At 39.1% G+C, this 72089-nt stretch overlaps 1 protein-coding gene and 1 long non-coding RNA gene across 2 annotated transcripts; one reads left to right on the forward strand and one right to left on the reverse strand.

Annotated features, from left to right (window-relative positions):
- Positions 1-20420: 20420 nt before the first annotated feature.
- LOC108411313 lies at positions 20421-50579 on the reverse strand. Its single transcript, XM_037541631.1, has 17 exons — positions 50507-50579; positions 49333-49408; positions 46709-47089; positions 46552-46611; positions 43313-43741; positions 42838-43224; positions 42695-42745; positions 39955-40398; positions 39245-39625; positions 39092-39163; positions 34820-35239; positions 34242-34631; positions 34076-34144; positions 29753-29872; positions 29473-29657; positions 25868-26028; positions 20421-20670 (listed from the first exon to the last, which is right to left on the reverse strand). The coding sequence occupies exons 2-17, from the start codon at positions 49379-49381 to the stop codon at positions 20421-20423; spliced, it is 3849 nt and encodes a 1282-aa protein (XP_037397528.1). The 5' UTR covers positions 49382-49408; positions 50507-50579.
- Positions 50580-67704: 17125 nt separating this feature from the next.
- On the forward strand, positions 67705-68572 carry LOC108411314. The gene is made up of 2 exons (XR_001856562.1): positions 67705-67793; positions 67923-68572. It is a non-coding gene; the product is annotated as an uncharacterized LOC108411314 (long non-coding RNA).
- The last annotated feature ends 3517 nt before the right edge of the window (positions 68573-72089 follow it).

Raw genomic sequence — 72089 nt, forward strand, 5'->3', positions numbered from 1 at the left:
AGTGATTGGAACACCGGAATTCAATTATTTGAATGAGTGAGTGAATACTTTTGGCAGTATACTGTGCAATATTTGCAAAAAATGCTAAATGAAAAGCTATTCACGTATTTACTTGCTGCATTGAGGTTGCACAGAGGTTGCACAGAGACCTGAACAAAATCCAAAGTAAAAGCTTCTTACACTAAAAAAACTTGCGCTGACTTGATTCAAATGAGTGAATCATGTAACATGTATAAAATATATTATTTTTGGCCAATAATAGTAAACTCATAAAAGTAACAGCCATGGTCAATATTGATGTGTCTCTAACTCGTTTGCGATGTTTGTTGTGCTACTGGTTGTGCATGGTTTTCTTGCTCTTGGCTTCAACTCCTGGTATGTGTTGTTAAAGTGCTCACACAAAAGGATTCATTGCCACTCATTTCAAACATGCTTGAAAATAATGGGGCTTGTACAGTAACAAGCAAAAAAAATTTGCACTACTGGCATGAAGCAATCTGTTACTGAAAACTTTCTAAACTTTTGTTTTTTGGCCTGCCACCACCCTTCCTGATTGGAGGATTTTTAAAACTTTATTTTAATTTTTATTTGTATTGCATTCATGAGCAATGACGTGTAAGCATAAACAAAGGAATGAGAGAAGGAAAAAAGATTATATTCCATAAAAAATGTAATGGCAATATGAAAATAAGCAAGAGACGTAATGAGACGTCTGTGACATTAGAATTATTGTTGTAGTACAGTAATAGAATTCCGTGCATGTGTGTGTTTACATGTGTGCGCATGAGATAAAGAAGGGAAACGAGTTTTAAAAAGATTAAAGACATTTTTATGTGCAGATAAGTTTGGAACTGGGTATTGGATCTTAGTCTACCAGCTTCTCCAGTGACGTTGATTAAGTGGAATAATTACTGTTGTATAAAGTTAATGATTGGTGTCCAGCTCAAGTCATCATGAGTTTTTTTTAATTAAACACTCAACACAACTTGATCTGGACATCAGATCACTTCAATGCTGCCATTCACATGAATTTTAGACATTGGTATTAACTCAATAAAACTACACAACTAAAGTAATCAAAACACTCCAATCTAGAAACTTATGCAATAAAATCCAGTTTTGTGCAATTAAATGGAAAAAAGCAATGGACAGACTAACTGAAATACTTAATACTTGAAGGAGGAGACTTCCGCCTGTACAATGATAACTGTGATACCTGTACAAGAAAAAACTCTCATACTGTTCAGATGTGACTCTAGACTGTTCCTTCACAAAGACAGTCTTGAAATCTTAAAGATTCCAGGGCACTCACTTAGTTAAGTGTGATGATTAACTGGGCCATTCCTACACTCCAAAATATTCCAAAAATCTAATAAATTAAATACAACAAACAAAAGACAACAAAGAAGAAGAAAATATCAAACAAAAAATAATTTTAAAACATGAAAGGAAATAAAACCATTGTAAGATAAACAAGTAGCAAGCAAAAACACCAAAGACTTTAGATAGCATTAGATAGAATATTGCATCATTATCTTAGCTGTTCAAAGTTTAAGCTCAGAGGCTGCAGTGGATCTACTGTTTAACCTAAACCAAATTGCTGTGTAATTTGAGCTGAGGTTCATTATAAACTTGCTAAAGGCCAAGGTGAAGTGAGTTTGAGTCTTGTAAGTGAAGCAGATGTTTGGCTTCAAGTCAAGTGAGACAGGAATGGCAGGCTAAGCACTGAAAGATCTGAAAGATCAGATTGTAAATAGATTTTCTTTTCAGACACTTCCTTTATGAATAAGTCTTCTTAGTTCTAAGCAGCCAGATCAGTCTTGTTATTTATTAGAGAAAAAAAAATCAGATACGTGATTGATGGCATTGGAAATGACAGGGAACAGAAAGGGGGAAGACAGAGCTAAAAATACTGTAAGTAGTGAGATAGAGCGGTATAACAGGCTGAACAGCCTGAAGGATGTGGAAAGTTTTTTGAAAGATTTTTCATTTTCATCTTCATTTCAATGTAGATTATCTGCTTATCAAAGGTATCATTCCTTTGCACACATTTCCCCAGCAGAAATAGAAAACTGTGCCAAAAAACCCAGTGCTCTTCTACATGTTTGTTTAAATGTGAATACTTTGTTCTACACAGAAACATAGACACACTGCTCATAGCTTGTACATCATACCCATTCAACTGGGTGGTAATTATGTTAATTGTTCTCATGTGCAGGTTCTACATGTCACATTCCAGATGTGTGTTCAAAAGTAGAAAAGGATAAATGTATTTATGACTTAAATTAAGCAAAAAAAGATTGTGTTTGAACTTAATGAAGTACAGCACCATTTGCAAAATGTAAATAAAAACAAAATGCAATGATGTGCAAATATTTAAAAACCTATATTTCATTGAATACACTTCAAAGACAACAAATGTTGAAATCGAGAAATGTATTTTTTTTTTTAAATACATGCCAATTTTGAATTTAATGGCAACAACAAGTTCCAAAAAAGTTGGGGTGGGGGCAACAAAAGGCTGGTAAAGTTGTGCAAAAAAACCTGGTGGATAATTGGCTACAGGTCAGTAACATGATGGGGTATTAAAAATGCATCCCAGAGAGGCTGAGTCTTTCAAAAGTAAAAATGAGCAAGGGTTCACCACTCTGTGAAAGACTTCATGAGCAAATAGTGCAACAATTTCTCAATATAAAAGAGCAAAGAACTTTTGCTTTTTATCCTCTACAGTACATAGTAACATTAAAAGATTCAGGGAATCTGGAGAAATCTCTGTATGCAAGTGACACACCCAATAAACAGTATTTGCTTGCTCTTTGGGCCAGCAGGCAGCATTGCATTAAAAGCAGACATGATTCTGTAGTGGAAATCACTCAACGGTTTGTTACTGCATCCACAAATGCAAATACTGTAGTCTGACAAATTTACATTTGAAATTCTTTTTGGAAATCTTAGACACTGTGTCCTCTGAGCTAAAGACCACTCAGCTTGTGGACAATTCCAATGCATGTATTCATGATGGTATAGGGGTGCATTAGTGCCCATGGCATGGGTGAAGGCACGATTAATGCTGTATGATATATACATGTTTTCGTAACATAGCTGCCATCCAGAGGATGTCTTTTTCAGAGAAGGCCTTGCTTATTTCAGCAAGACAATGCCAAACCCCATTCTGCTTGTACTAATTGGGCATTGTTGCAGGTTTTTCACCCAGCCCTGACGGTGGATACCGGTGGGAGGAATTTGGCGAGATAATTATGTACCTCATTATTTGTAAGTCGCTTTGGATAAAAGCGTCTGCTAAATGTAATGTAATGTAATGTAAAAATGTGCATTGCCCCTAACTCTGCAAACATCAGCCGCACAGGTTGGCTCAGGCATTTGAAGGATAGCTCTCACCTTGCTTGGGTCTGCCTCCAAACCATTTGCTGTGATTTTGTGTCCAACAAAAAGCATTTCACTCTTGCCAAACTCACACTTTTCATTCAGTGTGAGGCCTTCAAATTGAAGCTTCTGCAACACCTAGTACAGACGCTGAACGTGCTCCATTTTGTCTCAGCCAAAAACAAGAATGTCATCAGTATGGCAGATCACGACATCATAGTTGTCTAGTAGCTGTGACATTCTGCGTTGAAAGTGTTCTAGGGCAGATACAATCCCAAAAGGGAGCTGATTGAAAAAATATCTCCCAAATGGTGTAATGAATGTAGTGAGAGGCTTTGATTCATTTGTGAGGGGAATCTGCCAGAAGCCTGACCTAGCATCCAATTTCGTGAACACTTTGGCATTGGACAGCATCGCTAGGGACTGGTCTACAGTCGGTAGGATGTGGCATTCTCTCTTGACCCAAGTTAGTGAGATCTACACATATGCAAATGTTCCCATTTGGCTTGGGAACCACGACCATCCCTGCGCACCATTCTGTAGGGCTGCTCACCTTGGAAATGACCCCCATACTCTCCATCCAGTCTAGTTCCTCCTTCACCTTATCTCTCAGTGGTAGTGGTACTCTGCGGGGCGTTGAAAGTGCATATGGTGTCGCATCTTTCTCCACTTCAATGTGATATGGCTTTTGCAGTAGCCCAAGCCCACTAAACACAGAGGGATATGCAGCAACGAAGTTTGGAGTGTGTTGTTGTGTGACAGCATCAATGCGGTGGACAATACTCAAGACTGCTGCTCCTGTGTTTAATTTGAACTGGATGATTGTTCCATTTACAGAAATTGTTTCTGTCCACTCTTGAACAGTAGATGAGGACAATTCTCCAAGAAAAACAATGTCCTCTGAGCAGGGTTCACAATCACCATGAGACACAGAGTCCATTTTAGATGTAAAACATGCAGCAGCAAAGTGCCCTTTTTGTGACATTTATGGCATTCAGCATCTCTAGCTGGACAGTCCTTCCATGCGTGCTTTTTTCCTGCACCACATCTGCCACAGTCTTTTTGGTACGGATGCTGTTTACTTTTAAGGACACCTTTTCTGTCTTGTTTTTCATACTTTATGTTTTGAAAAATCTTTTTGTTTCCCACTTTTCCTCGTATAGCATCTACATTAATGCCCTTGGCTGATTCTCTATTATTAGGGCCGTGCAATATAGCTTGTTGTTTTTTCACAGTTTCATTTTGGCTGACTTTTTGTATTGCTTTGCTCAGAGTTAAATCAGGATCTAGCTGCAGAAGTTCAGACACTCTGTGGTCTCTGATTCCCATAACAATTCTATCCCTGATTAGCTCTTCTTTCATTGTGCTAAAGTTACAATGCTCTGCGAGCATATGTACTGCTGTGATTAATGCCTCTGTACTTTCGCCCTCTTCTTGGCATCTGCTATTGAACTGGGCTCTCTCGAATATGACATTATGTCTACCTACACAGTGTTGCTCAAATGCTTGTACAACTGTGTCATATTTCTTTTTGTCTGACTCACTCAGTGACTGCCCACTGCTAGGATATCGTCTGCTTCATCGTCCATAGCGTAAAGTAAGGAGTTGACCTGATAGTTTTGTGCTCAGTCCTGATGCTAGACGAAAGCGTTCAAACCGCCTAATCCATCTTGGTCATTCAGCTGTGTTGGAGAAGTCGAAGGGCTCTGGGTGTGTTATCTGTACTGCTGCAACTGCCATTTGTTCAATTCTGGGTGTTAGAAGCCAAATCAGTGGAGGAAAACACACTGGCTGCGTGTGTGAAGCTGCACTGCTCTCCCCGAGTTTCGCACGTGCTTCCCTTAGTCTCCTTAATTCCCCTTTGAGCCACAGCCTCGACTACACTCACTTTACACATGCAGCGGTAAATATACATGGCATTCACTAAACTGCCCGCTTCTGACATCATGTATAAATATAGCTTAAATTAGCTAACGCGGAGACAAGACCAACCACCCCGCTTGAAGTCCATTCCTCTTCCTTTTATTTCTTTTCTCTCCCCATACACAGCATTCTGGGTAATGTAGTTCCCACCAGTACATACACCAGAGATGTACATTGCACTAGGGACCCCTCACTGCCCGATGCTCTCAATAAGTTCTATGCCGCTTTGAGGACCCAAACACACCCCCCAGCACCAGACTCACTCCACCACCTGGAGAAGAGCTCCTCAGTTTGACCCAAACTGAGGTGAGGAGGATCCTTAATCCCCGCAAAGCTGCTGGCCCGGATAACATTCTGGGGAGTGTGCTGAATTGCTGTGCAGACCAACTCTCTGATGTGCTGACAGACATCTTCAACTCTTCTTTAATCCAGGCAGTTGTCCCCACCTGCCTGAAGACCACCACTGTCATCCCAGTCCCTAAGAGCTCCACAGTGACAGCACTGAATGACTATTAGACAGTAGCCCTCATCCCGATAGTCACAAAGTGCTTTGAAAGACTGGTTATGGCCCACATCAAAGCCAACAAGTGCTGAGTCCCCCTCCTGTTTACACTGCTCACATATGACTGCTCAACTATCCGTCCAGAATGTCATATTGTAAAGTTTGCGGACGATAGTGGTTGGATGCATCACAATTAGTGATGAGTCTGGCTATAGGCAGGAGGTGGAACACCTGGAGAGTTGGTGCAGTGAGAACAATCTCTGCATCAATGTGAAGAAAACAAAGGAGATGATTGTGGATTTCAGAAGGGGCAACACCATCCTTCCCCTCCCCCTACACATCAGAGGATCTGCAGTGGAAGTGGTCTCCAGCTATAGGTACTTGGGCATACACCTAAGTAACAATCTCACCTGGAGTAATAACACTTCCAGCCTGATCAGGAAGGCACATCAGCGCCTCTACTTCCTCAGACGGTTGAGGCATGCTGGACTCGGGAGCGTTCTGTGCTCCAGCATCACCATGTGGCACGGAAGCTGCTCTGTGGCAGAAAGGAAAGCTCTGCAGAGGGTGGTGAAGGCTGCACAGAGGACTGTTGGAGTCAGCCTTCCCTCCACCATGGACATTACACCTCCAGATGCAGGAAAAGGGCCACTGGCATCATGTAGGACCCCACACATCCAGACACACACTTTTTGTAGGAGGTTGCAGAGCATTAAGAGTAAAACAACCAGACTGAGAAACAGCTTCTTCCCTGAAGCCGTAAGGCTCTTAAATTCTAATTAGACAATCACTGCAATGGCACTTCATGTCCACTTATTTATCTCTGCTCCTGTACTGAATCAGTGCCTCTACTATATCACCCCTACACATGTCACTTAATACATGTCACTTTATACATTACCAGTATTAAGATGTACACCTTCTACCTCATACTCATGCTGCTGTGGTTCATGCTGCTGTTATTTGCACCCTCTGTTTATTGTTTATTGTTACTTTTGGGAGTTAACTGGGACCTTGATGTAGAGGATGAAAATCTACAGGTCTCTTATTCTGAAACTGTTCCGGTGCTGCAATCGAGATGTTTCTAACCTATCAGAGCCTAGCGCTTTTCGCCTATCAGCGTCCTTCGTGGGCGTGGTCAGGGGGGTCCGATAGATAGCGAGAGGGCAGAGAGGAGATGCGGAGGTGCTGCGAGAGTTGCTGGAAGAAGTTTCAGTTTTCTTTTGAGAATCCTCTAACTAGGGCTCAAATGTTCAGCCTATGCAAGTTCGTAGACCTGTCCGGTACAGCACACAGGTTCCATGTTTATGTTTTTCACAAGTAGCGAACGAAAGGGAAAGAGACGGTGAACTGAGAACAGCGGCCGGACTGAGTGTGCCCGCAGCCTCGTGTTGGGTCAGAGCCGCAAGTGTCCAGTGAGACTGTTCGAGCAGTACAGAGCAAAGATAGAGTTTTTCTTTTTTTTTTTTGAGAGAAGAGACTTTTGCTCGTGTACACCTTAACGGAGCCAGGGTGACTGTGTTAATCAGCATTCGTTCAAGCCGCCATTATACTCTGCTCGGTTGCTGTGTTTTTGAGAGAAAGAGAGAGCGTGGCGCTGTGTTGCGGAACTGATGAGGGGGAGTTTTTTGTGTTTTTTTGGGACTGTTTTGTGGACTATAAGCGAGCCGTTAACGGACGCTGTAGCGAAGGCGGGCTATGCGTTGGAGTGCTGGTGAACTGTAGGCTTCGAAATCTCCCGCGAGTGGCTGCCAAAGACTGGCGAAGGGAGAAGTTTCGTCATGCACCAATTTCAGCTCGCGCGTCTGTGAGTCAGAGCAGACCCCTTTCTTCTGCCTTGCTGCAGTCAGCTGCAGTAAAGTGAGGTACCCTGCCATACAGATATCTTCTGGTATCTGTCCCAGCACTACAAATGGGTAACTGGTGTTTCTCTCATTACTTGATTTCAGAGACTGAGTTATCATACCTCCTAACTGAACTGAAGCGTTATTACTGCTGCTAATTGAGCATACCAGTGCTACTGTACATAAGTTATTGCTTCATTTTTACACTTGTTAGAGGGAGAAATGTGAAGGTTTTGAAAGCACTTAGAGGAATTTGAGTTATTGACACAAGTTGTCAAATTGTTGTTTGAGTTTTGTGAAGAAGGGTACAGGCTGTTATGATTTACCACTGTTGTTGTTTTATTTCATTTCTTAATGAGTACCCTTTGAACTAAAATTGAAACAAATGAGAAAAGACAAGCTCCATTGTAAAGAAAAATAAAGTTTTATTTTTCTTCTGCTTAAACTACTGCCTATGTCAGCTACTTATTTGCCTAGGAGTAGGGGTGTCTCACCTCTCTTGTTAGATCTGGGGAGGGAGGGTCTAAAGCTGTCACACCAATAAATGCTCAGCTTTCATTGCATATTTCAGGTTGCTACCATGACACGTATACGTCCTGAAGCCCACCTTGCCACATCTCAAGCATTCACTCTGACTATCCAGGGCAGCAAGATAGGTACAAACATACTTGCTAAGGTGAGTACTAAGTCTTTGGAAGGTCACTGAAGCTTTGTAGGGACCGAATTGCAGAAATTGGCACAGCCAGTTACCAGACAGGGTAGAGAATGCTGTTTTGGGTTTTGCTTGGGGAGACAGGGATACTTGCCAAGAGCTGTTTGTGAGGTCAACGGTGCTAATGAATCTGGCATTGCCTAGTAGAGCTATGAAGTCATTTATTCTAGGAAAAGGGTAAGAATCAGATGCCTTATTGAGATGGCAGAAGTAATTGCAGAGCCTCCAGCTCTCATCTGGCTTGAGCATGGGCACAATGGGGCTCGACCAGGCACTGTCTGAGGGCTTGATGACCCCTAACTCCAGCATCTTCTTGACTTCCTGCTCCATAGCACTCCTTCTGGGCTCTGGCAAGTTATAGGACATTTGTTTGATTACAACCCAGGGGGCATTTCTGTGTCATGTTGGACCAGGTGTGTTTGATCCTGAATGGAGGAGAACTTTTAGCATAGTGCTCCGTAAGTTCCCTCAGTTCTTGTTTTTGACTAGTGGAGAGATCTTGACCCATGTGGAGTACATCACAGGGTGGTGGTACTTATATGTGGGCAAGAACTCAGACCAGAGGTAAGGGTTCAATCAATTTTTTTATAAGGTTAATGTGATACAATTGATTACTAGCTTACTTACTTGGTGTACTTTGTACTTCATGGGGCCCACACTCTCTGTGATGGTGTCTGGGCCATGCTATCAAGCCCAAAACTGGCAATTGGCACTTGGCACTAGGATTAGAACTTAGCTGAAACTATCAGCTATAACTAACTGGTCAATTATAATCCTTAAGCTGCACATGCTGGGCCAGTTCTATTTGTTCTTTAACTAGCAAAGCAACCTTTTTAATGTAGGTCTGAATCTCCTGCACATACTTAACTACCATTTTGAAGCGAGATGGCTGACTTCTCCAATGTTTCTTGGCAATATCCAATAGCTCCTATGGTCTTCTGCCATAAAGGAGATCAGGGCATGAAGCCTGTAGAGGCCTGGGGTCTTTCACAAATCAGAGAGGACATATGGCAGGAGGAGGTCCTAATTCCAGTCATTGACTATGAATTTCAGTATTCTACCATTTGTACCATTCAACCAGGCCACCAATTTGTGAGTGGTAAATGGAGGTATGTAAGTTAATGACTTTCAAGAGACCATATACCTTTTTCATTAGATTGGTGATAAAGTGTGCCCTGATCAGTCAATATCTCCTTTGGAATGCCAACATGACGGAAGAGAAGCTGTTGTGATATGATATGTCAATAAAAGGAAAGGATGTTGAGCCCCTTTGAGTCAATGTCTCCACTCTTCAAATGCTTCCTCCATAGCTAGCATTATAATTTCTTTCTGAATTGCTAAGTTTTCTTGAATAGAATGCACAAGGGTGTTATCTGGGAGCAAGCTGTACCTACTTGCTGTGACAGTTTAGCTCCAGTGCCAGAATCAGAGGCATCAAAAACAAATGGAAAATTGGGGTCCAGATGCTTTAAATCGGGAGGTGACTTGAATCAGATTTGGTTCACTGAGAGTCTTTTTCTCTTCATTTTCTCTTTACTGATGTTTATCTGGGGGGGTCACCCTGAGAAGGGAGTGAGGACAAATGTTATTTTGGATGACCAGAGTAACAAGTCTCTAGCTAAATCAGCCTTTTTCAACATGTTCAGCATACCTGATGATGCTTCACCCTACACTCTTAAAACATGTGCAGATGTCACAGAAGCAAGAGGTCGGAGAGCAAACAGATTTAAAATAGAATCCATTGACAAAGATGTATGTTTAGCTCTTCGAGTGTAATGAGCTTCCTAACAGTAGGTCAGAAATTCCTACCCTTGACGCAGTAAGGCAACATAGCCATCTGAAGAGTCTAGCCACAAAAATACCCTCGTTAGATCCTGAAACCCAGATACTTATTCTTCTGGGAAGAGATATCATCCAGGCACACAAGGAGCTGGAACAATGCAATGGCCCACTTCATGCAGCTTTTGCTCAACACCTAGTTCTTGGTTGGGTGGTAGATGGAGAAGTCTGTCTTCACTGTGCACATAAGCCCTCATCAGTAAATGTCTTCAAAATCAATGTGCTTGAAAATGGTCGTCCCAGCTTTATGATCCCATGCACTAACAGTGTTCAAATTAAAGATAAGTACAGTGATCCAAACTGGCATCACAGTCTGTGTCCCTCAACCACAAGTCGTCAGTGCATCCCAGCCGATGCTGGAATCTCAGTGAGAGAGTCTGTTTTCTGCAACACCAAAGAGGATGATAAACCAGCTCCTTCCATGGAAGATCTTGCCTTCTTGAGGCTAATGGACAAAGAGGTGTATCAGGATGGCAGTAACAGTTGGGTTCCATCGCTTTCCCACGTGCTCAGGAAACGTCCAGTAATGAAGCAGCATTTCATTGATTTTATGAACAACATCTTTGAAAATGGACATGCCAAAGTAGCTGCAGAAGAGGAATGCTGGTACTTGCCAACATTTGGGGTGTATCATCCCCAGAAGCCTGATCAGATAAGGGTTGTTTTTGATTCTAGCACCAAGCATGATGGTGTGTCACTTAACGATGTCCTCCTGACTGGTCCCAATATGAGTAACAGCTTGATTGGAGTTCTTCTGCGCTTCAGAACAGAGTCCCTTGCAGGAACAGCTGACATGCAGCATATGTTTCATTGTTTTGTGCTGCACAAGGATCACCAGAGCTTCCTACAATTCCTTTGGTATCGCAATACTGACATTGAAGACATTGAGTACAGGATATCCGTGCATGTGTAACAGCCCATCACCAGCAGTGGTTATGTATGGGCTTAGGAGAACTGCCCTTGTAGGTTAGGACGACTACGGAGCTGAAGCTAGGCATTTAATTGAAAGGAATTTCTATGTTGATGACGGTCTGGCATCCATTTCCACAGTGCACCAGGCAGTTTCACTTCTACAGAATGCCCAAGGCATGCGTGCATTCTCAAACTTGCGCTTACATAAAATCACCTTTAACAGTTCTTAAGTTATTAAGGAGTTCCCTTTAGAGGACTTGGCCAAGGGACTAATGGACTTGAACACTGACTCTCCTTCTATGCAGAGAAGTCCAGGAGTGAGCTGGGACACTGATGAAGATGTCTTCACATTTCAGGTGTCAGCAATAGAAAAACCCTATACAAGATGTGGGGTTTTGTCAACGATAAACAGTCTGTTTGACCCACTGGGTTTTGCAGCCCATGTGAGCATTCAAGGGAGGTCTTTCCTTAGGGAACTCACCATGGAATCAAATGACTGGGATGCTTCTCTCCCAGAAGGGAAACTGCAAAAATGGAAGCTTTGGAGAGACTCACTTGCTGAACTTGAGTCAAGATGATTCTATGTCTATGTACATAAACGAGTAGATCAAATTAGTAAATTCACCAGCCCAGAACAGTGGAGATACATCTCAACTGACCAAAACCCAGCTGACCAAGCTACAAGGTCCGTTCCAGCTGACAGTCTGGCTTGCAGTCTATGGCTAACTGGTCCACAGTTTCTCCTTGAGTGGGGAGAGACCCCACTCAAGACATTTGACATAATTGATCCAGGAACTGACACAGAGATTTGCCCTGAAGTTGCTTGCCACTCTACGCATGTTCTCAGCAAGAGTTTGAGCCCCCAGCACTTTGAGAGTTTCTCAACTTGGAGATCACTTCTACGAGCAGTTGCAAGGCTTGTACGCATCCTTCAAGCAAGGAGCTAGATGTAAAGGATGGCACATTTGTGATGAACCCTGCTTGGACAAAGTGCTAGACCAAGCTAAGAGAGTTATAATCCAAAGTGTGCAGCACAAGGCCTTTGAAAATGAGCTGCAATGTATTCATATATGTACAGCTTGTTGAGGCTTTTGCTGGGACATCCGGACAGTAGGGCATTACAGTAATCTAACTGTGAAGTAATAAATGCATGAACTAACTTATCTGCATCCTGTAGAGATATATGCCATGAAGAATTAAGGCAAAAGGGGGTCCAACCTTTTACTAGCAAGGTGTACTTAATAAAGTAGCTGGTGAGTGTATATTGTGAATAATATAGGTCTTAAAACAGACCCTTGTGGAATACCATACTTTTGTCAGGACAGATGATTCACCATTTACATTAACAAACTGATATTGATAAGTAAGGTAGGACCTGAACCAGGAAACCTGAATCAGGTTTTCTAGTCTATCTGGTAAGATAGCATGGTCTAACTGTGTCAAATGCTGAACTAAGATCAAGGAGGACTAGTAAAGACACATTTCCTTGGTCAGAGAATAATAAAATCTACTAAATTTACAATTTTTAGTAGTGCTGTCTCTGTACTATGATGTGGCCTAAAACCAGACTGAATTTTTTTTATTCTACTCTTCAAAAAATGTCAGTTTGTTTGTTGTCTTTTCTTTTCCCCAAACTTTGACTGACTCTTATGCCCCAGGGCTATCTTTTGGCCCTAAGATAGCCCCCTTCAAGGTGCAGTCAGGTTGTTAACATAAGAGTTACATAAGAAAAAACATAGTCTGTGAGTTTAAAGTACTATACAAAATAATAAATAAAGGAAGTTCAAAACAAACTCAGAGGACAAAAATTGTAACAAGAGACCCTGAGGTAAACACACATTCACAGGAGTATCTTCCTGTTCTGGGCACCACGGGGCACTGTTGGTCTATGGTAGGTAGATACTTATGTGAATTACAGCTGACTTCTGTCTTCTACTGAGACTTTGTGGTGTATGTTTATGAAAGAGAGAAGTTTTAGTATCTCACTGGAGAAACATCTGTGGCATGAATCTTGACTGGGTGATTATTGCTGCTGTACTGGAACTTTGGAGGGAACATGATGTATTGGCCACAGTTGAGAGAGCACCATTGTTCAACCCAAAACCACTGTCCTCACTGCATGATAGAAGATCTGATCTGATATAATAAGCAGAAAACATGAACTAATTGATGTTCTGTCCTGGGTGGCACTGGACCAGCAGGTTTTATAGGTTTGCATAGCATGTAATCAAATTATACTTCATCCATCCATCCATCCATCCATTATCTTCCGCTTGTTCATGTTCTTTTGTAACATTGCTGTGCTTTTTGGATGAATGTCAGTATATAAATAAAACAGAAGTAAAGTTTTATGAAAAAGTTGAAGCACTCCAGGCCAAATTACATAGCTTTTGTTTTCCGAAGTGAAATGAACAAAACCCCAGTAAAGCATTTAAAAATATATACATATTTTTAATGCACAGTAACTGTAAACGAACACTTGGGAGAAAAATACTATTTCTAAATGTTATAAATTTTTCATATTTGTTGTCCAACTCAGGAGCAGCCTTCCCCTCACTACAGGACATTTATCACACCAGGGTCATCAGAAGGGCACAAAACATCATCAGGGACAGTACACACCCCCAGCACAGACTCTTCACACTCCTACCTTCAGGCAGACGTTACAGGAGTGTAAAGTCCAGGACATCTAGACTGACCAACAGTTTCTATTCACAGGCCATCAGGCTGGTGAACACTTCACTAACTACCTCTTCCCCCCTCCCAATCTGAACTGATTTAACCTTGCACTCAACAGCTGCACCTTACCTACACTGTACTACTGCTGTTACAACAATACTGTTTACATCTATTACTTGCACAGAGTAATATTGTTTACTGTTTACATCTGTTTTCATCTGTCACTTGATGCACTTTATGAACAGCTGCTCCACATATTTGCACATACGCACGTGTAACTTTAATTTTATTTCAACTTTGCACATACTGTACACTTATTTGCTTTACTTTTTACTACTGTTTTTTAGAGTTATTCTTATATTTTCTTTTTTTATTCTCTTAAGAGTATATATAGTGAATGGAGGAACAGCAAAGTAAGAATTTCATTGTACAGTGCAACTGCCTGTTCTGCTGTGCACATGACAATAAAACTCTTGAATCTTGAATATTTTCTTGTTTAGAAGCAGAGCATATTTTTAAAATATTGCAAATAACTTACCATTCATTAACACCAGTAGGAGCATGTGCAGTGTAATTAAAAAGCCCATTATGATGAAATGCTTCCTAATTCAAACCTGCATCACAAAATATAATTAAAATATAATATTAGATTGCATAAAGCTATGTGATCATCTTTACAATATCATAGGGAAAATGCACATTTTAGCTGGATTTGTTTTACCAGAGACGTTCTGGTAATGCAATTCGTATGGGATTGAATTTAGATTAATTTGGCATGAAGCATTTACTATCTATCTATCTACATTCTACATGCTCCCCATTCAGATGAATGGTAGCAGTATTAATTGTTTTCACTGAAAAAATGTGCAGATTTAGATAGATTTACATTTATAGGTAGAAGAAGATTTTATGACTTGAATTTGACAACTGATACACTGTTAAAAGTAATTCATTGGACTTCAGATACTAAGTTAACAGAATGTGAAACAAGATTATTGTCCATCCATTAACCTTCTATATGATGTTTGATGAACTCAAAGTTTTAATTCAACCAGGTTTGCTTACTTTTTTTAAGTTGAAAATCATCATTTTGAAAATAATTTTGGTAAACACTTTCTTAAATGTCATATTTGTGAGCATCTATAAGAACATTTATAACAGGTTATAATGTGTTCATAAGGAATTGTAAACATGGCTATAAGTATTTATAAAAATGAATTACACTAAATTACACTGTATAGCCATTTTTATTATACATTATGAATTGCTAATAGAAGGCATTGTAAGTAGTGTTAATAACATGGTATACTGTCAGTACTAAAGAAGCTAACTGTGGTGTACATTGTCTTTCCCACATTGGGTAAAACACTGATGGCAGCACTCACATTCGAAGTCTGTAATGTGCTGCACTGTATCTTTTTTAGTGTTTCAGTAAATTCTTCAGTAAATACTTCAACTTGAAGCCTCATTCTTAACACCGGAAGGAGGCTTCTAGTACAGCACTCTTCACTTTACTTAGAGTGGACAAATACAGCTAATGAGCTCTTATAATTTGCTATGAACAGGACGTATAATGCATTGTATTAACAATTCATAATGCATAATAAGCATGGCTATAATGTGTAATGCATTTTCTTAAATATTTTTAACTGACACTTCAACTTACTGTAAAGCAGGTACATTGCGATGAGACACAGCATCAGAAAGTAATCCAATATCCATTCTTGCTAAAGTTATATCCATGTTTTCAGGCTTTATAACTAAGGAAGTATTTAAGTGATACAAATATAACTAGGAAGTCTTATCTTCTGTGACTATCATGAGTTCATAAATGTGACAAAGCTTGTTCATCCTGTTATTGTATCTCTGTGTTTATTCATCATAAACCTCCAATACTGCATGTGATTTGGTCCAGCACTTCTCCTGAGTGCAGCAAGTGATCCAGATGTTTAATTATGGTTAACATGCTGATGTTCAGTAATAACAATGGTTATTCTGTGAGCAGCTGCAGTATCTCCCCCAACATTGCATAGCATGAAACAAGCCCAAAGCAACAACAAACCCACATGCATGGTATGCTGCAAACAACGGAGCTTCAAATAGCAGTAAGCTACAATGCTTCAAATGGGCAAGCTAGGAAAAACTGTTGACACTAGCTAGGGCTTAGTAAAGGTTTATTTTATTGTGCAGTGGAACCGAGGAAGGTGGAAGGTGGAAGGAATACTTTGAGGACCTTCTCAATCCCACCAACACGTTCTCCAGTGAGGAGGCAGAGTCTGGGGACATGGGAATAGGCTTGTCCATTACTGAGGCTGAAGTCGCTAAGGTAGTTAAAAAGATCCTTGGCGGCAGGGCTCCAGGGGTGGATGAGATCCGTCCCGAGTTCCTCAAGGCACTGGATGTTGTGGGGCTGTCTTGGCTGACACGCCTTTTCAACATTGCGTGGACATCGGGGTGGTGCCACTGGATTGGCAGACTGGAGTGGTGGTGCCTCTTTTTAAAAAGGGGGACCGGAGGGTGTGTTCCAACTACAGGGGAATCACACTCCTCAGCCTCCCTGGTAAGGTCTATGCAGGGGTACTGGAGAAGAGAGTCCGGCTTATAGTCGAACCTCGGATTCAGGAGGAGCAGTGCGGGTTCCGCCCTGGTCGTGGAACACTGGACAAACTCTTTACCCTCTCCAGGATTCTGGAGGGTTCATGGGAGTTTGCCCAACCAGTCCACATGTGCTTTGTGGATTTGGAGAAGGCATTCGACTGTGTTCCCCGGGTATTCTGTGGGAGGTGCTTCGGGAGTACGGGGTACATGGCTCTTTCCACGAGCCATTCAGGACCTGTACAAACAAAGCAGGAGTTTGGTTGGCATGGCCGGCAGTAAGTCAGACTTGTTCCCAGTGAGAGTTGGACTCCGTCAGGGCTGCCCTTTGTCACCGATTCTATTCATAATATATATGGATAGAATTTCTAGGCGCAGTCAGGGGATGGAGGGTGTCCGGTTTGGTGACCTCAGGGTCACATCGCTGCTGTTTGCAGATGATGTGGTCCTATTGGGGACATCAGGCTGTGAACTTCAGCTTTCACTGGATCGGTTTGCAGCCGAGTGTGAAGCGGCCGGGATGAGGATCAATACCTCCAAATCCGAGGCCATGGTTCTCATGCGGGAAAGGGTGGAGAGCCCTCTCTGGGTTGGGGATGAGCTCTTGCCTCAAGTGGAGGAGTTTAAGTATCTCGGGGTCTTGTTCATGAGTGATGGTACAAGGGAGCGGGAGATTGACAGGCGGATTGGTGGTGGGTCAGCAGTGATGCGGGCTCTTTACCGGTCTGTTGTGGTAAAGAAAGAGCTGAGCCATAAGGCAAGGCTCTTGATTTACTGGTCGATCTACGTTCCCACCCTCACCTATGGTCATGAGCTTTGGGTAATGACCGAAAGAACGAGATCGCGAATACAAGCGGCCGAAATGAGTTTCCTCCACAGGGTGGCTGGACTTTCCCTTAGAGATAGGGTGAGAAGTTCGGTCATCCGGGAGGGACTCAAAGTAGAGCCGCTGCTTCTCCACGTCGAGAGGAGCCAGTTGAGGTGGTTCGGGCATCTTGTTAGGATGCCTCCTGGACGCCTCCCTTGGGAGGTGTCACAGGCAAGTCCACCGGGGAGGAGACCCCGGGGAAGACCCAGGACATGCTGGCGTTACTATATCGCCCAGCTGGCCTGGGAGCGCCTCGGAATCCCTGGGAGCTAGTGGAAGTGGCTGGGGAAAGCGAGGTCTGGGCCTCATTGCTCAGGATGCTGCCCCCGCGACCCGAACCGGATGGATGGATGGATGAACTGAATTACTGTACTTTATGTAAAGATCTGTAAAATGGCTGACTGATGCAAAACTCAGAAAGAATGTGTACTAATTTCAGGCTTGAAAAAAATCCAGATGTTGAATTAATGCATAATTATTCTTTCATTGAACATTTTTCTTTGAGTTCAGGAAATAATTACATTTCTGCATTGAGATGCTACTTTAAATGTTAAAAAAAACTTGTGATTAAAATAGAAGCTTTTGAATTTATAAGTAAAGTTTGGTGAGCCAAATAATGTTATTTTTAGTCTCCAAAACCTACAAGTTTAGATGTCTAACTATGTTGGTAAGCTCTGTCAGAAGAACCACAGTTAGCTAGCAGGTGCTCTCCACCTCAGTCTAAATGAACATTCAAACCAGTGTCAGAGAGCTGAGTAGTTGAAATAACAGCTCAAAAGCTAGCAGCTGTGTTTTCTGCTGGTTCCTGATGAATGTCTACGGTAACAGTTTTATTCAAAAAAAGCAAACACATTATGAAGTTTGTTCACAATTTTGCTCTTAAAATAATACCTTGTTGTGAACAAACCTTAGTTTTAAGGAGGAGGGAGGACAAAGCTGGAGCTCTAATGAAGAATTTTCTTAAAGGATTGCTTCTGGATTTATAGCAATCAAATAAAGGCAAAACTATAAAACATTCAGCTTGCTATTGTTGATTGGGTCTGCTGGCTCTGCTGTTGTGCAGTCTCTTAACTATCCATTATGCATAGCTTTATTACCTGCTGACTCAATGTGACTAGTTCTCAGTCCCACAGGTGATGTGGTGTGTAGAATCCCATAGCTCATCTGGTAAAAGGAGGTTTGAGCAACTCTAAAGAAGTGTTTGCTCATATATGTAATCATCTGAATTTTTCAAGTGTACAATTACAGTAATAACAGTTGTGATTTACTTAATACACATACATTTTACAAATGTATTTTTTTTTCTCATTTGGAAAGATTTTTGAATGACAGCAGTGTACAAGGCACTATATAAATAACTCCCCTTTTCTTGTTCATGTATAAGGTGAACCAGCCTTTGCACAGAAAATGAAATATGTAGGAGAAAAACAATCTAGCAGAAACAAAACTGTGATCTTGAAGTGCTTTCAAAAGGAATTTATTGAAATAAACAATGTTCCAAATGATTTACAACTGATTTTCTGAATGTAATGTTAAGACATGAAATTATAATCCACATCTGAGGAAGGAGAAGTGAGAAAAGAGAAATAATAAGGAATTGCCTCAGAAGAAAAAGGTACATATCTCAAACAAATCAACCTGTTTAGCACCCAATGTTGATTTCTATTCTCACCCAGACAGTATGATCTGAAATGCTAAAGTGGTTCTCAGAAAAAAAAAATTAAATATATGAAATAATTGCGACAGATTAATTCTAACAGATGTTTGATGATGTTCACTCTACAAGCTTTAACATATCTTAAATCAACAATCCTTCCTTCATGGACAAAATAAGAGTCTAAAGCTAAACTTAAATGAAGATTTGATTAGTGTATAAAATATAAAACCACATATTTTAATTGTCTTCATACAGTCATTAAAGGAGGACTTAAACAATCAGAAGAGACTTGAAGAAAATGGCCACAGATCCAGACGCAGCAGGACTGTTTTCAATCATCTGTCAAGACAAAGTAAAATTACATTGCATTAATACCTTAGATGGCCAGAACCCACCAGCGGGCCCAATGTTTTATTACACACTTCTATAACCTAAGAATAACTTTAAGTTTGCACTGAAGTCCCTGTAGTTAGTGAATAATAAGCCTTAGTATTTCATAAGCCTGGGATTTTAAGGGGGGTTTAAGACCATTGCCACTCATTACTGCAACAACTGTATGAGCACTTTCTCCAGGGTCTGTTTATCATAGTATTAGTAAATCTTGCTCTTAGGGTAGCTTCATAGCCCACCCTAAGATTATGTAAAGGCATGGTTTTAATAAAATTTTTAAGTACAAGTTTGTTCCTAAACACTGTCTTTAGAACTTGCCAAGAACTATCAAAAACTGAGGATATTTATTGTATTTCATTTTATTTTTTGTAGTTACCACACTTCTTTTTGGAACAATAACACTTTCTATTTATTCTTTCCCATTTATGTTCTGTTCTAATACTGTAAGTGTAGTGTGAGTGGTCACCTGTGCTCCAGAATAAAAGGTCCCACAGAGATGGAGGATCTGTCGTGGATGTCCACAGACCGGCCAGCTCTGTCCTGGTGTCCAGGAGAACAGTTCTGTACAAGACAAACAAGATAATCTGTTCAGTGAAGAAGCTTGCAGCACCACCAGAGGGAGACATATACTTTAAATAAGCACCTGGAGAATTTTCATATTATGGAAATTTTGCAGTACTGGATTATTATTCCTGTAGGTTTTACAAACTTCTTTCTTGAGTAAGCTTTTAATGAGTGGCTTAGTCATCAGCACAGATCATACAATATAATGAATACCCAAATGATGCTGATCAAAAATCTTAGACCACCAGCGTAATAATGTGAAATCTGACCGCTGCACAGTTGTTGCCCTGCAGAAGGCAAAGGTGGATGGCACAGTGGAGGAAAACTTTGGAGTAGTTGTCATTAAAGGCCAGCATCTTGAAGCTGAAACGGCTGGTTGTGGAGACACCATTCTGAAGCACTTTCACTGTGTTATCATCTGGATTAGGACACCTGCAAATATTTTGTAATATTTCAAAGTTAAATCGGTAAATGCTATTGAGAATTAACATGAGAATTTACAGACCAGAAAATTAAACATATGTCAAAAAAGGTGTGAACTTTACTTTTCCTTACTTATTAATGATGAGGTCCCAGCGGACAGCAAAGTTCTGGTCATTCACAGGAGTGACCCAACACGCATCTATGACTGTGGAAATCTGACGGCTGTCCACTCCCTTAACAATGACTTCCACATAGATCCTCTGGTCAACCACTATGTCCTCACTGCCATTGTAAGGATGGGAGAAGGCAGCATCCTGAAAGGGAATCATGCTGACCTGGTACATGCCCTGACCATCTGGCAGGGTCTTGTGCACTATGCTGTTGAAATATCCAATCACAGTTCATTACCAGTGGTTCACTGGTGTCACAGTGTGAATGTCGTTTATATATGTTATAATAATGATAGAATATTACCATTCATTAGTTCTTTCTTCATAATTACTTAATAATTAACTAATCAGGAATTTAGATTTACTCCTCATCACTTCACATTTAAGTAATAATGGTGTAGTTTTAGTATTTCAATATCACTATTAATGTAGTATTTTTAGTACATATATACTTCATGTAGTACAACTATATACTAATAATGACTAATATTTATTAGATTAAAAAGTTTTTAAACAGTGTCTTTTCTAACCCTGTAATGGGGAGCATGGTCAAAATGGTCAAAATGGTCCAGGGTCATAGAGCCAATATGGATAGAACGATGTACAGACATGACATAAACCAGAATAACCAACACAGCAGATAACACCAACAACACAGACACCAATACAGAGACCAATACAGAGACCAATACAAAGACCAGCCAAGACAAGGGGCAAAAACAGGGCTTATAAAACAGGGATAGCGAGGAACAGGTGAAAACAATCAGGGGCAGAGTCAACAAACAAGGGGGCTGAACCAAAACAAATGCACATGGAAGACCAAAGCAAAAAGCACATGGAGTGGGAGGAGCCAATCGTGACAAACCCTAATATGCAGAATGCTTAAAATGTTAGACCTCCAAATTATTTAGTATACAATAACAAGCAGCATTGATATTCTTGACCATTATTTATAGATAATTGTATCATTTGTTTTATATTAATTATGATCTTATGTCAAAATTATGTACTGCTATACACTAGATTATATTAGTCCATAAAATAACCTCAAAAAACTCTTACCGAAGGTCAGCTCATTTTACATGATCAACAGAATGTTTTGATGTACATCAACTGAAGACAATCACACAGTCACTCCATCACACAGTCCTATCAGACATTTCTCCTCTTTGGACCCCACTTATGGTTTGGCTATAGCATTGTGGGGGTTCAAACATATGACCTTCTGTTGGATTTAAGGCTTACACTGAAAGCCCTGTCATTATTTGTTCTTAAATATTTTCAATCATAATTACTTTTTTCTTGTTATTAGTTTCATCACTTCATAAAGGCATGTTGCTTACTGGATACTGTGTTGTTAAAAATTCAAGGCCCTTATTTTTATAAGTAGATCAACTAAAAAAGACAAACAGTAAGAAAATATTAAATGGTATATGTGTCATGATTGGCTCCTCCCACTCCTTCATGTGTTTTTTGTTTACTTTTGATCTTCCATGTGCATTTGTTTTGGTTCAGTCCAGCCCCCGTGTTGTCTGACTCAACCCCTGATTGTTACCACCCTTGCCTATGTTATATAAGCCCTGTGTTTACCCTGGTCTGTGCTGGTCTTTGTTGTTTGATATGTTAATTTGTAAGCCAGTTTTGACATGCTATTTGTATTTTGTCATGTCTTTTCCTTCTGCTCTTCGTATTGGTTGCTTGAACTTGGACTGTCTTGACCATGACCCTGGATTCGCCCTTAATAAAAGTCGCTTATCTCCACATATGCATCTGCCTCCTCGCTCCCCGGATGCACTTCCTCTGGAAGTTTGGATGCACTTTACCTGTTTGAGATATCCTAACCATAAAACAATGGATAGTTACCAAAATAACTTTAAAAGTTTTTTTCCTTAAGATGGCATGTATGTAACTCTGAAAACTATTTTTAAAAGTACTGAAGCACTCAATAACACATATAGTTACTCCAATTTCTGTGTTCAGAAATATTTAATACTGTTTAGTATGTTTCAACACTGTAGAAAACATGTATTGTTTTAATAAATATTAAATAAATAAATAAATGGTCACATGTGGTGCAGATGTCTACAGCACATCTCAACATCAATCCCAATATTGTGAGTTTACAGCCACCCACCCACCATAAAATATATGATATTAAATCTCTATCTTGATCAGAAATACATTAAGAACTTTCAAGTAATATAATAAAAATATATTTTGGAACATTAAATGATAGTCCTGTGACTGATAGTGTACCCTGCCTGGGATAGGGTCACCGGGACCTATCCGTGGAGCCAGGCCTGGGGGTAGTGTCCCCCGGCGACCGCCTGGTGGCCGGGCAGCCCACGTAACCCGGCCAGGCTCAGCGTGCAGAGGCAACATAGGGGGACCAGTGGAGAGGAGCAGTGCAGTGCTACACAGGCATTGGGAAATTGCAGGGGGATGATTGGCGGCCTAGGCCCTTGCGACAGATACTGGCTCTTGGCACGTGGAATGTAACCTCACTGGGGGGAAGGGGGAGGTTGTGCAGGAAGTTGAGAGGTACCAACTAGATATAGTTGGGCTCGCCTCCACCCACAGTGTCGGCTCTGGAACCAAACTCCTTGACAGGGGTTGCACAAGGTGAGAGGCGTCGGGCGGGAGTGAGGATCCTCACAAGTCCCTGGCTGGCAGCTGTGCAGTTGGAATTTGTCCCGGTGGAAAAGCGGGTTGCCTCAATGTGAATTAAAATTGCAGAGAAGAAAACTCTGACTGTTGTGTGTGCTTAAGCACCAAAGTAAATATAGTGTATATGGAGAATTACCTTTGGAGAGTCTAGATTTAGCAAATAGTGTTAAGAAAAAAAAAACAAATAATTTACAAACAGGTCAGTCTATTGAAGCAGAGTATTTGGCTTTCTTGGAGTGAGTGGGTGGCGTTCTGGAAAGGGTCCTGCCTACAGACTCCCTAGTCTCACTGGGGGACTAGAATGCTCATGTTGGCAATGACTGGGAGACCTGGAGAGGCGTGATTGGGAAAAACGGCCTGCCCGATCTAAACCTGAATGGTGAATTGTTATTGGACTTCTGTGCCAGGCATGGAACAATAACAAACCATAACAAACACCAAGTTCGAACACAAGGATGTTCATAAGTGTACATGGTACCAGAGCTCCTTGGGTCAAAGATCAATGATCGACTTTACATTTTATCTGACTTGGGACCGTATGTTCTGGTCACTAAAGAGGTAGATAGGTGCTGAGCTGTGCACACCAGTGGTGAGGGAGGCCGTCAAGCTGAATAAAGAGGCCTTTAGGGACTGGATGGCCCGAAGGACTCCCGACTAAGTAGAGAGTTACCAACAGGCGAAAAAGGTGACAGCTGCAATGGTGGCAGAAGCAAAATCCAGGGCTTGGGAGGAGTTTGACGAAGCCATGGAAAAAGACTTTCAGTCAGCTTCCAGGAGGTTCAGGACAACTGTCCAGTGACTCAGGAGTGGTCGGGGTGGCTGCGCCCAAGTTGTATTCGGCAAGAGTGGAGAAAGTAAGACTTCAAATGAGGATATTGTCGGTCGTTGGAAGGAGCACTTTGAAGAACTCCTTAATCCACAAGACATGCCTCCCTCACAGGAGTCAGGGCCGGAGGCCTCTGGCGTGTCAAGCTCCATTTCCCTGGTGGAGGTCACTGAAGTAGTTGGCAAGCTCTTCAGTGGCAAGGCACCAGGGGTGGATGAGAATCGTCCGGAGATGCTTAAGGCTCTGGATATTGTGGGACTGTTGTGGCTTACGTGCCTCTGCAATATTGCATGGACCTCAGGAACAGTACCCTTGGACTGGCAGCCTGGGGTGGTGGTCCTCATTTTTAAAAAAGAGGACTGGAGGGTGTGCCAACTATCGGGGTATCACACTGCTCAGCCTCCATGGGAAAGTCTTTGCCACAGTGCTGGAAAAGACCAATAGTTGAACCTCAGATTGAGGAAGAACAATACAGATTCTCTCCCAGCCGTGGAACAATGGACCAGCTTTTCACCCTGTCGTAGATTGTTGAGGGGGCATGGGAGTTTGCCAACCCAGTTTACATGTGTTTTGTAGATTTGGTGAAGGCTTACGACCGGGTTCCCTGAGATATCTTGTGGGAGGTTCTCCAGGAGTATGGGGTACCAGGGCTACTGCTCCAGGCCATTCAATCTCTGTACTCCCAGAGTGAGAGTTGTGTTCGTATACTCAGCATTAAGTCTGACGCTTTCAGTATTAGCGTTGGGCTCCGGCAGGGTTGTGCCCTGTCTCCACTCCTGTTCATGATATTCATGGACAGGGTGTCAAGGCATAGCCAAGGTCAGGACAGCAATATGTGTGGAGGCCGGAGGGTGGCGTCTCTGCTGTTTGCAAACGATGTTATTCTTTTGGCCGAATCACATGGTTGCCTCCAGCACTTACTGGAGCGGTTTGCAGCCAAGTGTGAAGCAGTTGGTATGCGGATCAGCACCTCCAAATCTGAGTCCATGGTCTTAGCCCAGAAAAGGATGGCATGCCCACTTCAGGTAAGGGGAAAGGACCTGCCCCAGATGGAGGAGTTTAAGAATCTCGGGGTATTGTTAACGAGTGATGGGAAAAGGGAAAATGAGATTGGCCGCAGGCTGGGACAGGTTGCAGAAGTAATGCGGTCACTGTACCGGACTATAGTGGTGAAGAAGGAGCTGAGCCATAAGGCAAAGCTCTCGGTTTACCAGTCGGCCTACATCCCAACCTATGGTCATGAGCTGTGGGTAATGACCGAAAGAATGAGATTGCGAATACAAGCGGCGGAAATGGGCTTTCTTCGCAGGGTGGCTGGCTACACTCTATTTGGTAGGGTGAGGAGCTTGGCCATCTGGAAGGAGCTCAGAGCAGAGCTGCTACTCCTCCGCATTGAGAGGAGCTAGCTGAGGTGGTTCGGGCATCTGATTGGGATGCCCCCTGGACGCCTCCCTGTGGGGGTGTACCAGGCACGGCCTACCAGGATAACACGCCGGGGTCGTCCTAGGACCCGCTGGAGGTATTACATCTCCGAGTTGGCCTGAGAGCGGCTTGAGGTCCCTGGAAATTAGCTGGAGGAAGTTGCACGGGACGGTCATCTGGGATTCTCTGCTCTCCCAACTGCTACCGCAACGCTATCTGGATTAAGTGGTCAATGATGACGATGATGATGATGATGATGATGATGATGATGAAATGATGGTCAATAAGCTTTTACTTCATAATGGACTAATTACACATTCACCACTCATTAATATATAAATATTACTTTGTTTAACACATAAGCAACGACTGTGTTTTACAAATTACTAATGTCTCTAGTCTAAATGTGTAAAGTGATGTCATGGTAGCCTGTTCCTCCTCTGTCAGCTCATATGTGGCCCTGCTTTATCATTAGTGTTTGTAATCGCACCTCTGCAGGGGGTTGAATTCCATGTCCATGGTGAGTGTCTGGCTGAGCTGATAAATGCAAGAAAAATGTAGTTCCAGTTGTTTCTTTCTGTTGATGGGCCCTCCTGCTGAGTCTGCTACCCCCTGGATAGAGTTCTCATACACAAAGTGGGTACCGTTGGCCTGTAAACAGTTATATTTGTGATAAATTTTTCTGGTCAAATAACATTACTGTGTAGTTATGTTTTTTATTCATCAAGGTTCATTCAAACAGTGTAACCCCCCCCCCCCTTTAATGTACAAACCCACTTCCACAAAACTTGGGACATTGTGCAGAATGTAAATAAAAAGAGAATGCAATGATTTACAAATCATTTAAACCCTATATTTATTTTAAATAGTATGAGGACTACATATTGAAAAGTACATGTCTATTTTTAATTTGATGCCAGCAACACAAGTTTGTGGAGGCAATAAAAGACTGGAAAATCTGTGAAATGCAAAACAAAAACAATTAACAAAAAAATAACACACCTGGTGATTCATTGGTAACAGGTTAGTGACATGATTGGGTATAAAAAGAGCATTCCAGTCTGAGCCTCTCAGAAGTTTAGAAGTAAAAATGGGGAGAGGTTCACCACTCTGCGTGGGGAAATAGTCCAACAATCCAGAAGAATAAGGTTTCTCAACATTAAACAGCAAAGAACTTTGATTTCTTTGGGATTTTATTAGGTATGGTACCCTTCCTGGATTGGAGCCTTGTTGTGGTGGAAGGGCTTGCATGGTCTAGGGATCTTCAGAGCTAAATTGTTGGGAGCAATATATCACTCACGACTGGCAGCTGCGCAGTTAGAGTTTGTCCCATTGGATGAAAGGGTTAAATTAAAATTAAAATTGCAGAGAGGAAAATTCTGGCTGTTGTCTGAACTTACACACCAAACAACAGGTCAAAGTATACAGCCTTCTTGGAGCTAAAGGGTGGGATTTTGGAACGGGTCCCGCCTACAGACTCCATAGTCTCACTGGGAGACTTCAGTGCTCACGTTGGCACTGGAGAGGTGTGATTGGAAAGATCTGCCTGCCCGATCTAAACCCGAATGGTGAATTGTTATTGGACTTCTGTGCCAGGCATGGATTGTCCATAATGAACACCAAGTTCGAACACAAGGATCTTCATAAATATACATGGTACCAGAGCTCTTTGGGTCAAAGGTCAATGATGACCTTTGTTGTTGGTTCATCTGATTTGGGACCATATGTTCTGGACACTTGGGTGAAGAAAGGTGCTGAGATATCAACTGATCACCATATGGTGGGGAGTTGGATCAGATGGCAGGAATGACTCCGAATGATTTCAACTCCCAGTTCCGGGAGAGCTTTTCCATGTCCCCGAGGAGTTAGGGGACATGGAGTCTGAAAGTCTGTTCAAAAACTCCATTGTGGAAGCTGCCAGGTGTAGCTATGGCCAAACATTTGTTAGTGCCTGTCGGGGCAGGACTCCTGACTTAGCAAAGAGGTACCGACAGGCAAAAAAGTTGGCAGCTGCAACGGTGGCAAAAGCAAAATCCAGGGCATGGGAGGAGCTTGGTGAAGCCCTGGAAAAAGACTTTCATTCGGCCTCAAGGAGGTTCTGGACAACTGGCCGTTGTGGTGGCCGCGCCCAAGCTGTGTTCGGCAAGAGTGGAGAAATTCTGGATTCAAATGAGGATATTGTTGGTGGAAGGAGCACTTTGAGTAACTCCTTAATCAGGGAGACATGCCTCCTTTGCAGGAGTCAGGGCCAGAGGCTTCTGGTGTGTCAAGTTCCATTTCGCTAGTGGAGGTCACTGAGGTTGTTGGCATGCTCCTCGGTGGCAAGGCACTGGGGTGGATGATATTTGTCAGAAGATGATTAAGGCTCTGGAATATTGTGGGGCTGTCATGGCTGACACACCTCTGCAATATTGCATGGATCTCAGGAACAGTACTCTTGTACTGGCAGACCGGGTTTTTAAAAAGGGGCATCGGACGGTGTGTGCCAATTATCAGGATATCACACTGCTCAGCCTCCCTGGGAAAGTCTATGCCAAAATGCTGGATAGGAGACTTTGACCGATAGTTGAACCTCAGATTGTGGAACAATGGGCCAGCTTTTCACCCTCTCACAGATTGTTGAGGAGGCATGGGAGTTTGCCAACCCAGTCTACATGTGTTTTGTGGACTTGTGGGAGGTCCTATGGGGATATGGGGTACTGGGGCTACTACTCCGGACCATTTAATCTCTGTGAGAGCTGTGTTCATATACTCAGCATTAAGTCAGACTCATTAAGTGTTAGCACTGGACCCCTCCAGGGTTGTGCCCTGTATCCACTCCTATTTGTGACATTCATGGACAGAATGTCAGAGCGTAGCCGGGGTCATTATGTGTAGAGGCCGGAGGGTGGTATCTCTGCTATTTGCAGATGATGTTGTTCTTTTGGCTGAATCACATGGATGCCTCCAGCACTCACTATAGCACTTTGCACCTGAGTGTGAAGTGGTTGGTCTGAGTCCATGGTCTTAGCCCATAAAAGGATGGCATGCCCACTCCAGGTAAGGGGAAAGGACTTACCCCAGGTGGAGGACTTTAAGTATCCTGGGGTCTTGTTCGTGAGTGATGGGAAGAGGGATTGTGAGATCGGCCACATCCTGGGACAGGGGGCAGCAGTAATGTGGTCACTGTAACAGACTATAGTGGTGAAGAAGGAGCTGATCCATAAGCCAAAGCTCTCAGTTTACTAGTCGGTCTACATCCCAACCCCCACCTATGTTCATGAGATGTAGGTAATGACGGAAAGAATGAGGTCGCGAATACAAGCGGCGGAAATGGGCTTTCTTCGTAGGGTGGCGGGCTACACTCTATTTGATAGGATGAGGAGCTCGGTCATCTGGGAGAAGCTCAGAGTGGAGCCGCTACTCCTCGGCATTGAGAGGAGCTAGCTGAGGTGGTTCGGGCATCTGATCTGGATGCCCCCTGGACGCCTCCCTGTGGGGGTGTCATGCTAGGACCCACTGGAGGGGTCGTCTAGGATTCTCTGCTCTCTCAATTGCTACCATGACCATATCTGGACTAAGTGATTAACAATGATGATGGTACATGATATTATTAAAAGACTCTTTGTATGTAAATCTTTATATGTCTCTTTTGTGGAATGTATTGCTGGTAACAAATTCAAAATGGGCAAATATTAAAAAAAAAAAAGCATTATAACATTTTTCAGTTTCAACATTTGATATGTTGTCATTGTAATATTTTATACGATGTTCTTAAAGTCTAACTAACTAATACATTTTACCAGGGGAGATATATATTTGTAGCTTTAAAGAATATAATGTTTTAAACAGAAGGCTACTGACAAGATAGTGAGTGTGGAGTCAAAACAACTTAAATGAATACAATTTCAATGAAATATGTTATTATCCCTAAACAATGGTACTGAAGATGCAACATTAAGTGTACCACGACGGTGACAGTTAAAAACCTTAATTTGTATATATTCTTTTATGACCTTTATTACATTTGTTTTTGGTGGTCTCTTTTTGCAAGTGTCAGCATAGAGTAACATGCTTGAGTAATAGACCATTCAGTATGGTTTCTAGTCAGTGTACCGTGAGATTTGTGCCACAGATGTGGTCATCGTTATCAAAGTGGAACACCAGTCTGCCATTTTGGAGAGTTCCATTGCAGCTGGGGTCACTCAGGTGCAAGATGTTAGCAGGGAAACCAGCTTCAAAGAGCTGACAGCGGGATAGAGACATGGTGCCAGAACTGCTCTCACATGTTTCTCTGGAGTCTGGGACAAAACAAGAGCACAAAAGGAATGAGGCTTGAGGAAATATTTTACAGAAAGTGCTTTGAGTGTCTATGCTTGTTAAAATTTGCTGGTACCATAAGACTCGTCTCCTGTTTGAGAATGACTTTCATTACAGAAGCAGCCATAGATGCCATCTCTCTCCCCACACCGCTCATGCTCGGTGCAGGTATGTTCTCTGCAGCGGTCCATCATCACTAATGAGAGATAAATAAACAGAGAAATTAAGTAACAATGCATCAGACAGACTTACCAAAGGGTTCAATTTTAGAGTCAAAGTACACAAACAGAATCAGACTAGTTAAAGAAAAACAGCTCAGAATGAACAATGAAAGGAGTCCTTAAATTCTGTTGGTTGACTGATATTTAGTCTGTACACTTGAAAAACTTTTTTCATTTACTTATTTTCAGTTTAAAAATCAACAAAAGATGTAATTAAAACCTTTTGCACACAGGTGTGTTCTTCAACTCTGCTTTTCAGCATACCTGGTTTAACTACATATTGTTTCAACTGAACTAATAATTTAACGAATGATTACATTTTCAATAAATTCACTGCCCTGTAAATGGGTTTTTTGTCTTAATTTGTTTAGTATTATGCATATTGCAGAACATAGCCGGACTGGAGATCAGGTGAACAGAGCAAGACTCAGTGGTTAGTAGGCAGGTGACTGCAAATGCAGGACTGTATATGAGCAACTTCAGCAAGAAAAACATAATACTAAAATTATATTTAAAAAAGCATTTATAGGGCAGGGAATTTATTTAAGATGTAATCATTCATAGGTAGTTAAATCAGGTGTGCTGAAAAGGCAGAGTTCAATAATACAACTTGTACAAAAGGTTTTAATTACACATTACATATTGTGTTGATATTTGTCATTTTATTTTTTGTATATTTTTGAATGGAAGTAAATTTCTCTAAAGCAAATTATTTAAAAAAGAAATAACTTTTTACTATGAATCTATGATAAGAATAGCATCAAGCGGTGTACTGTTCATTGGACAAGAGAAATTTGTTCATTTATTCTGTAGAAATGAAAACATTACAAAAAACATATTACACAATAACAAACAGAAATGAACAGTATCTTGTAAAGAAGGTGGATCATTATGATTATGATTGCTAGGGGAGAGTAGAGACACTGAAATGAAACCAAACTTCCTTCTGATCTTTATCCAGTTTTGCTTTTATAGGCAGATATTTCATTTCACTGTTGGGGGAACAATAAAGAGAAAAAATTCTCAAGAGCAGTTCCTGAAGGGAACATAGAAGGTGCCACTAAAAGTACTTTTGTATTAAATGTGCACAACAAAAACACCTGTCACTGCTTTATATACTGGAAAATGTATATACAAGTAAAAAAAGGATTGTTTTAGCATGTTCAAATGTTTTAAATTATGATATCAATATTTATAATAATACCAGTTATAGCAGTAAATAAACATGTTGTTTATCAGTCCAGAAGGCTATACATGCATATTTTTGTATGTTCAGCAATACCAAGAATGGCCTAAGATATACCATATATGGCTGTAATTTTCCTAATTGATGAGTATGGTGTGATATCATCTTACAGAATCTCTATTAAGAACCATCATGAAGATGGTGTTAGTGTGATTTTGCCTTATAATAATATTTTTATATGTATTTACATATTAATTAAATATGAGTTAGTGGTCTAATCTCTGAGTCTGCTAAAGTAGATATACAGGAACATAAAGCTCAAAATATGTATCATTCTAAAAATAAAGGAACTACTGCAATTAATGGCCCAACTAAATCAAACAGAAATGTTGATTTATGTAGTAGTTTTTTAAAACAGGATAAGGACATTTATGCAACCAAATGCAGGTCAACATAAATATGCATTATACTTTTTACATTTTCAATTATGAATTGTATCTGTATGATTAAAATAAAAAATAAATATTTAACTGTACATTAACTGCATGGTATTGTGTAATAATATGTATTGCACAGTAAAAATAATTCTAATTAAAATTTTATACAAAACTACATACAGCCATTTTACATGTGGTAAGAAAATTTACTACAGAATATAGCTATATAGGTTGAGTTCATCTTAAATTGTAGTAATATTACTGTTACTATCCACAAAAACATTGTAACAAACCAAACCACTTGAAAAACAGTGGAAAAAAGAGTTATGATGATAAATTGTTAATTGTGATCATGTAATTGTGGATATCCTGCCTCCATAGATTTGGATTCAAGTATGGTAGGCAGTGGACCAAACCACTCTGAGACGGAAACTTAAAAGCAAATGAGTCTGTATGTATAATTAGAACAAGCCCTTTCAGTGCATATTGTTACAACCCCAATTCCAATGAAGTTGGGATGTTGTGTAAAACATAATTCAATTGAATAAGTTTAAGTTTAAGTGATACTTTATTAATCCCACAAACAGGGAAATTCCACCTCCGCATTTAACCCATCTGTGAAGTGAAACACCACATACACACTAGTGAATAGACACACACAAGGGGGCAGTGAGCACACTTGCCCGGAGCGGTGGGCAGCCCTATCCACTGTGCCCGGGGAGCAATTGGGGTTTAGGTGTCTTGCTCAAGGACACCTCAGTCATGCGCTGTCAGCCCTGGGGATTGATCCGGCAACCTTCCAGTCACAGGACCAGTTCCCTAACTTCCAGCCCATGACTGCCCCCATTACACTACAAAGACAAGATATTTAATGTTCAAACGGATAAACTTTATTGTTTTATGCAAATATTCACTAATTTTGAATTTGATGCCTGCAACATGTTCCAAAGAAGCTGGGACAGAGGCATGTTTACCACTGTGTTACATCACCTTTCCTTTTAACAACACTCAATAAGCATTTGGGAACTAAGGACACTAATTGTTGAAGCTTTGTAGGTAGAATTCTTTCCCGGTCTTGCTTCATGTACAACTTCAGTTGTTCAACAGTCCGGGGTCTCCGTTGTTATATTTTGCGCTTCATAATGCACCACACATTTTCAATGGGAGACGGGTCTGGACTGCAGACAGGCCAGTCTAGTATCCACACTCTTTTACTACGAAGCCACACTGTTGTAACACGTGCAAAATATGGCTTGGCATTGTCTTGCTGAAATAAGCAGGGACGTCCCTGAAAAAGACATCGCTTGGATGGCAGCATATATTGCTCCAAAACCCATATGTACCTTTCAGCATTAATGGTGCCTTCACAGATGTGCAAGTTACTCATGCCATGGGTGCTAACACACCCCCATACCATCAAAGATGCTGGCTTTTGAACTTTGCACTGATAACAATCCAGACAGTCCTTTTCCTCTTTGGCCCGGAGGACACGACGTCCATGATTTCCAAAAATAATTTGAAATGTGGACTCGTCAGACCACAGGACACTTTTCCACTTTGCGTCAGTCCATCTCAGATGAGCTCGGGCCCAGAGAAGCCGGCGGCGTTTCTGCGTGTTGTTGATATATGGCTTTCGCTTTGCATGGCAGAGTTTTAACTTGCACTTGTAGATGGAGCGATGAACTGTGTTCACTGATAATGGTTTTCTGAAGTGTTCCTGAGCCCATGTGGTAATATCCGTTATAGAATGATGTCGGTTTTTAATGCAGTGCAGCCTGAGGGATCAAAGGTCACGGCATGCAGTGGTTCACAAAGTGGTGAACCTCGCCCCATCCTTGCTTGTAAACGACTGAGCCTTTCAGGGATGCTCCCTTTATACCCAATCATGACACTCACCTGTTTACAATTAACCTGTTCACCTGTGGAATGTTCCAAACAGGTGTTTTTTGAGCATTCCTCAATTTTCCCAGTCTTTTCCCAGTGAATATTTGCAAAAAACAATAAAGTTTATCCATTTGAAGGTTAAATATCTTGTCTTTGTAGTGTATTCAATTGAGTATAGGTTGAAATGGATTTTTATGTTTTACACAACGTCCCAACTTTATTGGAATTGGCGTTGTACATTGTTTAAAATGATATAGTATATAGTATGTTAACACCCGCGACCCTGTGGGAGAAGCGGTTTAGAAAATGGATGGATGGATGGATGGATGGATGGATGGATGGATAGTATATTAACAGTCATATATATCGAAGGGGAAAATTATCTGTTTTCCACAGGAAGGCAGGATCAGGACAACCCTGCCACCCTTGTAATTTCAGCATATAGTAAGGCATACTAGTCTACTTTTAAATACCCTGTGAGTGTCACTCATAAGACTGTAATAAACAGGACACAAGATTCATATAACTTTGGTCAGTACAATTTCATTTACTTTACTAAATATTGTATGTTTTATTGTAATTTCTGTTTATTGTATGTTGTAAAATATGTATTGTTTTATGTGTTATGAAGTCCCTATGTAGCCTTCAAATAAAGTGTTACCATAACTTACCTGTAGTGGTCATAGGATCTATAAATTCTGGGATCTCTGGGTCATCAACTGGAGTAATGCTATCGATATCTGTAATGAGACAAATTAATATTAATTTAAAATAAACAAGTTAAAAGAGAGAGAAAAACTATAATGAAATGCTCTGGGTTCCAGTAATCAAGTGTACCTGCACAGTAGGCTGATGAACAGATGGATGGACTCAAAAACTCATATACGTAGTAATTTCCTGGACAAGCTTTCACTTGAATGGGGTAAGACTTGAAATAGCAGCAGTCATTATTCCAGTTTCCACAGATTTTCCGAGTGACCACACCATCTTCCAGTCGTGGGTGAGAACCATTCAGCCAGAGAGGGACATCAGTGCCACACATGCCCTGACTAACACATGATTCTGGCATTCGGATATTACTTCCCTGATACAGAAGACGATACCAGCCATTCCAGTTCATGTCTGTGTCACACCACCAGCTGTTGCGTGTTTGGTTTATAGCTCTTCTAGGATCATCCAGCACATTGTAGTTGTAGCAGGGATCATAACTTGGGTGGGTGAGAGCAACTGTAATGGAAACCGTAATATTCTGTTTCTGTAGCAATAATGCTTAGACTACTTGTTCTAAACTCAAACCAAAACTATCCACAGTGTACAAGTTATGTAAAGATATTTTTTATGGTTAATTATGTTTAATTTTGTCTAATTTATAAGCAGATGAAAAGTACATAACAAAAGCAAAATAACTTTGTTACCTGTGCAGTATGTAGGCATTATGAGTGACACATCCGGCTTGACAAGTTTGTAGACATAGTAATGACCTGGACAAGCTTTTACTTGGATTGGGTTGGATGACCTATGGTAATTACACTGGTAGTTTTCATCAATTCTGGAGGCATGGATTTCTTGGGTGATGATGCCATCCTCTGGCTGTGGATGAGAGCCACCAAGCCAGAGTGAAGTGTAACCACCACATTGTACGTTGTTTACACAGCCCTCTAGAATCTGAGCATTTTCCCCATGAAAAAAGAGCCGATACCAGCCGCTCCACTCAACAGCAGTATCATCATGACCTCTATTGTATGAGTACCAGTAGATGTAGCTTATGTTTCTCCAGTCATCCTCAAGAATGGTGTATTCATAGCAGGGGTCAAAGTTGTTGGTTGGAGTGGTTGCTGTGGAAACAGTTTGTGCTTTAATTTCTCATCAATTAAATTAACATAATTTTGACAGTATCAACTTCACACATCACTTAAACTGAAAACAATAGTTATTTCTCCAGTGCCACACCAGCCCTTTTGCGGAAAAGATTGGACACCCCTGCTATGAAGGCTTAACCTTCTGCTGCAAAATGCTAATTGAGTAGTATGTTGCCGCCATCTGGAGGCTGTTGCATCAACTCAGGACTCTAGCTGGCAGCAACATACTATTCGAGTAGCATTGTTCACATCACCCCAGCCTACGTTTTTGAGGGCATTCTATTTAAGACCCACTTGTCTCACAATCATCTCTTCATAAAATGTGAGAATCATTATTATTTGTATATAATATATATATATATATACAAATAATATATATATAAAACCTTGTATCTCCAAATGGTAATGTTACAAAAGAAGTAAAAACACACTTTACTTTTAATGTAAGTCAATGGAACCAGACTTAAGTCATTTTGGGCCATTTCTTTTGGTCCATTCATCATGACATTTACACACAATGTAAAGGGTAACAGGCTCTGTAATTTTACTTGGGCTGCAACTTCATAGTTGAGTTGCTGTGGTTCCACTTTTCAATAATACCACTCACAGTTCATCATTTTTTTTTTTTTGCAAATTGATTTTTGCAAAATGACTTTTGCTGTGGTGGCCTCCTATAACAGTATCAATTTTGAATTCAGTGAACTCTTTAGACCCATTCTTTCACAGATGTTTGTGAAGGCAGACTGCAGACCTGTTGCAGTAGGACTGAATAAAACACATGGTGTCCCAATACTTTTTTCCAGTTTATATATAGTTTATATACCTTGAGTTAATAATCACACGGTTAAAAAGAAAGACAAGAGAAACATTAACCTATATGTGGTTCATAAAGAACAAAGTACTTTAGTTTCTTTTCAAAAAGACATTTTTTTAACACAAACACATTACTTGAATTACATTCTACATAGTATATTTAATGATGAGTAATATTACAGTGTTATATTGCAATTAGCAATAATTGTTATAGTGATGTGTGGTATAGTCATAATAGTCTGTATATCATTTTTTGGTAAGTGCTTACTAGTTAGCTTGAATTGAATGTTTTATAACAAATATTTTATGTCAACTGTGGTGCTCTAGTTGACAAATAAATGTGAGGACATGAGCTTCATGATGCTGTCAAAGACTTGGCAATAACATACATTCACTGTATTTATCTGCAGTTTTATCAGACAAATGAATGTGTCATGACAATACAAAGAATATTTGGTAATACTTTACTGTAGGGCACAGTTTAGAAGGCTAGATGACACCTACATAAGTGCTTCATGACAACTGACACAAACATTCATAAACATTTAGAAATACGTATTCCAAAAGGCATGAGCTGTCATGAAAACTACTTTGATGTCAACTGGACATAACAGCTATGTCAAAAGACATATTTTTCATGACATTAAAGTCTTTTTTAAGGGAAGCTCCAGTTCATCTGCACCTCCTGGTGAGCATAAGAAAATTCTTTTAGAAGTTCTTGTTTTACATCATCCATGCTCAATAATATAGTCCTGGTTTTACTTACACAGATAAGCATTTACTGTAGGTGGTTTTAGTTATCACTGGTTAGTTAAAGTCTGATTGCTATTGCCAATGCTAATGCTAGGAAGTTACGCCTTATGGTAAGCCTGAATACTCAGCAAATGCCCTTTTTCACTGTTAAAGTTTAGCTTGGAACAATTTCTTCCAGCATTTTTAAATAGACTTATGGAACTGGAGCTTTCAGCTTGTTTGGAGCTGCCTATCTAGCTAACAGTTAGCACACTTAGACCTTTACAGTTCAAGGAAAATCATACCTAATATTCCTTGGGGACATATAAGAAAGTTCTGGAACGCACCTTTTTGTTTTCTTACCACAATAAGGTACTTAGCATGTTATGCAGTACCAGGAACATCATCCAGTCTTGATCTGGGGGTCATAATACTGTTGTGTTGGCCCAGGGATTTTATTATTTTATGTTAGCCCAGGAGTAGTATATTTAAGAATGAAGGTTTTCCAAAGTCATAAGGCTGTAATTTTAGATATTCATGCATATGATTGTTGAATAGTATTTTCATCCTTTTTTTGCGGTGAAGACAATAGAAGGGGACATACAGTGCTGCAAACTGGCACTGAAGTCCTACAGAAGATGTGACTCCAGAGGGCCTTTGAAAAGCAAAATGTCAAAACAAACACACTTGTATGCACTGCTCCAATTATGGGGCTTTACATAGCATTTACATTAGATAAAATATTTTTGATTCAAATTGATGTCATTTAAATTGGTTGTTTAGGTTTTGTTCTGTCAAACTGAAAAAATCTTGTAGGAAATGTTAATTGCTGTTATGTGCTGTGTTTAAGTAGGATGTTTTGAACTTTTGAGTACTTTAGTATTGTTAATATGGTTGGTACAAAGCAAGTTTAATTCATATTTACTACAGTCAATTTGTAGTGCAGCCAAATAATATGCATGATAATCACAAAAAAAAACTTTGAAGGCATTATATTTTATTCAGTAAAAGTGCTTAATATAATTTTGTTTCCACATTTTGATTTATTGCCATTGCCATTTATTGCCAACAATAACAATTTTCTTACTAATTTACAAATGTTTGTTTATTGGGTAGGATATAAAACAGCACCTTATAAACTGTTAAATGAAGCACTTATAGTAAGGATAAGGTTATGAAAATATACTTTAGTGTCATTACAGTGTCATTGTACTTGAATAAGGATTATAAAATGTTATGAACTGTAAAATGGATCTCACTTTACTTAGGGGCCAGAGAAAATGTACATAGTAGTGTCAATACAGTGTCATAGTACTTGAATACGGATTCATAAAAATGATTTTACTTAATACCCACACTAGCAGATTCTTTTAATCAGCACAAAATGTGCAAAAAGTGCAAGCAAAAGCAAAGCAAACAGAGAACTACAGATTGAGACTACATATGTATATCTATATATCTATCTGTATCTAATATATATATATATATATATATATATATATATATATATATATATATATATAATTTCCTTAGTGATTAAATTGAAAAAAATAGGCAGAAAATCAAGAATGAATTAAAGAATTAAATTCTACAAACCTACTGCCTTATAATGGACCCCCCCTTTGCCTTCAAAACTGCCTTCATTTTTCGTGGCATACTTTCAACAAGGTGTTGGAAGATTTTAGTTGGATATTTGAGTTACTCTTGCCTTTTTATCATCTCGAACCGGTTCATCAGAACCCATTCTCCTCTGACCTCTCACATCAACAAGGCATTTTTGTCCACACAACTGACCACTCACTGGATAATTTCTCTTTTTCTGACTATTCTCTGTAAAGCCTAGAGATGGTTGTGTGTGAAAATCCCAGTAGATCAGCAGTTTCTGAAATACTCAGACCAGCCCGTCTGGCACCAACAACCAGGCCACGTTCAAAGTCGCTTAAATCACCTTTCTTCCCCCATTCTGATGCTCAGTCTGCACTTCAGCAAGTTGTCTTGACCACCTTTACATGCCTAAATGCATCGACTTGCAGCCATGTGAGTGGCTGATTAGCTATTTGTGTTAACAAGCAATTGAACAGTGGCCGGTGAGTGTATATATATATATATTTGCTAATTTTAGATTTTATTATTATAAAATTACTTAATAGTGTTACATCTCCCTACAAAACTTTAAGTCACTGGAATATTTACTGATTTAGCTATCTCATGTTAGTTCATAGGTTTCTTTTTTCTTATTTTAAGAAACTTTAAATATAGTTTTCTCATGATATAAGTACTTACTTTTAGTGTTGTTAAATTCTGCATCAGTAGCTGTGGTTGTTTGAACAGTAGTCGGAGTTATAGTGCTCACATCTGAAAAGAGGACATTTAAAAATAAAAATTGTAAACGAGTTTGTGCAATAAAAAAAGAAATCACAAAAAATGTACAATCACCTGTACAGTAGCCTGTGCTGTAAGGTGGATTGACTAGGTCATAGACATAATAGTTTCCTGGGCATGCTTTAACACGAATTGGGTTGAGGCGCAAGGAACAGCAGCCACTTCCTGCATTTCCACAGGCCTCACGAATAACCACTCCATCCTCTATCTCAGGATGAGGACCATTGAGCCACAGAGTGATATAAGCACCACATCTGTATGTAGGAATGCAGCTCTCTGACAAACGGATGTTCATCCCTTTATAGAACAGCCGGTACCAGCCGTTCCAATTGAAGTCTCTGTTAAAAAGCCAGAATCCGGTCTCATTATTGGCTCTCCATGGTTGATCCAGTGAGACATAGTTGTAGCAGGGGTCAGCAACGTTGTCAAATGCAACTGTAATGTAAACAACAAGTCTTGTTATAATTAAAAAAAAAATATCTACATGTAAGTTTCCATGTGTCTGAATTATATTATTGTTTAAAGGAAGTTTGATTTGTGTATTAATTTTAAAACATAGAAAGACTTACACTGAAAGATTTCACATTTAAACATTTGTTTAAAACAAAACATTAATGATTTTGTTAAGGCTAAATTGTTTTATTATGGGATCAATAATTCCTGACATCACCCACTCAAATTAGAGGAAGAAAAAATATTAGAAATATATTTTATAAAGATAGTTTATTAATAGAGAAATATAGTGGGGGAAAATTTCAAAACACCTGTACAGTATGAGGGCATCGGAATGGACAGTTCTGGTCTAACAAGTTTGTAGACATAGTAATGTCCTGGGCAGGCTTTCACTTGGATTGGTTTGGATCTGTGTGTATAACTGCACTGGTTATTGTAGTAGTAGTAGTAGTAGTAGTAGTAGTAGTTGTTGTAATAGTTGTTGGTTCCATAGATTTCTCGGGTGACGATGCCGTCTTCTAATTGTGGATGAGATCCATTGAGCCAGAACTGAGTGTATCCACCACATGTAGTGAAGCTCGTGCACCATTCAGAGATCTGAGCACTTTTGCCCTGCAGATACAGCCGATACCAACCGCTCCATTCAACAAGAGTGTCATCATGACCTCCTTTACTGGTAGTGAGTGCATTTCTCCAGTCTTCATCAATAACAATGTACTTATTGCAGGGATCAAAGCCATTGCTGGTTGGTGTAGCTGTTATGGAAACAGAAACATAACTCCAAATTTCAATAAGGAACTTTTAATATTAAAGGTCAACATCTCACACAAATGTCACTGTTGGAACAAAAGCTTTACAATGGTAAATAACTAGTATTTAATGCATATATGTGTGCTACTTCTGGTACATACTTTGCAGATACGTATAATGTCATATTACAGAGCATTTACCCAGTAAAAATACCAATCAATAGGAAATGAATAACTGTACTGAAAAAGAGTATTTACTTTATTTACTCCTTATTGAAGCAGTTTAATAGTATTTGCTATTACTTTTTACCTTTATAAGCTGAAATATACTACTTTATATATATATATATATATATATATATATATATATAATACAAATATTTTATTATACTGTATCTTTTCATGGAACAATACTATAGAAATGAAACTTGCACATAAGTAGTCAATGTACAGCTTGTATAGCAGTATAGCTTTACTGTCCTCTGAAAATAACTCAACACACAGCCATTAATGTCTAAATAGCTGGCAACAGAAGTGACTACACCTCACAGTGAACATGTCCAAATTATGCCTAATTGTGTCATTGTCCCTCCCTGGTGTCATGTGACTCAGAGTTACAAGGTTCCAGGTGTGAATGGAGTGCAGGGCTGTTAAATTTGGTGCTTTGGGTACAAGGTCATACAACAGGCCTCGCCAGGGTCAAACAAAGACGCCCACATGTTCAGCGTCATATCCAGAAGTTGGCTTCAAAAAACAGATGCATGAGTGCTGCCAGCATTGCTGGAGAGGTTGAAGAAGAGGGAAGTCAACCTGTAAGTGCTCAGACCATACGCCGCACAATGCATCAACTCGGTCTGCATGGCCAGCATCCTGAAAGGAAGCCTGTTCTGAAGCTGATGCACAAGAAAGCCCGCAAACAGTTTGCTGAAGACAAGCAGTCCAAGAACATGGATTACTGGAATCATGTCCTGTGTTCTGACAAGACCAAGATAAACTTGTTTTGCTCAGATGGTGTCCAGCATGTGTGGTGGCACCCTGGTGAGGAGTACCAAGACAACAGTCTCTTGCCTACAGTCAAGCATGGTGTTGTAAGCATCATGGTCTGGAGCTGCATGAGTGCTGCCGGCACTGGGGAGCTGCGGTTCATTGAGGGGAATATGAATTCCAACATGTACTGTGACATTCTGAAGCAGAGCATGATCCCCTCCCTTTGGAAACTGCATGGCAGTTTTCTCACACAATAACAACCCCAAACACACCTCCAAGATGACAACTGCTTTGCTGAAGATGAAGGTGATGGACTGAGCAAGTATGTCTCCAGACCTAAACCCACTTGAGCACCTGTGGGGCATCCTCAAGTGGAAGGAGGAGGAGTGCAAAGAGTCTAACATCCACCAGCTCCATGATGTCATCATGGAGGAGTGAAAGAGGATTCCAGTAGCAACCTGTGCAGCTCTGGTGAATTCCATATCCAAGAGGGTTAAGGGAGTGCTAGATAATAATGGCAGTGACACAAAATATTGGCACAATTTGGACAGGTTCACTGTAAGGTGTGCTCGTTATTGGCTATGTGTTGAGTTATTTTTTGTACTTACTTTAGAGAGATACTGTATATACACTTGCGAGTCTTAATTACAAATTACTATATATGCTTACCATTAATAATAATAATAATACAATTATAAATTATTATATTTTTTTCTATTAAATCATAGTTACCACATTTTAAAATAAAGTGCTACATATATTTTATTACAAATAATTTAGAATATTTATAAAACTTTATTAATAAAAATAAATTTGTGTTTCTGTTGGTCTAATTTTCTCAACATTTTCACACAATGTAAAGGTATTATTACAGCAGCAGGTATTTCTGAAAGATAGAAAAAAATAAAAGTATAAAAAAAGGAAAGTGGAGACACACAGTTTTGTTCTGAACACAATATAAACATACAAAACATACTTTAGGTTATAAATAGATATAATTATTCATTCAGAATAGTCTCTGATATAGCATAATGTTAATTATTAAGTGCAAACACAACATGTCAACAGTGTTTTTTTATCCCCTAAATAAGATTTAAGTTTTAATTAGGTTCGATTCATGAAACACAATACATTTAACTTGACTGCCTGGTCTTAATACATTAGTATTAGTATTAGATAATACATTAGTAGTATTAGAAGTAGAAGTATTAGAAGTAGTCTCTGAATAATACTTTATCCAGTACTTTACTATATACTCAGCATATATTATACTACTATATGCAGTTTACTCATGAAAATATCAATGAAAACTTACTTGTGGTTAAGTTAAGTTCTGCACTTGAAGTTGGGGTTATTGTACTGACATCTAAAAGAAAATGTTAACACATTATTGATACAGGATTTGCAATATTCAGATCATTAAAGCATAGTGTAAAGCATTTAACATAAATGCAGTACCTGTACAGTAAGCCATATTGCAGATGATTGGGCTGACAAACTCATAGACATAATAGTTTCCTGGACATGCTTTTACCCTTATTGGGGTGGATCTAAAGTAACAGCAGTCATATCCTGCATTTGCACAGACCTGGCGAGTGACCACTCCATCCTCTATCCGAGGATGAGTACCATTGAGCCACAGACCGTAATAAGTACCACATCTGTTCACATCTACACAGCTCTCTGGCATATGGATGTTCATCCCATAATAGAACAGCCGGTACCAGCCGTTCCATTTGAAGTCACTGTCACAAATGTTTAATCCACTCTCATTATTGGCTCTCCAGGGTTGATCCAGTGAGACATAGTTGTGACATGGATCATCTGTGAGGCTGTTAAAACCAACTGTAATAGAATGAAGATATGCAAATATGAGTTGTTCAGAGAAGAACTCATTCTAACAATATGAAGTTGATGCTGTGAGTGAATTTACCTGCACAGTATGTTGGCATTGGGGCTGATACATCTGGCCTGACAAGTTTGTAGACATAGTAATCTCCTGGACATGCTTTCACTTGGACTGAGCTGGATCTAGTGAAACTGCATTGGTTATAGTACCACCAATAATAGTTGTCAGATTTGTAGATTTCTTGGGTGATGATGCCATCCTCTAGTCGCGGATGAGAGCCACCAAGCCAAAGTGTAGTGTAACCACCACATGTTGTGTAACTCTTACACCAGAGAGTTTCAGCAAGCTGAGCACTTTTGCCCTCAATGTACAGTCTGTACCAGCCCTTCCATTCAACAACAGTGTCATCATGACCTCGGGAGTTAGTGTCAGTACTGCGTGTGTTTCTCCAGTAGTCATTAATAACTCTGTAGTTTTTACAGGGATCAAAGCTGTAGTTGGTTGGAGTGGTAGCTGAAGAAGAGACATTTCTGTGAGTAACATTTTTCACTCAAATCTCTGTTTTTCAAATCAATTACCTTCCTATTTTAACAAGAAGAACAACTTTTATGTATGAAGTTGAAGTGTATGAATGTTACTTACATGTATCTATTTCTTTTAGTATGTTAAGTTCAGTAAATAAACAGCAACTGTTTATTAACATTAAAATGTGCAGAAGTGTGCGCTCTGTAGAAGATGTGTCTTATTTTCACTTAGAAAATCAACAAAACACCAGGGGCACCAAAACTTGTGAATACTTTTGTAGGCTGTAAAGTCATTTAGTCAGCCTGCTGGTTCAATTTTGAGGACATGAAGCTATCTGAACCATCATTTAAGCCATACTGACAAGTTTTCTCTGTTTTTATATTTATTCTGAACTGATTGTTTTCTTTATTCATTATTGTCCTGCAATATGTTGCTGCCCCCCCCCCATGTTTCTGAGTGATACAAAATAGAATCTGTGATCTTAAATAATCTTAAAATGCAAAAGTATTGGACTTTTCCTGAAATATATGAATATATGAAAGTGAAGAGTAGGGCTACATGATATCAACATAAAATGCAATCTTAGATAAAGCTGATGGATATCATGATTACGATAAGCGAGAAGGCTGGATGTAGCATAAGAGCAGCCTTTTTTTGGGATGTGTTAACAGAACTCTAGCTAACCTCTCCTTAAATGTTATATATATGACCATTTTATGTAAACAGTAAATAGAACAAATATATCTAGGTGTAGTCTGGTATTTTACCACCGATTTCCTAATGACACAGAAACATCAAAACTGGCTTTTAACAAAGAACCACAAACTAGTGAGAGCGCCATTCAGTGTAAATGTCATGCATTTTAATAGTGCATCAGTTACATCCTACCACTTGTACATATAGTGGGACATGACTGCTGCACCTCTTAAGGTGGAATGGAAAATTCAAATAAGAAGCTGGCGAATAAAAATGTCTGTATTCAATGTTCTCTTTTTTCACCTGACATTTACAAGGAAGGTCGCAAATGGGATATCGTAAAATCTCCAGCTGGTTCAAGTACATTTTTACAAATGAGAAGGGGATTTGAGGTAAGCTTCGTTTTCTTTTTTATTAATCTTCATAGCCCCCATTCCTCACATCTATGGAGCCCCACTGATGACATCCTGTATAAATAAAAGTAATGCTTGGCCACGACTTAGTAAGGCATGGGAATGAGATGATTATGTCGTGGACATGACTTAGTAAGGCATGAGAAGGAGATCATTCACAGGCTTTACTAAGTCATGGCCACAACTTAATTATCTTGTTCACACACCTTACTAAGTCGTGGCCACGCATTATTTTTATTTATGCAGCACACATCAGACTCCAGACATAAATAAACCTAATTCCTGTCATACAAGGTGCAGTGTCTGCTATTCTGTCATGTGAGTTACTGGCATCCAGCAGGTAAGTTTCCTCATGTGTGTACTCAGGCTCAAAAAGATAAAAGTGTAAATGTGGTCATCACAATTGTAATCGGACACTGTTTGGATTTTTTTTCAAAAACAGAAGCTTAGCTTCTCTGCCAAGTTACCTTACTGTCTGCATGTTTATAAATTTGCACAGCTACATCTTTGGTCGTCTTATGCAGAATGCTGCCACATATTGTGCTGACGTAAAAGTGGTTGCGATAATTGGATGCCCCACTATTCCCCTATGTGGAGATTTTAGAATAAAGTATCATAGCATGTTGTGAACCACATTGGTGTGTCTGCATGACAAAAATAAAGATCTAGATACATTTTAATGGGTGGAGAAACGTTTCTGGGTATATATTTACAAAGATGAGTTTGAAGACACAATGCAATGTTTTTGTTACCAATGTTAGCATAACAATAACAATAAAGGTATTGTTCAGTGCTGACACATACCTATGCTGTTGCCTATTGAGACATTAAAGAGCTAATGATACATTAAAAAGTAGGCAATTATCTATCTTCCTGGAGACTTGAGGATAGATTTATATCAAGTGGTTCTATGGAATGGAGGTGGGGAAAAAGAAATGACTGATAATTAAATCAGATCAACAAGGTGCAGTGTGTGCAGTTGTGTGAGATTTAGAGGCATCTAATGGTGAGCTTGCAGACTCTAAGTGTGTAGTAGAGCCCATAGATTGGTTTGCTAAATTACCTCTCCAGCACAGAACAGGCAACTTCAGTGTCACTCTGAAAACATTTGTCCCTCTCAGCGATTTCCACATGGGATTGTCGACATCAATGTTGAGCCTTGTTTTCTGCGTTTGCCTGTCCTGAGTTTGATTTGCTTCTTTATGGTTTCATTTACATTTATGACATTTTGCTGACGCTCTTATCCAGAGCGACTTACAATTTGATCATTTTTTTACACAGGTATGCCAAGGTGGTGTTAGGAGTCTTGCCCAAGGACCCTTATTGGTATAGTGTAGGGTGCTTGCCCTGGTCAGGGATTGAACCCCAGTCTACAGCATAGAAGGCAAAGGTGTTAAGCACTACACTAGCCAACCACCACACTTCTTTGTTTCACTTCTTTGACACCAAGGATTCACCCTCCTTTGCTTTTTAATGTGCTACTTAATAAATTGATCCATCCTTTGTCAAACTTTGGCTTCTTAAACTTCTCACAACACAAAATGCTATGTAGATATAAAGGGTTAGTTCAAAGCGCACAAAAAAGTGATCAAGCTCTACTGATAAACATATTTGATAATAGATTCTCCTAAATCTTATGCACTGCACCTTTAAGAGACCAAATAGACGACAACAACTGTGAAAACCTACTCATGCTTGTGTTGGATTCTGAAGCTGCTGTGGCAGGATTTGGGGTTATGGTGCTGACATCTGGAAAGAGGAAACATTTTAAGCATGCAACATATGACATAAAATCATGATGACTAAAACACTCATAGATAAAATCTATGAAGTTTAGAAGTTGTACCTGTGCAGTAAGCCGTAGGGCAGTAGCTTGGCCTGACAAGCTTGTACACAGAGTAGTTTCCTGGACAAGTCTTTACATTAATTGAGGTGGAACCAAAGAAACAGCAGTCACCCTGCGAATTTACACAGGCCTGACGAGTGACCACTCCATCCTTTATCTGAGGATGAGGACCGTTGAGCCACAGAGTGTAATAGGCACCACATCTGTATGCAGGAACACAGCTCTCAGACAAACGAATGTTCATCCCATAGTAGAACAATCGGTACCAGCCGTTCCAGCTAAAATCTCTGTCACAGATGTTCAGTCCAGTCTCATTATTGGCTCTCCAGGGTTGATCCAGTGAAGTGTATTTATTGCAGGGATCAATGGTGTTTGATTTGGCTTTAATGGAAACAAAAATGACAAAAGGCTAAAATATCTATCCAAAAAATGCAATATATTGATTATTCTACTGATCTGGTTTAAGTGCAGAGTTAAAAAGCATTAGATTTTTTACATCACTTGGACTTTTTCTTTAAGTGTCTGTTGTTGTTTATTTTATTAAAACAAATTAATTAACATCCCATTTTATCCCTACAAAAAAGATCATAACAATACAGAGTTTTGATCGTATTTTGAGTATAACACAAAAAAATAGCCAGCACATGACTACATGACTAGCAAACACTGCACTGAACAGGAACACCTTGCTTATGACAGAGGTCACAGGTAATGGTTAAACTGGTTTGCGATGGCAGGATGGCTTGGTAACTCAGATAACCACTCTTTACAACTGTGGTGAGCATAACAGCATCTCAGAATCTTTGAGGAGGATGGGTTTCAACAGCAGAAGACCATGTTGGGTTCCACTTCTGTCAGCCAAGAACAGAAAGCTGAAGCTGCAGAGGGCACAGGTTCAACAAAACTGGACAGGTAAAGACTGGCAAAACACTGTCTGGCCTGTTGAATCTCAATTTTGGCCAAGGCACACGGGTAGTAGGGGTACAAATTTGGCACTAATGGCATGAATCCATGGGCCCAATCTGCCTTGTGTTAATAGTCCAGGCTGGTGCATCCAGTCTAGGGATGTGGAAGAATTGGAAATTGTGCACCTGAAAAATCTGCAGGAATTACATGATGCAATCCAGAATCTCAAAGGAATGTTTCCAATATCTTGTAAAGTCCAAGCAAAACAACAGAGGACTTTTTTTGAGAGAGAGAGAGAGAGAGAGACAGAGAGAGAGAGAGAGAGAGAGAGAGAGAGAGAGAGAGAGAGAGAGAAAATCTAATCTTCAAAAAAACATGAACTGATTGATGTTCTTTCTTAGGTGTTACTGGATAAACAGGTTTGAGTGTTTTTTTAGCATGTAATCAAGTTACACATCAAGTTCTTAATATGTTTTAATGACTGATGACATAAGTAAGATGTTTGGCAAAGATATCAGGTAACAGAAACGAGTGATAGGAAAAGGAAAGGAATAACAGAATGACACGTTTACTTATGAGCATTTAATTTATATATGAAAGACAATTTAAATTCTAGCATTTTAACTACATCTACTGATGCTCGTGATATTATCTATGTATTACTATTGATTTTAAAGTTTCACCAGGAAGCAAACTGGAAAAATGACTGTACATGTGCATATTTAGATTTTCCCTCCATTCATGCTTTACATGCCATGCCATGTTATTTTGTTACTCCTCCTCTCCTCCCCCTCGCTACATCTGAGGGGAATGTAACAGTCAGGGTGTAGACTTACTGGTAAACAGAGAGCTTTGCTTTATGGCTCAGCTCCCTCTTCACCGCTACAGTCTGGTACAGTGACTGCATTACTGCTGCTGCCTGTCCCAGCCTGCGGCCGATCTCACGATCCCTCTTCCCATCACTCATGAGCAAGACCCCGAGATACTTAAACTCCTCCACCTGGGGCAAGTTCTTTCTACCTATCTGTAGTGGGCATGCTCCCATCCTTTTCCGGGCTAAGACCATGGACTCAGATTTGAAGGTGCTGATCTGCATACCAACCACATCACACTCAGCTGCAAACTGCTCCAGTGAGCGCTGCAGGCATCTGCAGTGAGCAGCTCTGTGACAGCAACCTACCATTAAACATGCTCCTCCTGTCCATGATGATGGTGTGCAGTGGGCGGCCAACATCCTTGTGATTACTTAGCAAGATGATGCCAAACCACATTCTGCACATATTACAACAGCATGGCTCTGTAGTAAAAGAGTCCTGGTGCTAAAGTGGCCTGCTTGCAGCCCAGACCTGTCACCACTGAAAACATTTCAGCATTATGAAACGAAAAATGCAATAAAGGGGACCCTAAACTGTTGAGCAGCTGAAATCCTATATTAAACAAGAATGGACAAACGTTTCACTTTCAAAACTACAGCAGTCGGTCTCAAACACCTACAGAGTGTTGTTAAAAGAAGAGGTGATGCAGCACAGTGTTTTTTAGTTTCAACATTTAATATGTTGGTTTTGTACTAGTATCAATTAAATATGGGGTTTAAATGATATGCACATCATTGCATTCTATTTTTATTTGCTTTTTGCACAGCATTCCAACTTTCTTGGAAATGGGGTTGTACTTAATTAGCAGTAGATTAGTATTTGAAAATGTGAAAACAAACTTACCGTTCATTACCAACAGAAGTGTCATGCCCAGTGTGATTAGAAACCCCATTATGATTAACTGCTCCTCAGTTCAAACCTGCATGATCAAGTAGAAGGATAATTTAATATTATCCTGCATAAAGTTATGTGACTATCCTCATGATATCATGAGGCAAATATACATACTAGATTGATTTGTCTAGCAGTGTCATTTTTAAGATATTCAACTAGCTGATTCTATAAATACAAAGTTTCAATGTCATTTTTTCAGCATTAGGACTAAAATGAAATGGATCCAAACAATAAAAAAATCTAGTTAATAGCAGATAGAATAAAAATAGACTAATACAATGGGCTCTTTTACCTTAACAAATGTCACCCAACAACAAGAAATCACTGTACCTTGTGAGAGGTTCAGATACTTATATATCTACTTTGTATTAGCCCATCACTTTACAGTGATCCCATACTGAGCTTGAGGATAAAAGAATAAAAGAACTGTGGCAAGTGTTCCATTTAAATGATAAGCCTTTATTCTTGGCAGCCAAAAAACAAACAAACAAAAAAAAACAAATAAACAAACAGACATGTGGGTGTTTATTACCTGGATTTGTTACTACAGCACTACTTATACTGAAGGAAACACATATAGTAAATTATAAAAGGTAATGTTATAGGCATATTTGTATTAGATTTAAAATCACATATGTGATCAGTAATCACTCAAATTACAGCACCTCACCAGGTTAAAGTACTCCAGCTGCGTTATGGACTCTTTGCATTTGTAATAACTTGTGGACATGCTTTAACACAATATTTGATAGTTTGAGAGAGTAGATCATTGTTCGCTGTCATGTCTTCTTTTATTTCTGCACGTAAATGTGTTTAATTGAATATATTGATCAATGTGACAATCTCTTAATTGTATGGATTCTGAACATTGTGCGGATGACAATCATAGTCATGTAAATTCAGTTTATCAACACAGAGATTAATGCACTTTAAAAATGTTTTCTTTTATATTTGTAATCATACAATGATTTTTTTAAATATTTGGAGACCTGTAGTAATAGTTATAAACATCACATAATTTCGGCAGGAACACCCTAATCAGTTTGCACCTCACATACATAATTCAAAATCCATTCACAAAAAAAATAAATTTTCACAAAAGTATCAATTACTGATGACTTACCTAACAAGGCATATTAAGTAGCAGTGAGAAGCCAGCAGTCGTAGAGATCCCTAAAGATGCTCCTCCTGCAACTGCACCTGCTGGGCTCCTTTACTGTACAACAAACATATTTATACCTTTATTTAGGAATGTGGGAGGGTCATAAAACATCTCAGAGATTACCTTAATCAGTTCAGCAGAGAGTATCGTTCCAATGATAATCAAGTCTTGATGAAACTGAAGAGTTTCATGTAATTTAGTGTGGAAACAGCGAGGAGATTCTATCTCCAGTATGCTTATTTTTGTACCAAATACTAAGGAATAACATAAAATATGGGGGGTTCACCCCTAACATTGCTAGGTAACATGCTTTAGTTCTAGTTGCTGCTCAGTTTAGCTTATAAGCTCCATAATTGACAATATTAGTGATTAGATAACAAATCAAAGTTGCTGGAGCTTATCCCTTAAGGTAAACAATTGGATGTAAGTACCACTCTTGTACCTTTGAGAAAACATTACATTGTTTGTATTATGATGAATGAAAAATGTACCCACACAGAACCTGTATTTCTAACAGTGTTGTTTATCATGCAGTCTGTGCTTAGATAGACAGTAAAGTTGACTTTGGTGTTGAAAAACCCTGTGATGTGATGTCAGATAGCAGAAATGGAGCTGTACAAACAAAATGTATATTCCTTATTTATTTATTTTTTTTAATTATAATTTATAATATAATTATAATATATTGTACATTAATATTTTAAGTTATTTATTTTTTGTTTGTTATTATTTTTATTGTTATTGTTTTAATAAAGGTAATTAATTAGATCATTAACAAAATATGTTAATGAGCAGTTAGTGAATAATAAGAATCTACATAGAGTTAACCCTCTGATCTTGCCGGATATGTATCTTAATTTGTGTTCTCCATCAGTTAGCATCAGGTTTGGATTGAATCTTCTGACAGCATTCCATACTTTTGTGGTCTTTAGGGTTGGGATGCATATCTTCTTTAGGACAGCATTCCAGGTGTGCTACAGTTTCAGGTGTGCCAACCTTGCTTTACTGGTTTGCGTTTTGCTGCTCTCAAATACCTTCAGATGTATAAACCATCTTAAATTACTGACTCTGCTCCCAGACCATTTTTTTTTTCAATTTTGCAATTGGTGATTGAGAGGTTTTAATTTTTGGATTGATGCTTCTTTAGCCGAGATCGCAAAAAAATGAGATATTTTACTCTATTACTCCATAATAACTCTGTGTATTAAGGGAAAGGTAGAAAGCCCAAACTAAATGCCTATGATGTTCAACCCCTCAGATGATGCTGCATTTGAAACCAGCCTGTCTCTGTGAAGGATATAACCCAATGGGCTCAGAAATGCTTTGACAGTCTGTTGTTAATAAACTTTGTACGGGAACTGAACACTTCCAGACCCACACACTGACAACATGCTCAGTACAACCGACTAAACACCACTTCTGCTCTTTACTAGCACTGATTTCATTTCATAGGACACATAGAACACTGTGCTCAGTAGAACCGACTGAACACCAATTCTGCTCTTTACTGGCACTGATTTCATAGGCCACTTTACACTGTTCCAGTGTTCCACTCCACCCCCTGTTCTATTTATTATTCATTTGTTCTCGAGAGTGCACTCTATAATCTCTGTTCTTTCTGTGCAATAATTCTTAGATGTGCAATATTATATAACGCTATAAGCTGTCCAAGGAATGTGCAACAACTGCTACCTCACCTGTCTATTTATAGTCTCTTTTTCTTTATATTTAAGATTTTTCTTTTTTCCTTAAATACTGCACTTTATATATTTTAGCCTTATGCTTAGATATTTTAGCCTTATTTTTAAATTGTTTTGTATGTAGGAAGTGCTGTTGGATTGCTGCTCAATTTCGTTGTGCACTGTGCAGTGATAATAAACGCATCTTTTCTGTGGGGATGTTTTGCATTAAGTCTACACTGAATGTAGGGGGGGTGGACTTGTATTTGTCTATGATGGTGGACTTTAGTCAGCAATATGGTGCTGTGCTATTTTACAAATATAGTAAAATATAGTATAGTCTTTTATGGCTTAGTCTGCATCATTTATTTCTCTCCACAATTCCAAACTATACTGGTCTGTCACAGACACTGAATTGCTGGTTCGCCACTTTAGGTAGCCACCACATGCTGGCCTGTGCTGTTTGTTGTTCTCCTGGTGCTGTACCTGTAAGCACTCCCTGCCAGTTTTAATTGGCACATTTTGTACAATAACTTCACTTCTGTCTGTCTGTATGCTCTTGTCCAAGTTCTTCTTCTTCTTTTTTTGTTAAGGTAAAAGAGCCCATTTTACTAGCCTAATTTTATTCTATCTGCTAATTAATTTTTTTTGGATCCATTTCATTTTAGTCCTAATGCTGAAGAAATAAAATTGAAACTTTGTATTTATAGAATCAGTTAGTTGAATGTCTTACAAATGACACTGCTAGACAAATCCAGCTAGTATGTATATTTGCCTCATGATATCATGAGGATAGTCACATAGCTTTATGCAGGATAATACTGAATTGTCCTTCTATTTGGACATGCAGGTTTGAACTGAGGAGCATTTGATCATAATGGGGTTTCTAATCACACTGGGCATGACACTTCTGTTGGTACTGAATGGTTTGTTTTTTCAAAAATGTGCTCTACTGCTAACTAAGTACAGCCCCATTTCCAAGAAAGTTGGGATGCTGTGCAAAAAGCTAATAAAAATAGAATGCAATGATGTGCAAATCATTTAAATCCCATATGTAATTGATAATAGTACAAAATCAACACATACAAATGTTGAAACTAAAAATTTTCGTTGCTGTTTACATTTTTTTGGCATTTTGGGGCATGTTTACCACTGTGCTGCATCACCTCTCCTTTTAACAACACTCTGTAAGTGTTTGGAAACTGAGGAGACCAATTGCTGTAGTTCTGAAAGTGAAATGTTTTACCATTCTTGTTGATATAGGATTTCAGCTGCTCAACATTTTAGGGTCTCCTTTGTCGTAATTTTCATTTCATAATGTGCCAAATGGTTTCAGTAGTGACAGGTCTAAACTGCAGGCTGGTCAGTTTAGCAGCCTGACTCTTTTACTACAGAACCATGCTGTTGAAATATTTGCAGAATGTGTTTTGACATTGTCTCGCTGAAATAATCGAGGCCTTCCCTGAAAAGACATCATCTGGATGGAAGCATGTTGCCAGAACACATATATTGTTCAGCATTAATGGTGCCTTCACAGATGTGCACATCACCCATGCCATGTGCACTAATGCCCCCCTATACCATCATTAATACTGGCTTTATAACTGTGCACTGATAAGAAGCTGAGTGGTTTTTAGCCCAGAGGAAACAGTGTCCAAGATTTCCAAAAATATTTCAAGTGTTGATTAGTCGTACCACAAGACACTTTTCCACTTCACTTAAATGAGCTCGGGCACAGAGAAGGTGACAGAATTCCTGGATTGTGTTTAAGTACAATTTCTTTTTTGTGTTTTAGAGTTTTAACTTACATTTGTAGATGCAGCAACAAACTGTGTTCACAGGTAGTGTTTTTCAGAAGTGTTCCTGAGCCTGTGCAATGATTTACACTACAGAATCATGTCTGTTTTTAATGCAGCGCTGCCTGAGGGCCCAAAGATCACTGCCAGCAAATACTGGTTTTTGCACATGCACTTACCGTAGATGATAAAAAGCAAAAGTTCTTTGCTATTTTATCTTAAGAAATGTTATTCTTGAATTGTTTCATTATTTGCTCGTGCAGTTTTTTACAAAGTGGTGAACCCCTCCTCATGTTTACTTCTGAAAGACTCAGCATCTCATGTCATGATCTTTTTATACCCAATCACGTTACTGAACCCCCCCTCCACCCCCCCCCCCCCCCCACCCCGTTCCAACTTTTTTGGAATGTCTTGATGACATCAAATTCAAAATGGGTATATACTTTTTGAAAAACAATAAAATTGCTCAGGTTCAACATTTGATATGTTGTCTTTTTACTCTTTTTAATCAAATATATTGGTTAAATGATTTGCATGTCATTGCATTTTGTTTTTATTTACATTTTGGACAGCATCCCAACCTTTTTTATTTTTATTTTCGATTCATGTGGAATGTTCTTCTACATGTGTACACAGTAAAGTTGTTAAACTGCATTCCAGTACTGAGGCCACTGCCTTGCACAGTTCTTGGCAAGGTAATTGCTGCATGTTATTTTACTGATCTACAGAAATGCTTTTAAACAACTATGATGATCCACTCTGGTACAAAATTAAAATAAAATAAAATAAAAAAAACAAAGACATAATGTAAATTAGCATCCTCACTTTCCCAGCAGCAGGATTTAAGGAATTTTTAAGGAATTAGAACTTTTTATTTTTTAGAAAATCATTTATCTGTATTGGAAAGTAAACTGTTCTGTTTTATTAAGCATTATTTATATTAACATCCTCACCTTCCCAAACCAAGGAATTGTAATGGCCATGAGAGGTAATAAGTGAGATCTTTGACATTTTTGAAGTCTTTCTATATAATAATAATTATTATTGTTTTTTTATTATTATTACTTTTATTATTATTATTATTATTATTATTATTTGAATTGAAAATGAATGGTTTCTGTATTGGAAAGTAAACTGTTCTGTTTTATTAACATTATTTAAAATGAATTAAAAAAGGGAAAAAAGCATGGGGAAAAATATGGTGAAAACACAGAGGATGATGCAAGACTACACACAGTGGGCCATGTGCATAAACCAAACCAAAACAAACAAAAACAATGGGCAAAATCACCAAGTAAGATGTAAGAATAGACCCACTATGCTGTCATTAGCTTAGCTGTGGTTTAGAGTTGAAACCTAAATGAGTCACATGGATTTTTTAAATCCATTGCTGTGCTGCAGGTTAAAGTGTTTTAAACTAAACTCAATTGCTTGTCTTGATTAAATGCTGTGTTGATTGGTTTTTAATGTTCCATTAAAATGTTTGGATTTCTGTTTGCTGTGTGTTTATTATTGTGGTGCACAAAACACATGAAATTGAAAAAAAAATTATTAATTTTCTTAAGTCACAATCAAGAATATTTGAGAATTTTGTTTTATGTAGGCTTTTAAAGGATTCTGTCATGACACATTTTTCAGTGGATTAAATATAGAAGCCATAAATCTTCACTCTTCTATGTATTTATGTGTATGGTTGGATACAAAAGTATAAGAGATACAATAGAACTTTATTTTCAATTCATGTGGAATGTTCTTCTAAGTGTGTACACAGAAAAGTTGTCAAACTGCATTCCAGTACTGAGGCCACTGCCCTGCACAGTTCACAAGAAGGACACTGATGTGACTTACCAGAGCATTTATTTTTTTTAAACTTGATTAAAAATAGTACATTCTGGTGCACAAATAGACCAAACAAAACAGTATTTTTAATTTAGGAATGAATTACAAGTTAATGAACAAGTGAAGGAAAATACTGAAAAGCATTATTTATATTAACATCCTCACCTTCCCAAACCAAGGAATTGTAATGGCCATGAGAGTGATCTTAAGTGAGATCTTTGACATTTTTAGAAATGATTTAGAACTTTTTTTAAATAAGTCTTTCTATATAATAATTATTATTTTTTTTTTTTTATTATTACTTTTATTATCATTATTATCATTCTTCTTCTTCTTCTTCTTCTTCTTCTTCTTATTATTATTATTATTATTATTATTATTTGAATTGAAAATGAAGGGTTTCCAACATGATGGGTTGTGATTTCCTGAATTTCCATTGGTCACTTTCACACAAAATGGAAATGGGGACAAAATCCACCAATAACACATGGTGAAAGGCAAATGACGTGTTTCTCAACCCCTCTTCATGGCCTCTTGAAAAAACACACAGAAAGTTCTGTGTCTGTAATGAGTGAATGATCACAGAATACAGTATTAACAGAGCAGCACAGACTCTGGCAGGTCTAGTTATTACAGCCCTTTACTAATAGTGAGAAACCAGAAGGTAACAGAGACATGAGGGCTCCCTGAGATGCTTTCACCCCTCCGCTCCACCATCAGCAAACTTGAATGCATGAGGCAACGAAACGATGCTACCAACACTCCCAGTTTACCATAATACTCTGTGACCATGAACACACTAAAGTACGGTTTTAGTCTAGACTTAAAGACTGAGGCTGTGTCCCGGTCCCGAATATTGACAGTAAGGTTATTCCAAAGCTGGGGGGGCTTTGTATGAGAAAGCTCTCCCCTCCTTATGTAACTTTATTAATTCTAGCTACCAGTAATAAGCTAGCACCTTGTGCTCTAAGTAGGCATGATGGTTCATGGTAGGCGAGTCCGTTTAGAGCTTTTATATGTCAGTAATAGAATTTTTTAATCAATGAGAAATTTGACTGATTACCAGAGTACGGTTGATAAAACTGGACTGATATGGTCAAATTTTCTGGTTCTAGTAAGGACTCTAACTGCAGTGTTCTGGACTAACTGAAGCTTGTTTGAAGCTTTTGCTGGAACATCCAGACAGCAGGACATTACAGTAATCAAGCCTTGAAGTAATACATGCATGAACTAACTTTTCTGAATCCTGTAGATATAATGCATTTCATAATTTTTGCAATATTGCAGAGATGCAGGAAGGCTGTTCTAGTAATATTAGTTATATGTATGTCAAAGGACAGATCAGTGTCTATCATGACACCAAGATTTTTTACAGATGAACCTGATGCAATTGAGAAAGTGTAAGATTAGACAGTTTGTTTCTAGCTGCTTTAGGACCAAGAAACAGAACCTCTATTTTACCCAAGTTAAGTAGGAGAAAGGTACTCTACATCCAGTCTTTTATGTCTTTTATGCAGTCCTTAATCTTGCTAAGTTTAATTTTATCATCTGGTTCGCTTGATATATATAACTGAATGTCATCGGCATAGAAGTGAAAATTTTTGCTGCGTTTACTGATAATGATTCAAGATTCAAGAATTTTATTGTCATATGCACAGCAGAACAGGCAGTTACACTGTACAATGAATTTCTTACTTTGCTGTTCCTCCATTCACCAAACATAATCTTAAGAGAATAAAAAAAGAAAATATAAGAATAACTCTAAAAACAGTAGTAAAAAGTAAAAGTAAAAATGTACAGTATGTGTAAAGTTGAAATAAAATTAAAGTTACATGTGACCGTGATGGAGCTGGTAAGAACACTCTCGATCGTACTCCTGTAGAAGGTGCTGAGAATTTTGGCTGGCATGCCAAATTTCCTCAGTCTTCTCAGAAAGTACAGTCACTGCTGGGACTTCCTGATGACGAGATGTGTGTTGTGAGGCCAGGTGAGATCCTCACTGATGTGGATGCCGAGGAATTTGAAAATTTTCACCCTCTACACCTGTCTCACCAATGTACAGGGGTGTGGGCAACTCCTGCTTCCTCCTTGGATCAACAATCATTTCCTTGGTCTTGTCTGCATTCAAGGATTGTTGTTATGACACTAGGCTACCAGCTCAGCCACGTCCTTCCTGTATGCTGCCTCGCCACGACCATTGATCAGTCCAACAACTGTAGTATCATCAGCAAACTTGATGATACATAATGGTGCTAAGTGGTAGCATATATATAGTGAATAATATAGGTCTTAAAACAGAGCCTTGTGGAACACCATACTTTACTTTTGTGAGGACAGTTGATTCACTGTTTACATTAGCAAACTGATAGTAATCAGTGAGGTAAGATCTGAAGGTCTATCATGTCAAATGCTGTACTAATATCGAGGGGCAGTCGTGGGCTGGAGGTTAGGGATCTGGCCCTGTGACCGGAAGGTTGCCGGTTCGATCCCTCATGAGGTGTCCATGAGCAAGACACCTAACCCCCAACTGCTCCCCGGGCACCGTGGATAGGGCTGCCCACCTCTCTGGGCAAGTGTGTGCTCACTGACCCCTAGTGTGTGTGTTCACTAGTGTGTATGTGGTGTTTCACTTCATGGATGGGTTAAATGCAGAGGTGGAATTTCCCCGGTTGTGGGATCAAAAAAGTATCACTTAACTTAACTTAAAGACTCATTCCCTTGTTCAGAGAATAATAAAAGATCATTTAAAATTTTTACTAGTGCTGTCTCTACTGTGATGTGGCCTAAAATCAGACTGAAATTTTTCATGTATATGATTCCTACACTAATAGGAACTTAATTGTTTTGCTGCAAATTTTTCAAGATCTTTGAAATAAATGGGAGACTTGAGTTCTATAATTTGATAGTTTGCAGGGATCATGGTTAGCTTTCTTAAGGCTAAGAGAGGAGTTCATTATTGAAAGAATAGGCTTGGTTATTTCTGACAAAATTTCTTTGAGTAAACCTTTAGGTATCAGATCTAACATACAAGCAGACTATTTTGCAGAGGAAACAATTTTAAGTAGCGCATTTTGTTGAAGTAAGGTAAACGATTCGAGCCTCTTAAGATCTACACTCACCGGCTATTTTATTAGGTACATTCAAACACCCATTGAGATCATACTTTTCAGTTTGCAATATACAGAAAGGCTCAAGTCAGCATTAGTTTAAAAGCTAGGGAACAGACTGAGGAAAAATTTTGATTAGACATTAATTTACATAGACATTCAGAATGACAACTTTAGAGGGCTGTTGCAATGAGAAAATGGCTTTCAGTTAAAAAAAATGTTGATCAGGAAGAAGGGATTAAATAATGGCATGTTACGCTTGAGAACTATACTGAAGACTTGGCATGTAATATGAGAAAGGAGTGGCAGACTGAGCACTAATCTGAAACAGGTGTTGGAAGATCTTGAGATATAGAAAACATTTAAACCAGACAGTAGTATTAACTCAAACTACACAGCTAAAGGACTCATAACAATCCAATCAATAAAATAGTTTTGTGCAATAAATTGGAATGGCACAAGAAAAAAGTATTGAGCAGACTAACTGAGTATTAATTATTTTTTAAATCTGTCATTGTTCAACTGGGATTCTAGTCCATTCCTTCACACAGACTTTAAATCATGAAGACTCCAAGAAGTGTGGTGCAAAGCATACCACCACTAGACTCTAGAGCAGAGGAAATGTATTCTGTGGAGTGTTGAATCGCGCTTTGCGATCTGACAGTCTGATGAATGAGTCTAGGTTTGTTGAATACCAGGATTACATTTCCACCTGAGTGCATTGTACTAAATGCAAAGTTTATGAGTGAGTTGCTTTTAGTGCATTTCAAAATAAAAATAATGACACCTCATGGCTAAGAGACATTGACATTACTGATTTTAGTGGGGTGTTCTAATGTGAAAACATGGCATTCATTTTTAAATACAGGTTAATCAGGATGGAGACATTGATTGATGGCATGTTTGTAACTCTACTAAGCATAATAGTAAAAAATAGTAGATTTTTTTGGTAGAGAAGTATTATTAATGATCATCAGTCATCTTTTTGAAAAAATCCTTAATAGTGGGAAGCAAATCATTCTGCAATTTATTTTGGTCTAGGTTTGTTGAATATCAGGAGTACATTACCTGTGCATTGTACCAAATGTAAAGTTTAGTTGAGGAGGGATAATTCTATGAGGGTTTTTTCAGTTATTGGCCAAGGCCCCTTAATTCAAATGAAGGGAACTCATAACATTTCAGCTTACTAAGATATTTTGGACAATTATACACTTCTAACAAGGTCCATAAAGGCATGGTTGAGTGAGTTTTGTGCGGAAGAACTTTGATCTGCAGAGTCCTGACCTCAACCCCATCAAACACCTTTGGGATGAAATAGAACAAAGATTATGAGCCAGGTCCTCTCATCCAACAACAGTGTCTGACCTCACAAATTCTTGTCTGGATGAACTAAAGATGAATGAACCGGATGAACCGACAAAAATTTACACAGACACACTCCAACATCTTGTGGAAAGCTTTTGGATTTTGGATTTAGACATGTCATAAAAGCAATACTTTTGTCCATATGTACTTGTCACTGCTGACTGGATAACATTTGACACACTCAACAAATGAGAGAAAACCTACTGCAAAGTCTGTTGCACATGGTTTTGCAATGTTTCAATAAAATGTCATTCAACCCAGAAACCATAGCAAAACTGCAAAAACGCATTGAGACTAAATGTGCCCCTGGTTTTGCAGTTTAAGTTAAGTTTCTGAAGTTTAAGGTTAGAACCTTTAATATTTTACTCCTGTACCATAATGTTTTGTGGAATTTAAAGCATGTTTTAATTAAATGCTAAATAGCATGTTTAAACATGCATAAAGACCTCATACTGAACTATTGAGGAAGTCTTAATTGATGCAATCATGTTTGGGATTTTTTCAGTATGTATTGTTCAGGGTAAATATGACCTGTGTTTAGGCTGTCCCTTAAAGCATTAGCATGTTCAGGCATGTTGACTCCAGCAGGAAACTGAAACAAACACAACCCCCACCTCAGCAAACATTTTATTCTTCACACAAGCATGAAAAAAAGGAAGAAAGAAATAATGCACTAGTGAGGCTAAACAACTAAACATGATTTGTTATGATTGCTAAGTGGAATGTCAATATTATTTAGTTTTGTGTTGGCAAATCATTTAAAAACACCATGGACACATTTTTGAGTGAGTTACTGCTTGGTTTTAGTGCATTTCAAAATTAAAATAACACCACCACATGGCTAAGAGACATTAACATTAGAACACCCCACTAAAATCAGTAATGTGAAAACATGCCGTTCATTTTTAAATACAGGTTAATCTTGATGGAGACATTGATTGAGGGCCTGTTGTTTCACATTATAACTGTCTTTAGGGTTTCTAAATCCATTCCTCCTTGCACTACTGTACCACTTCCACAGAATATTTTACACACAGACTTGCTTCATACCTCCCAGAAAAGGGGGGAGAGAAGGTCCATTAATGTAAAGTTTTGGTCCAGTTAAAGTCTATGTTTAAAGGCCACTAAGGACATTTGATTAATTAAATTAAATTATCGGAAGTTAGTAATGCTGCATGTTTAGCATGAAAATAAACAGCACAAGCTATTCCTTATTAACTTTTTGTACACTGAATCAAACAGATTTGATTCAAAAGAGTTCCATATGAACAAAATATATCATCTCAATTTTTGCCAAAAGGAAATAAATTAAAAGGAAATTTTTTTTTTTGTGCACCAGTGTGTACTTTTTTACATAGATTTTATCTGAAGAGATCGGTGACAAAGCACACCTGAAGACAGAATATGTGACATGTATATTACAGGTCAAACTGCAGATTGAGAAACCTGCTTCTGCAAATACTCACTCAAAGACTCTAAATTCAGCCAAGGAAGTCAAGAGAAAGCCTTAGTCAATATGTCCAATATGTGTCCAACATGGGCTGCACTGTTATAGGGAACTTATGCAATGATTCTATGCAAAGTGGCTCTCGTGAGTATATTTTGCTATGCACTAGTATTATGTACTACATATTACTATGTACTACATATTTACTACTTCCCATAAATTTCTATTGCTGTACCTTAGTTCTTAGTTCACATGTGCATAGTACATGCCAGGTACTGGCATGTACTATGCACATGTGAACTAAGAACCAAACACATTTAAGAAAGTGCAGCTTAGCATACTGTAAAATAAAATGTTGCTGAAAATTGTTTAGATACATAATAATATAAAAGCTTCAGAGAACTCATTCCTTGAGTTAACACTTTCCCTTGTACAGCACCAGGTTTAGATCAACAGCTATGTGAGTGAAGTCAGATATATTAATACAGATTAATACATATGTGAGGATACATATGTGAATTGTTTTTTACATTTATTTAAACATAAAAACAATGGATTCAATAGATTTGGTATAAAGGATGAGATGAGTTTTCATCTAATACAAAGACAAACAGACAAACAACATTTACAAGTATACAAACAAAACAATTCCAAGGGAATCTTTATAGTGAGTTTTGCGTTATGAGCTGAGCATAACAGGTAGAAGTCTTTGAAAATTAAAATGCAATTGACGTCTGCTGCAGTTGTATTAGATGCAGCAAGGTGTCCTGAAGGAGTTATGTTTTGTCATCATTTAACATAATATATGTACAATATTTCTAAAGGACAATAAAGCAGAAAAAGCAAGAGAACCTCACAAGTAGAATTGTTTGTGATATAAGAAGAAGAACACCAAATTGTATGTGTCAGAAACTTGGCTGGCATTTGTTGTGACAATGTTTCAGCCTAAATTATTACAGCCTGTGCACAAACATTTTAGAAGATAAACTGCAGTGACAGTGATGTCAGCCAGGAGAATGAAATCAGCCAGTCCTGCTTGGACTTTGAAATAGGTTTACAGGGAAGTCTGCATGGCCTTAAGAGTTTTGTTGTTTGATGAATATGATTTTACCTCAGTTCAAAGTTTATGATTCTCAATTATAAGCTGAAGAATCAACTGCATTTCAGAGCTGAAGTCACATCACTCAGCACCACACAGCTCTGTACAACCCTAACACCCTATAAAGTAGAGTGTAGCCCGCCACCCTGTGAAGATAGCTCAATTCTGCCACTTGTGTTTGATTTCTCTTGGAGATCTCTTACGATTATTACCCACAGCTCATGACCATAGGTGAGGATTGGGATGTAGACTGACTTTGCCTAATGGCTCAACTCCCTCTTCACAACTACAGTCATATTATTGCATTTAGAATATCAGACATTCAGTATGTTTGTGGGGTAAAAACAAAGTCATTTTTTAAACAGGTTAATCAGGAAAGATGTATTTAGCTCAGTCATGGTACAGTTCATTTGTAAGAAAACTGAAGACATGGCTAAATTATAATCAGTCAAGAGAGACAGGAATGGCAGAGTGAACACAGACCTGAAATAGAATTTGCCTCATAATGCCTCTTCAACCTCTTCTTTTTAGCTTTGATTACTAAGTTATCATTACTAGAGCCACAAATTGTACCATTTATTTATTGTTATTTTCATAGCTAATGAGGTAGACCAAAATTCAGGTTACAATGATAAATATGACATCAATTTTCTTAAGAGTCACCATCAGGATTATTTGAGTATTATTTGCTCTTTTAGGCTTTTGAGGTTTCTTTGGTTTCCACATTCCTCAAAAACGATGGACACATTGTATTAATCATATTGTATAGCTAGGTTTGTGCTATGAATTGTGTGTAAATTTTAGTAAATATTATTTTAGTTTTGATTTATATTAAATTCTAAATGCGTGCACAGTAAAGATGTCAAGTTGCATTTCAGAGCTGAGGCAACTGCACAGTTTTCAACAAGGACACTCCTGCATATAACCTTGGCCTTTTTGTGTCCGTATGGATTAAAAATCACTCAAGGTACAAATTTGGACCTTTTGAAACAGTGTATAAAATGTACTTTTTTTTAATATATCAATGAATAAAAAGTTAACTAGACTAGCAATTAAAGACTTCACCAGCATATGGCATAGAATATCTTTTTCCTTTCCCAGTTTTTTTTTCTTCTTCAGAGAGTTAAGTCAGGGCCCGAAAGCATAGACAGCTTTGTACTGTTAGAAATAAAGGTTCTGTGCAGGTATGTTTTTTTGTTCATCAAGATACAAACAATGTAAATGTTCTCTCAAAGGTACAGCAGTGGTTTTAGAGTCCAACTGTGTACATTAAATAAGTTTTTCCAGGTGAAAAGTATGTATTTGTACCTTTTCATAACTGAATGTTTTAAAACACAACAATAAAATATTCTGTGGGCATGACAGACTCTCTTCTAGCAATCATTCTTCTTCTCAATTCTACAAACAGAACTGCTGAATTATTTTCCCAGATTTCAAAGACTTTTCTTTCTGTTTTTTGATACCAGCTGTTGGTTTCTCCTGCTTCTGCTGTTGGTCTCCCTTCCAACCCCAAATCCTTCTGGCAGCCTTATATTACTTGCATAGTGTATCAAAAAATTACAGAATTGTACTCATCTTAGCATCCTCAACTTCCCAACACCAGGATTATTTTCACAGCTGAGAAAATGACTGAATGAGTATTTTTGACAGTGATTATACAGGGAACTTAAGACTAACAGATTTAGTGATTTTAATTGGGTGTTCTAATATGAAAGCATTGTAGACTTGGCAGTCATTTAAAAACAACAAAAACAGGTTAGCCAGGAAAGGGGCACTAAGCTCATTGATGGCATGGTTGTTTCACATGAATACTGCGCTGTAGACATGACTGAATTATAATCAGTTATGTGAGACAGGAATGGCAGACTGAATATTATCTTGAAACAGGTGTTAAAAGATTTTTAATGCCTCATAAATCATTCTTAACTGTAATACTTTTGACCTTGGCTAAAAGCTACACAGTAAATGTGAGACCAAATGTTCTCAGTGAGGTTTAAATCTGGATGGACCAAACTATCAGATTAGTGGACTTTATTTTTAGCCATTTCTTGTGTGCTGGAGGTTTATTAGTTTGGATCAGTCACCTTTTGGAAATTATTTCTCTATACTTGGAAGCAGGACATTCTGTCATTTATTTTACAATCTTCTCTCAGTCTCTGTTGCCAATTCAAGAAGAAGAAAAAAATCATGTTTTACAGCAGTTTTGCTTTCTAATATCCAAGGATCATTTCCAGAAGGTGTTTAATCAGAAGTAATTTGAAATGCCCCAGGGTAAACTACTGTCTGAAAGTTTATCAAAGACTACACTATTTGAAACATTTATGAAAAAGAAATCCAGTTTAATTCAGATCTGACTTTAATGGTAGCATTTTATTTTACAGTACAATAAAAAAACTATTTTGTAGGTAAATATGTAGTACTTACAAATCATTTTGTTTTTTTCAAAACTCACACAGATCTCTTCAGGAACATGCAGCTAAGCTCAACAGTTCATTTTATATGCAAAAAGATGTGAGAGTCACTGTTGAAGGACTTGATGATAGCTAACAAAAACTATATATATATATATATATATATATATATATATATATATATATACAGAGGACAGCCTATGAAAGCCTGTATGTTTAACATTTTTGGACGTTTAAATAAACATAAATTATTGATTTTAACAATACTGAGAAATTTCAATAAAAGTAAACACTTAAATAGAATGCAATTTCTGGTTAGGAATAAATTAGGACATTCCCTTTTATTTCATTTTATTTCCACTTAAAAAGGCTAAAATCACACAGAGTTGTATCACATCAGGGGCACATGATCAGAACATTGTTATTTAGCATTTTGAAAGAGGCTTGCCTTATTTAAACCTCAGACATTTAGTTTGGTGTGCTCCTAACTGTTGAAGATTGTAGCAGCTTATGAGTCTAGCAAGGGATTTAAAAAGATCTCAGAATAATTTGAAGTCAACTGTTCCATTGTCTGTAAAATAGTCTACAAGTAGAGGACATTCAAAACAACTGCCAACAAGCCCAGGTCTGGCCACAAAATGCTAAAAAACCCTAAAATGTCATCATGGCTTTTGATGTGAAAGTGCAGGCCTCTGCAATCAGAAAGAGACTGAACAAGTTTAGCTTTCATTGGAGGTGTGCAAGGGAAGAGAACCATGAAGGCCAGACTGAAGTTTGCCTGAGAGAATGTAGACAAAGACCAGGACATCTGGAATAATGTTCTTTGGACAGATTAGTCAAAAATGTTATTATTTGGACACCGTAACAGAAGTCATCTTTGGCATAAACCAAATACAGCATTCCAGGTAAAGAATCTCATACCAACTGTGAAACATGGAGGTGGAAGTGTAATAGGTTGGGGACGCTTTGCTGCAGCAGGACCTGGCCAGCTCACCATTATAGCATCCACAATGAATTCTACCATGTATCAGAGGGTGCTTGAGGAACATGTGAGACGATCTGTAAAAAAAAACTAAAGCTGAAGCAGAACTGGGCGTTGCAGCATGACAATGACCTAAAACATACCAGTAAATCCATCAAGGACTGGCTGAAAACTAAGAAATGGAGAGTCCTGGAATAGCCGAGTCAAAGCCCAGATCTTAATCCCATTGAGATGCTGTGAGTGTAACGGGGAGCAGGGAGGCAGACGCAAATGCGGAGATAAGCGAGATTTATTAAGGGCAAATCCAAAATCAGGGTTGAGACAGTCCCGTGTCATAGAGCCAACACGGATAGGTCAGGGGGCAGACATGACAAATCAGAATCAAACAAAAAGTACAAACAGAACATCCAACATAGCATATAACACAAATGAAGATTCAAACAAAGCAAACACAGGGCTTAAATACATAAGGGTAATGAGGGAGAGGTGCAAACACAGGTGGAGACAATCAGGGGTGGAGTCATGAAACAAGGGGGCAAGACTAAAAAAACAAAACAAATGCACGTGGAAGATCAAAACAAAGGGGCACATGGAGTAGTGGGAGGAGCCAACCGTGACAGTGAGGTGACTTTAAATGGGCTGTACATGCAAGAAACCCCTCAAAAGTCTCACAGCTGAAAGAATTCTGCATTGAGAAGTGGGGCAGACCTTCCTCAGACTGATGTCAGACACTGGTAGCTGTCCAGAAGAAGCATTTCACTGGAGTTATACCAGCCAAAGGGAGTAACACTAGCTATTAGGAGGTATGGTGTCCTAACTTTTTCCTCAGTTAGAATATGCATTTTTGTTAATATTTTTTGTTTAATGAGTAAAACAAGGTTAATGTTTGTTGTTAACTGCAATTAAGTAACTTTGTTTTCCAGAGATACAAAAAAAACAATACATTGACATGTGAACATTTATTAAAAGGAAGTGTCAAATCCTAGCTAAATTGACTAACTCTTTCTATTTGGCTAAGAAGAATTTGAATTTGAAGAACTGAGAATTTGTCTTCTCAATGGCCAGTTGAAGAAATGCTTCATCTTCAAGTGTGGCTTAAGGTGTACACAAAACTAACAAACAAAAAAACACAAATGAACAAATGAAAAAGATTCTCAGATCTGGTAATGAACCTCTATTTTCAGTTTTTCCTCTAGGTCAGCACAGACTTGATTCTAGCTAGCTTTTCCAAGTCAAAACTTCCCTAAAAATATGGTGTGCTCAGGTTTTGTTTGGCTGTAGGACCTCCCCTTGGGAAGTGGAGCCAGAGTGCTGATACGTTCTATTCACTTAAAGGGTATTTAGCTATTCATTCAGCCCTGATTGGCAGACTTTGCAAATGCAAACACCTGTGGTTAATTGACCCTTTCCCTGCTAATGTGAGCTTCTTTCCCCAGTAGAGAAGAGAGACCTGGGAGACAGGACCAGACAAGCAGAGAGATTAACTTGAAGCTCCAGAGACAGAAGCAACTCTGAAGCCTGCAGTAACGAAGAGCTTCTGCTCATGGCCTAGCATTCTTTTGTTTGTTTATTATATTTTTGAGAAAAAGAATAAGCACTACCTGCCCGTTAACATCAGTGCCTCTGTTCTCCTTTGTCCCCACATTGCTCAGAGTATCACAGTGGTGCTGAAACCGGGAAGAAGTATCAAGCTGCCATGGAAGCCTCTCCCCTGGCTGAAATTGTTAGCTTGTTGGCCCAGATCAAGCAGAGTCAACATCAGGCTCTACTACAGGTGTTCAAAGAGCAACAGAGCCACTTTGAGGACCTTGTAAAGGGGCAGAAAGAGGATTGGAAAGTGGTCCAGAGACTGCTGCACTCCACCCACACTCCAGTCATGGCCATCATGGAAGATTGGGCAGTCCAACTACTCCCCCATGAGCTGACTCCCCCGTCAGTGTTTCCAAATCTTGACCCTTGTAGGAGGTGGATTTTATTGAGAAATGGGACTAGAGGAACTGATAGATTAAGTGGGTCTGGAACAATTCATAGCCCTGTTACCAGAAGGAACTATTGCTTGGGTTCAGTGCCACTAGAAGAGGCCACCAGCCTGGCAGAGGCTCACCTGGTGGTATACATGGTGACAGGAACACTATCACAGCCAAGTTGGGGTTCTTGCTCTCGTTCTTTCTCACTACCCTGGGGAACTGGTTCCCTGGTTAAGTTTGGGTTTGGATTCTTCAAGTGGTGCCATTATACAGATTGGACATCTCATCTCTAAGCTGTAGGGGAGTGCCCATTTTAAATTAAACCCTGAACCTAGTAGGTTATCCTCCTCTCGTTAACAGAACGGATGGGAAGACTGTGGTAGTGTTGCTGTAAGCCCATCGCAGGAGGAAAGTCTACCACACAAAGGGGTGGTAGGGTGGCACCTGATTGGTCTGATAATGTTTCCATTGTCAGAGTGGATGAACAGTTATATAAACATGTAGACTCATCTAGTTTGGATAAATATTAAAGAACTACAAAAGTGCCTGTTCATTCAGATAAAATATGGTACCTCAATGAGAAGCTAAATATGTCATTCTGGCAAACAAGTAGAGAGCAAACTCACAGAGCATGTTTTAATGCATAATGCTAAATTTAATGCAAGGCAAAATAGGCTTGTGAAAGTACAAATGTAAGAAAATGTAAGTTTGATGCATACTTTAAAATAAGCTTAGACCAACCTTGTCTGATACAGTGACTGTGACAATCTCCCTGGTAAACTGAGGACTGAGTTTCAGGTACAACTGAAGCTGTATTTAAAAGCCCAAAGTAGCGCTGACCTCTGCCCCATACTGGGGTCTACGCAAGTTTTTATGGTTGTCCTGTGTTGTCATGGTGGCATTAGGTCTCATCAATCAGCTCATGGGGCAAGGTGTTATAGTTTTATTTTTTATGTCTGAATTGGCATGGCTTACTAAAGTTTGACAATGTCACCCTGACTGGGTTTTCCTTGTCTGAATACCAAGCAATATAAAATTCAATAATGCGACACTGTCAGGTTTTATTTTGATAGCTTCTTAAAATGCAGAGGACCATGAATGTGACTTGCTAGATTTGTTAAAATACCTACATTCGCTAGGACACAAAGCATTAAAATAAAAAAGGCTAAGATTAATCAAACTTCTGTTCAGTATTTAGGACAGCTGGTTTTACAGGCTCAGGAGTCAATTTTACCTGACTGTTGTGCCACAGTATGTACTATTTTATGACCTAATACGTTAGCACAGATGCAATCTTTTGTGGGTTGTGCAATTATTGACAACCTTGAATTGAGGTTTATGCGAAAATCTGCTTAACCACTATATGATCTAACTAAAACTGAAAATCAGAAAAGTAAGTTTCAGCTAACTGATGATCAGTCAAGAGTACTCTTTCTCTTAAACCTGCATTATGCAGTGCCCTAGGTCTAGCAAACATGGAACTACCGTTCATGCTACATGTTTCAGCATCACTAGGGTTTGTGTCTAGCTCATGGTGACAAAGAGAGGTGTTTTATTACTATGCTAAAATAGACACGGTTATAGTTGGAATGTCACCTTACACCATCTGTGCAAAGTATGTATGCTAAAACAATTTTGCCTAATGCTAATGTTGTGTTAAACACTGACGACAGACACAGGGTGGGCTGTCACAAAGCAGTATATAGAATAGCTACTAGTAGATTGCTGGAACACCTGTGCTCTTGCTAAATATACTAAATGCTAATGTCTTGTCATGGCAAACGCCATGGTTATGGCTTATTATGAAAGCTGCAGCATCAGACTGATGGTACTACTGCAATATTTACAGTTTTATCTGAAGCTGTTGGTCAGAAACAGGTGTTGGATGCATAAAAACTTACTAAGGGGGGTCACCCTATTGTCTGAGGACAAAAGGGTTAAGGTGGATACATGGGTACCACCAATTACTGGTGGTGGCTAGCACAGAGATAGAATGGGTGTCTCAGAGTTAAGTAGGGAAAGTAGGTATCTAATACAAGGGCTAAAACAAACCTTTACACAAGGGAACACACTGCTGACCAAAGGCGCTGACAGACTGCTGACAGACGCTGCTGTGTCTATGTGTTTTGTTTTAGGATATGCCCAGAGCAGACCTGAGATAGGGGGGAAAGGGACAGGACATTAGACAGCTTCCTGATTGGTAGTAGAAGAACTGACATCAAAGTCTTTCTATGTCCTTTGCCTCTGCCCTGCAAGCTGTTTGGACACATCAATACATGCTCCTACTATTCTGGAAGAGAAGATGGCTAAAACTGTGACAAGCTGCATAATAATGAACTTTTTCTAACAAAAAGGGAATAAAGAATGATTAAACCTGTAGTTTTCATAAGCATTCTGACAATAGCTTTTGCAGGCATGATGGAGGATGTTTGTGACCACACCATGGTCTGTGCCCAGGTCATTCTGTAAGCACAAAATCATACTTTAGGAGGATATGATTGTTTTGTTTGTCATCCGTTACATCACTGCTATCATGTGATCCCAGTTCATAGCTATGAAAATAGTAGCTATTGTTATTTTCTCTTGCCTCAAATTACTTTGTGTTTAATGACTAAACTACACCACCACACGCATTTCTTATGAACATGGAAGCACTTTTTATCCCCATTTGCCTGTATGCAGAATAAAGGGAGAGAGACCTGTGTTTAGGATGTGTAGAAAGCAGGAAGTATTGGGCACATTTAATTAATTAAGATTAAGAGACCCTTATTAGTCCCACAACGGAGAAATTTCACCTCCGCATTTAACCCCATCCATGAAGCGAAACACCACATACACACTAGTGAACATTCACACTAGTGGGCAGTGAGCACACTTGCCCGGAGCAGTGGGCAGCCCAATCCACAGCGCCTGGGGAGCAGTTGGGGGTTAGGTGTCTTGCTCAAGGATACCTCAGTCATGTGCTGTTCGCTCTGGGAATCGAACCGGCGACCTTCCAGTCACAGGGCTGGTTCCCGAACCTCCAGTCCATGACTGCCCCACAGTGTAATGTGTTTAGTGTTGTGTGTGAAGGTTCAGCAAAGTTCAGACTAACGCGGAGTTCTGTAAAAAGAACAGTTTTATTCACAGTAGACATCGGGGTCAGTAGGAGTCGGTGTCAAAGTGCATGCGTGGGTCACAACCAGGAGAGCAGAGATGATCACAGCTGTGATCATTACAACAGGCAAATGTAAGCAAAAGGGCAATCCAAAAAACAAGGTCTAGTACACAAGCAGAGTAGTCCAAATAACCAAGCCAAAATCAGGTAACCAAGGCAAGGCAAAAATCACAGTCCAGGTAAATAGGCAAAATGTCAGAGACAAACACAGTATAAAGCAATCAGGAAAAATGCTCAGTAAGTTCATGAGAGAAACAATATTTCGCAACTAACTACTGCTTAAGCCCAGGCTTATAAACTATCCTATCACAATGTGCCTATGTAAAAATATGGCACAAGTGACATGAGTTAGTAATCCACGGACTGTGGTCGCTCAGGTCACCTGAGCTGAGCTAAAACCTGGGCTGGCGTGTTGGTGGTGCAGGGAGCCAGGTAATTTTCAGGACCAGGGTCTTTACATGGAGATGGGCACACTGGTCCAGTGTTAGGGTCATAGTGTTAGGGTGACAATTAGGCTTCCTCCTGAAGCTCCACCCTTGAGATTTCCCCAGGGGATTTCCCACTGAAGCAGGCACATGATGACATTCTGAAGTATGCCTTTGGTCAAGTCACAACCATGGATAGTCAGAGACTTGAACCAGGTCACTTGCATAATATTATTTTTGTATATTAAAGAACACATGACACTTAATGAT

The sequence above is a fragment of the Pygocentrus nattereri genome, chromosome 1 (assembly GCF_015220715.1).
Source record: "Pygocentrus nattereri isolate fPygNat1 chromosome 1, fPygNat1.pri, whole genome shotgun sequence".
NCBI lineage: Eukaryota > Metazoa > Chordata > Actinopteri > Characiformes > Serrasalmidae > Pygocentrus > Pygocentrus nattereri.

Excerpts from the sequence above, each read along its gene's own strand:
- LOC108411313 (XM_037541631.1), bottom strand. The coding sequence starts at position 49,381 with ATGGGGTTTCTAATCACACTGGGCATGACACTTCTGTTGGTAATGAAC. Across the intron at positions 34,145-34,241 it reads TTCATCAGCCTACTGTGCAG|ATATCGATAGCATTACTCCA; the intron begins GTACACTTGATT and ends GTCTCATTACAG. Across the intron at positions 29,873-34,075 it reads AGATCCTATGACCACTACAG|TGATGATGGACCGCTGCAGA; the intron begins GTAAGTTATGGT and ends ATCTCTCATTAG.